A 72,089-nucleotide genomic window follows, 5' to 3' on the forward strand; every position below is an offset into this window, starting at 1 on the left:
CAGCTGCATACCTGCAGCTGATTTGATACTATGTGGCACTCCCCTCACCACCTCCAAAGGCTGCTGCCAGCACTGCCTGCCTTCTGGTCCTAGTGGCCTGGTCATGTGCAGCACCGCTGGTCAGGTGTGGCCACTACAGGCTGCTGGGAACCAGAATCTGGGGAGCACTGACAGCAGGAAACCTTTGTAGGTGATGAGGGGGAGTGACACATGGTATGAAATCAGCTGCGAATATGCGGCTGATTTCCAGTCAAAATCCACACCAATGGTACTCCAGTGCTCTAGAAAGGAAAAAAAACACAGGTTGCTGACTATTTTGAAATGACCCGGTCATTTTTATAATGATGCAGGTAAAAATCATATGCTGTGATAAGCCCCGCCCACTGATGTATTGGCACTTTGTGATAAATGAGTTGCAGTTTGGGCACTCAGTCTCTAAAAGGTTCACCATCACTATTCTAGAGAATGCCCTTAAGTTTTTTTCTATCCCAGCTTGCTCAAGATGTGCACAATCATAGTAAAAAGTGCATGAAAATAATGGGGCTGTCAGGACCACCTGCTCTCGGGGTCTCCGTGCCCGCACCACCGATCCTATCACCCGAGCTGATCGGGTGCGGCGAAGGGAAGCCCCGGTCTTGGTGACCTCCACTGGCTGCCGGGGTCCCGGACATTGGCTCCGGTCGCACGCTCCAGTGCTCAGGAGGCAGCGCCCGGGTAATCGGGTTGCTGGGGATGCGGCGATGCCATCCCTGTTGCCATGACTTTCTATCAGCATGTTCTGCACTCGTGGCTGGATGTCTGGGTCTCTGCACTTACTGACTTAGGTCTGGGTCTGGCTGCTGGCAGGCTCCCCGCCCCAATCAGCTGCTGGGGCGGGACTTCTGACAGCATTTAAACTTGCCTTTTTCCTTCCTGCATTGCCAGTGTATGTTTGTCTCCAGGCTACACCCGCATATTTTTGATCTGATTTCCTGTTGTGACCCTCTGCTTTCGGACCTGACTTTGACCTCGCCTAATCCCTGGTACCGCGTATTCTCCTGTTGCCAACCTGGACTTCCTGACTTGCCTCTGTGTCTGTTTGTCTCTGTATTTGTTTGTAAGTCTGACCCCCTGCCCCGCTTCCCTAGTGAGTATAGGGACCGTCGCCCAGTTGTCGCCCTGGGGCCTAGCCCAGGGGGGCAAGTAGGTAGGGACAGGGGTTGCGGTTAGCTTTTAGGGACTTCCAGTACCCGGCCCCCAGTTCCGTGACAGGGGCATTTCAAACCAAAATTTTTATGTGTAACCGAGGCTTTATTCTTCAAGACTTTTCTTTGGCTGCACCAGTTCTCTGGAATGTGCTACCCCAGACAATCATGTTACTCAGCAATATCCACAATTTTAAGCATGCCCTAAAAACACAACTCTTTAAAGAGGCTAATGCCACTCTCTAATCTAACCCATTCTATATTCTCCCTCAGAACCTAATTACTTTATCTCATAATATCCCCCCATGCACTCTATATACATATACAGATACTGACTGGTGACCGGCTCATACAGCTTTATGTATATTGCCCTATTTAGTATAAAAGGTGGCTGCACCATTGCACAGAACAAGCACTTGTACCTCTTGTGTCACCTCTGTTTCTGCATAGATTATAAGCTCTTGTGAGCAGGACCCTCATCCCTATTGTCCAAAGTGTTTCTAGCTTTACTACAGCATGTAATGATTTTGTTTGCACATGTATCTACTGAATTGTAATGTGCTGCGAAATATGTTGTCGCTATATAAATAAAGATTATTATTATTTACTCTTTGAGGACACCTGAAAGATGTTCTCAACTAAAGTGACTTTTCCCAGGGACATCCTGCTTTTTTTGTTTTTTTTATTATGTTTTATGTACTGATTGGTGAGTCATAAGTTACGTACTGCTATCTGCAGATCCCTATATTTGTATTAAATTACTCCTACAGAGGAATTCTTCAGGGCTTTACCTAGATTTATTTCCTTTGGAGAAATGACCATAACAAGTAATAAATCTAAACTCCACAGAAACATAGGCTCTCTTCTGCACAATTTCTGTATTGGTTTTTGTGCTAGTAATTTGTAGACTACTTTGACAGATACACACTGATATATGTATAGTGCACTGAGTCCAAGAACACTTCAGACAATGGGAGTACATGTATTTTGAGAACTCTCCCCCAGAATATCTTTTTCTTGTGATCATTAATGTTTTAAGGAATTTTTATAGAATCTCTGTTGCATGTATAGTCCAATAAAGAAATAGCTAATAAAAAGGCTAAAAATCTACTTTTTCCCACCTGAGATTTTCATGGCATAGCCACCAATAACAGCTATGCTATTGCTGTAACACCCCGGTTACGGAAACAATGTAGCTAGCTGTACTACGCTATTTGTGTAACTCCTATTAGGGCCTGCCATTCTGTTTCTTCATCTGTACTGCGGATGGTCTGCACGGTTCGCCATTGGAAATGCGCAGTACAGATTTTTTTCAAACTCCTGCTTTTCCTGTGTCAGTTGCGGACAGGCCGCAGATCGGACGGCTTCCATTGACTTCAATGGAAGCTATCTGTGCTGGAACCACAGTAATATGGAGCATACTGCGATTTTTCATCCACTAGCGGAACTGCAATTGGCTTCCGTTCATGTGCATGAGGAATCATTTTACCATAGCATGCTATGGAAGGTTATTGCTGCGGAATCTGGAGGCAGACTCCCACTCCGGATTCCACAGCAATAATCCGCCTGTGGACATGAGGCCTAACTTCCATGGGATTTATGGAAACATAAATAGCCTAGTTGCACTCAACTCTTTCTGTCCACCAGTGTTCTCATGACATCCATCTTTGGCCAAGAAGGGAAACCCCTTTAATAGAATTTGTCTAGAATGCAACAGTAAAGTAGAAGCTATTCAACCAAGAAACTATTTGCAAAATCTAATGTAATAAGCTACTGAACTTCACTTCTGAGGCCACTGAATACTGAGGCAGATTTGAGTTACGGCTCACTCCCACGGGCGTATGCGTCCCATGCATTACGTGCATATTTTTCACATGCGTAAAATAAGTAGTATATAGCATGCTTATTTGTGGCAAATATTAACTCTCAATGCACCAAATTAGGGCATGCAGTGTTTTTATTTCATGTGCGTAATACACGCTAGAAAAGAAATACAGGTGTGAGTAACCCAATAGAAAGCAATAGGCTCTAAGCATGGTGTATTATATGCATAAAAAACACATGTGTAACACACAGGCGATATATGCCCATGTGAATCAGCCCTTACGGATGATGATCACACAGCTATCCACACCAAGTCTTACGAGACTATGGAAGAGAAGTCGAATACAGTGCTTGACTATCTCCAGCAGTCATAGAGTTGAATGAAGCAGCAACGTCCATGATTGGCTTGGCTGCTGCTCCTCCATTCAAGCTCCTTCGCACTGTATTGAGGAGGAAAGAGGTATATATACAGGACCCTGTTCATGAGAACATTCCCTGATATACGACATTTATTAACTATCATGTTCATAAGCCCTAAATGTCGACTTTGGGTATACCCATTTAATGATATTGACTCTCATAAATCATGTATGAGATGACATGATGTTTGGCAATGGTGCCTATAGATTAATAGAGTTGTTAAAAACAACAAAGCTTAACATACAGAGAGCAGCCGCCTTACAATACAGTTGAATTCAAATGGAGAAATTGGGTAATAGAGGTCATTTTAATACATGGATTAAATCTGCGGTAATGTTGAAACTAATTACACTCTGCTCAGAGAGCCCCAAATGCCCAATTTAACTAAACTGCACCCTTTATTTACCTTGTTAATCCAGGAAATACTTCTGTGGCCATAAAGTAAATGAGGGCAGCTATAACTCCCCAACATCTGGAGAGCTGTCAACTGCAGAGCAAGCGGTCTGTATGGTCCACATAAAATGTGCACATTCTATTTACAAGAAGAATTGTGTTTTACATTGTCTGTTAATGTGAAACTGACATGCCTATGTAAGAACGTGCGGAAACCATGAGCATAGATACAATGACACAGCAACTACGAGAAGTGAATATTTCTTTTTTATTACTTAGACGACTATTGGGGAAGTTTAATCACAATAAATCCGGTTGCAATGCTGACATGTTCTAGATCCCTTTGTTACTCCTGGTCTTTCTCCTCACCATGGGTGATAACATAACATAGATTCTTGTAATCCAGGTTACCGGCAACATCTGGGGGGAAAGCGTTAAACATCTGGCTGATCTAGAAGATAAATGTGAAATAAGGTTACATTGAAACACAGTAAAATTTTAGTAATAACAGTTTTTCGTGATTTTAGCTATTTCTATTGTGCAATCCAATCCAATGTGGGACGCATATGTGATGCTGGCAAATATTGTTTCTGTTCCATTGTTCAAAGAAATATCTTTCTGGCACCACTTTTATTGTCCAAGCAATCAAAGTTTACTGTCTTTACTGCCTGAAGTATTCATCATCATCAATGTCCTGCATCTTCATCAAAGCACTAAACGCATTCAATCCTGGTTAATACATATGCAGTAAATTTCCCTAAATACATGTACTTTGAAAACTGGTTTGCCTGTTCAAATCAGGCATGGCAAGGCATGTGCGGGGGGCCAGGGCGAAGCCAACAATAAATCAAACTGACTGAGGGCTCATCCACACAAGCATATTTTGCCTACGTATCAGGGCTTAAACACACGGACACTAGCGTAACTATAGAGGATGCAGGGGATGCGGTTGCACCCGGGCCCAGGAGCCTTAGGGGGCCCATAAGACTTCTCTTCTCCATATAGGGAGCCCAGTACTATGAATAAAGCATAATAGTTGGGGGCCCAGCAGCTCCAAGTTACGCCTCCGCATATGGGCATATATTTGTCCCGTTATGCGGTTGTGATAATCACAGCCCGCACAACGGGTCAAAACCATTGGTCTTATTTTCACTATCGGGATTCTCGCCCGTTAAATGTACAGGCAAGAAAAGATAGGACTTAGGGCTTTTACCCACTAGCGGGTTTTTTTTTCGATGCGAATTTGCTGCGTTTTTTTTTTCCAAACATCAATGGGACTTTCTAATGTTAAAATCGCATCGCACAAAAATCGCAGCAACGCAGACTTGCGATAACAGACTTTAAAAATCAATATCCTAAAGTATGTATGTAAAGGGGTTGCAATGTAACTACAAGTTATCTCCTATCCACGAGAGAGACCCAGATAATCGGGAGAACAAGGTCCCGTGTCCCCTATCCTCACTCAGGACTTCATGCACCCCCTCCACCACAGGGAGGAGGAGATTGAAAGGAGTGGCGTCACGCATACATACTGCCACTTCATTCATTTTCAATGGGATCGCTAGAGATAGCCAAGTGGCTAGTGCTCAAGTATTACGGTCAGCCCCATTGAAATGAATAAAAGGCTGACCATGTATGATCGGCAGCGAACCATTTAAGGTGACATCTCCATGGGTGGGATATTCTTGCAGCAACAAAAACAGTGGGACACGGGACTCCCATTCTCAGGATCAGTAGGGGTCTCAGCGATGTGGCCCCCACCAATCAGCAATTTATCCCCTATCCTATCACGGCACTGAAAAGCCCTGTGATTGAGTGGCTGTCTGAGTGGTCCCATTGAAAACAATGGGTGCATAATACCGCGATTAGCATGGCACTGAAAGCGCCGCGCTAATCGCAGTAAAAAAAATGTGAGGGAGGCAGACAAAATCTGCAGCAAATCAGTTACATGTGAATGGACCCTAAGGCCTCATGTCCACGGGGAAAATCAGATCCGCTGCAGATTCTCCATGTAGAATCTGCAGCGGGTCCCTCCTGCCCCGCGGACATGAGCGCCGAAAATAAGAATTTAAAAGCATTTACCTATCCGGCGCGGGCGGGGAAGGTCAGCTGTTCCTCACGGCCGGATCTTCTTTTTCGGCCGGCGGATGAATTCCTCACGCCGGCGGCACGTCGCCGGCACGTCGTCGACGTGCCGCGCGCATGCGCCGGGCACATCCGCCGAGCCGAAGCAAGGAAGATACGGCCGTGAGGAAGAGGAGACCTTCCAGGTCCGCTACGGATGGTAAATACTTTAAATTCCTATTTTAGGTCTCCCGCGGATCCGGACGGCTTCCATAGGCTTCAATAGAAGCCCGCGGGAGCCGTCCCCACGGGAGACCCGCACGAAAATGGAGCATGGTCCAGATTTTTCCATGCTCCATTTTTTTTTAAATCCCTTTTATTGACGATCCGCGGGTATTTATCTACCCGCGGGTGGTCAATGCATCCCTATGGGATGCGGATCCGCATGCGGGAGATCCGCTGCGGATCTTAAATCATATTTTGCCCGTGGACATGAGCCCTTAGAGTTGTGAATTTTTCACATAGAAGAAATCTTTCTTTGCTAAGAACATCCATGACTTCACAATAGCTGGTTCATGACATCAGTCCCAGTCTATAGCTAGTCCTATATTCAATAAGATAATATGGCGGATTAAAACAAGAGAAGAATCATACCTCTTCCTGGCTGAATCTATCCGCTTGAGTTGTGAGCATTTCCCTGATACTAATGCATAAAAAGAGGACAAATCAGATGTTATCAGAGATCGGACAAAACCATGACAATTCAGTGCAATCATAAACATTGTAGATCTAGAGGCTTTAAATTGTAGACGTTTCAAAGATAGCTAATTCCTTCCTAAGGATCCTTTTACCTGGCATGATTTCCGCCATGTAACGAGCGCCAATGAACACTGGGAAATGTGTTGTGGACAATGAAGATTTTTTTTGCTCCACGTGAAAGTTATGATCACCCGATGAATGAGCGTTGCTCACTTGTTGGGTGATTAACGGCACCGTCACACAGTCTTATCATCAAGCAAACAAATGTTCTTACGAACATACTTGCCCAATCATTGGTTCATGGAAAAAGTCCTTCAAAGTGAAGAACAAGATTATGATAATGTCATTGCAGGGAGAATTTAAAGGGGCCGTTATCCCCTCTGCCTTACCTATCTTGTTCTACTACTGGTAAAGGAAACTAATTACCCGATAAGCCGCTGACCACACAAAACAGTGACCAGTTCCATTATTACTAAGAACTAAGATTTACTCAGCAACTCTACAATATTTGATTGTGCCTGCTCTGCATTCTTAACTGAGACTTCTGATTTCTCCAAAAACACCTGTTTGAGGGTTACAACTCCTGGCTTGGATTGACTGCCATGATTTGACTTTTGGCTTGTTACTATTCCTTTTTTTTTTATCGCATGTTCTCCATTCCAGCAGTCATCACCAATTTATGATTACTACTTCAAGGTCTATAACTTGAGGATCCAATCAGGAAAGTTCATACCACCTTGAGGTACAGTAATGGGTGAAGAATAGATGCCTTATTTGGACTTCTCGTCTTCACCAAAACATATGTTATCAAGAGGTCTATAGTGACCATTTGAAAAATATGCAACATGGTGACTGCTTCACCTTTGTAGTCAGCATTAGGTGGTATTTAAACGGACAAGCATGATATAGATGGACATTGTCTTTTTTCAGCCTAACATACTATGTTACTATGTGATATCTGTCCAAGAAACTTGGACCGATATTGTGGTGATAAACATGCGATTTTCTAGGAGACAGCTTGCACGAGAATAACGGCAATGTGAATACGGCCTTAGAAAACTATTGACCATACTGGTGCTTCTATTTGCATTATATCTTATACATTTCATGGCCATCTGATGGGCATATTTTTGGCTTATTCTAAACTGCACTTTCCACCTAATTGAATAATACAGTCATGTGACATCAATATGATTTACTGATTATTAAATACTGAAGGACTTAATGTAACCCTATTAGCTTAAAAGAAAATCAATGACTGCATACTGATCATTCATCTACTGTACATCATGAAGTAAATATCGCATACTTACTAGTCTGCTTTTATATGACCTTTAGTGTCAGGATCAAAAATCTTGAAAGCATTTAAGATGGTTTCTTCTGGGTCCGTGCCTAAAATAGACATAATTCATAAAACATCTGCCTTTTGTTCGCATCATTTTAATGCAAAGCTAGTCAGTTCCATATCTATCACTCTCTCCAGATGTCTTATGAAATAATTTATCTCTGACGTTATGTTCTTCGGTCTTTTTTGGCCCAACCTAAAGAGTGCACAACCAGAAACTACATTAGCACCTTGCAAACTTTAAATTACTGAAAGAGTGACAGGGCCTGGGGAAAAGCTGTCAAGTGGTGTTGAGTGAAGTGAACTTATTAGACAGCACCGTCATTGATGTCTTACTCAATATTTCCAGCCTCGCTGTTTGTTACCTGGAGGGCAATATCATTATTACACTTTGTTTGCTGGACACTGGGGGTCAAAGTTAAATGTTTTCTTAGGATGCCTAATGTTAGAGATGTAATGACCATAATATACAGAAACAATTACCTGCCAACCTTAGTCATACAGTTTTAATATAGCTATATACAATAATTCTGTTCAGATTATACTGCAGGTCTTAAATTAAAAAGCTAGTGAGTACTATTTTATCTAAACATATGCTCTGGTGGGAAAACATCAATTACTTCACAAGCTTATAAGTAGGATTTTAGTCATTTATAGTTTGATAATTGTGCATTAAAGGTGAGGTTCTACCATTGGCTCCCCACTGCTCAGTGCATGTTCCAAGTCACAGCCTCCATTGCTCACAGGCACCTTCATGTCTGAGTCTTGGGACTCATCTTGTACACACACAGTTGGAATTCAAGTATATCATCAGGTATGTGCATCCAGGGCTGTTGTGGACTACTTCATGGACTATTCCCATTGAGCTTGCTATTGTTAAGAGTACAGCTCTCGTATCCCAATTATAGAAGACTATTTTGGAGGTTCCAACCTAGGCTACACTCAACAGCAAAGTCCATATCTCAGTGAGGAAGTAACAGTTGAATCCATGGGTTTGCTTGAACTTTGCTCTTCACTCGAGCCTATGCCAATTCTAGATGGTACCAATATAGGAAAACCCCTAGTTCAAAGCACATTGCAACATCTTGCTACTCAAGCACTTCTTGCAATACAGACTGAGATCCATTTTCCATAACTCTTTTTGGCTTCATAAATTGCTTCCTTGTTCGCTTTTAGGCCCCAATTAGAACTAATGTCTGTGACCCCTTAAGGCCATTCTCACACATGTGTTTTTTTACTGCAATTACTGCGGCGTTTTGAATGTTGTGGTAATCGTGGTATAACGCTCCCATTGATTTCGCAGCCATGCGCTTGATTGCCGCCTTTTCTAATGCTGCGATTTTTGAGCATTGTCTGCTCTATTTTACCACATTTAGCGTACCGCATCACCCATCACAATAATGGGGTGCGCTAAATCCCACTGTCAGAAGCAGTAACCTGTGTTCCGAAAATGAAAAAGTAAAATCGCAGCAAAACGTCGCCATCAACATCGCTGCGTTTTGCCAGCCACATGTATGAGAGTGGCCTAACTGTGGCTCTCTTATGTTTCTGCCTCACTCCACTTCCCAACTAAGATCAAAGGAGATTCTTCGGTTGGCAGACGCAGGAAGACGTCTTTTGGGCTGGGCCAGGAGGAGGCATACATTTTACATAGCATACCGTATGTGTTTTACAAGTCAGATATTGGTTTGTTGTTGAGGCTCAAAGAGTAATCCAACCTAAAATATATTCACATAATCAATGCAAAGTCATAAGTGAGCTAAAGTCTAACTGGACAACTTCTCTTAGGGAATGACAACCATACTGTGCATATATTGTGCTAAAAGCCAAAGTTGCTGCCCTGTAACTATTTCTTTTATTAAATTTGCCTCAAGTTGATACTCACCATGATTAAAGTGGTTTTCCAGTTGCATGACAACTTTCCTTTAATATTCCTGTCTCTGTAGAAATGAAGAAACAGAGCTTTACGTATCTCTCCTCTACCTCTGGGATCCAACGCTGCACTCCCGCTGTGGTCCCGGTGTTTGTTTTGACAGCTGCCATCAGAGGACGTAAGGTAACCACTGCAGCCACTCAGAGGCTACAGCATCACCTTGTGTTCTCCTGGCATCGGCACTCACACCCTGAGCACTATGGTACCAAGAGTTTGGGAACATGATGCTGCTCTGATTGGCTGCAGCGGTCATCTGACAGCCGCTGTCAAAACAAATGCCAGGACCACAGTGGGAGTGCAGCACTGGATCTCACTAGTGGAGGGGAGGTAAGTAATGCTCTATTTGTTAGTTTAAAACAGAGAGGCCTATTAAAGTGAAGTTGTCATGCACCCTGACAACCCCTTTAAATAGTGCAATAGTATTCTATTACTTAGGGTCAGTCACTACATAATATAATGTACTATGCGGTAGGTTTCATTGCATAGTTCAAAGAGAGAACAAGAATGAACAACAAGGAGAACAACTTTTAACTGAGAGTAATCTGAGAAATGGTAAAGGAACATTTCTTTCATCAGATAGTGTTTGATCGTTTAATTACTTTTATTTTAAAGGAGATGTCCCGCGCCGAAACGGGTTTTTTTTTTTTTAAACCCCCCCCCCGTTCGGCGCGAGACAACCCCGATGCAGGGGTTAAAAAAACCACCCGCACAGCGCTTACCTGAATCCCGGCGGTCCGGCGTCTTCATACTCACCTGCTGAAGATGGCCGCCGGGATCCTCTGTCTTCATGGACCGCAGGGCTTCTGTGCGGTCCATTGCCGATTCCAGCCTCCTGATTGGCTGGAATCGGCACGTGACGGGGCGGAGCTACACGGAGCCCCATAGAGAAGAGGAGAAGACCCGGACTGCGCAAGCGCGGCTAATTTGGCCATCGGAGGGCGAAAATTAGTCGGCACCATGGAGACGAGGACGCTAGCAACGGAGCAGGTAAGTATAAAACTTTTTATAACTTCTGTATGGCTCATAATTAATGCACAATGTACATTACAAAGTGCATTATTATGGCCATACAGAAGTGTATAGACCCACTTGCTGCCTCGGGACATCTCCTTTAAGTATTTTCACAAATAACAGCTTCAATTTTCAAAGTTTTCAATCTTTTCAAATACCAAAATCTAATCTAATAAAGAATGAGAATTACAATAGAACACCAGAAGTCACATTGATCTCAGGACAAATCCCCCAGAACATCATTTGACAAGCCTATTAATATATACTAATAAACATATTAAATAACAACAATAATAATAGTGAATAAAAAGGGTCTATGATCAGGACTAATATGGTAAAAGTCAGGGTGAAAAAATCCATAATAGATGCAAAAAGTCACTGCAAAAAAATTGCACAGATTGAGTACAAACAAAGACACAATTCAGTGGCAAAGATGATTCATCGGAACTTCTGCAAAAACTACCATATGCCCACAACGAAGAACTGGTGGGACCATAAGTCAAAAAAAGTCATTCAAATGAAGCAGTAAAAATGCTGTGGGATTTCCATTTACAAACAAACAAAGTCTAGGCCCATAACATGCCCAATTTGACCATCCCTGAAAATAAAATGGTGTGGCTCATCAATATTTCTAAATCCAGTGATGGTAGGGTGGATGAGAAACAATGGAAAATGGGCAAATATGAGGATCTAAAGGTTGAAATACAGCGATTTCTAAAGGTAGCTACCAGGTTTCTCTTATGGAAACCTCCGTTAAAATTCTTCATAGAACATAGTAAGTTCCACTAAGAATCCACCATGCATACCCATCTTCCTCCCAGCTTTGTTTTCCAGGGTGCCAGGAGGTTGGGATTATGCTCCACACTTGGCGGTCTTGACCGGACATTGTTTGTTAAATCAACTGTTTGTGGGCCCGATATCTAAATCTCCCACAGTTTTCCTTCTAGGAGACCGACCACCGAAGCTTAAATTCAGAACCCATCGGCTTATTCAGGTCATTTCTATGGTCGCAAGGATCCATACCGCTTCAAAATAGAAACCTCCAAGTCTGTCTTTGCCTGAGGTGACCAATAGAATTTCCACAATCATGCTCTGCGAAAGGATCCATGCTTTCAGAACGGACTCCCTACCCAATTTCCTAAATACATGGCAGCCCTGGATTGACCATTTAGAGGTTCTAGGACTACACTATAATTTATGTGCTACCTAACCACCCTACCAGAAACCAACTCTCAACATTTAGTATACAAACATTAGAGAATTGATATGGATCCTTGACGCCCCCTTGTTTTACTCCTTTTGTTACCCCTTCCCAGTACTGTACTGTACATTTTTACGAATATGATGCTATTGTAAGATTCATAGTACTTCACTTCAGGAATAATCGGCCCTCTGCGTTGGAATTAAGAATTTTGTACACCAGTATTAAGTTGTGGAAATCTTCAATAAAAACCGTTGAAACTAAACAATTGAGAGAGAACACCTATGTGGGTTGGCAGGAAGGAAAGAAAAATGTTGATTCCTGCCACACTCACAGCTCCAGACTCCCCTCAAGCCTGGAGGTAACTGCCCTCTCTGGGATGAGGGAAGGTTAGATCTCAACAGGGAAAGATGCCCCTGAGATCACTCCCAGAATGGAATGGTATGGACTTTAATGTGTTGCTGTGATACGTTGTTGTATTAGGCCTGATAGTTAGCAGCTAGAGATGAGCGAACGTGTTCTTAACGAACACTTACGCTCCCGGACACCGGCTTTGCCGAGGACTTCAGTGTCCGCGCGTAAAGCTTCGGGGGGCGCCGGGGGGCGGGGAGAGGCGCGGCGGCGCGGGCGGCAGCAGCGGGGAACAGGGGGGAGCCCTCTCTCTCTCCCCCCCACTCCCCGCCGCACCCCCCCCGCGCTGCCACGGCGACCCCCGAACTTTTTTCGCCCGAGCACGGAATTGCTCGCAAAGTTCGGTGTTCGGGCGAAAAGGGGCGGAGCCGAACACGTTCGCTCATCTCTATTAGCAGCAAGACAGCCAGGTATTGTCTTGGCATGTGCACTGTGATGCCTGTTACAATAGTGTGAATACTGCTGCAATAAAAAGGCTGGTGAACCCAGTTTTGCTACTAAAATTATGGTGTAGAAGTGAATTCCTGATGTGTTGCCACTAGAGATGAGGCCTCATTTAAGGCTGATCGAGCATCACTCTTTTTCGAGTAACTGATTATTTGACAGAGCACCATGCGGGGGGGTGGGGGGGTGAGAGAGATTGAATGTGGCAATCATTCTTTTTCCCCAGGATTGCTGCCTTGTATTTTTATGCTATTCGATTCAAATAAGTGGGGCAGCTATTTTGATATATATTTGCTGTGGATTTGATGTAGAGTCCATGCAGATTCCATGGCAAATTACACTGTATGAAGATGGCATTAGGCTTATTTCACAGAGTGTGCGGGAGATCTTTACTCCCATTCACTTTTATTATCAAAATAAGCAATGGAATTTCCCGTATTTGGATGCAATTAATTCCTGGTTTCACTAAAAAGGCCATATATAGTTGTGAACAATAAAATCTGTTGGTTGTAGTTCAAACTCCGATGCTGTTTTTGGGGGTGTGCAGGCAATGTTAACTAAAAAGACTTTTATGTTGCAAAATTAAGCCCGAGGTTATTTCTTTTGGCTGCGGCATATTGACATAAGGATGTTAAATGATTTATCATCAACTTCTCAGTTTGGCCCAAGGCTCCAGGTAAAGCTCTCAGATATAACTTTCATCTGCAGCATTCCAAAATCATCAGACATTCCTGACTTCTTGAAGATCATCGTATAAACATATTGAAAATTGTAAATAGTAAAATAATGAAAACCTGCATTATAGACAAAATATTTGTATGTTTTATGTGTTTTCTTATGTTCATTATCTACAGATGCAGCACAATGTGCCATAATAAAGGTCACCAAATGCTTTACATACAGATTTGGACTGCCCTACAAGGAGACCAGAGCATCTACCAGTGGGCCTAAGCTCTGGCACAACCCCATTTGGAACTGATTTTGAAGTCACTTACCACTAGGGTTTATTTTTGTGTACAGGTTCCATATAAATGGAGGATGGGCCCAGGGAATCCCAGTCTGATAGGTTTACATGATATGTAATTTTGCAACAGTAAAGAACTGTCCTTAATCTCCACAGGCGGTCCTAGTTTTCATAGATTTTTAGCTACTAGAAAAGGTACTGTTTTTAGCAACCAACTACTACTTTGGTCTTGTGGACCATGCTAAAAAATTTGTATAACCTCTATGCACTTCCAATTCCGCTTGAATAGGAGGGAACGATGCTCAACCCATTGCCAGATTGTGGATTTACAGGTATGTTTCATATTATTTTAATTCGGCCGAGTTGAACGTGGACCCTGGATCGATAAAGGTTATATAGAGGTTGTTTTCTTCTTTTTTTTAACATTTATTGGACAAGTGTATGAAAAAAAAAAAATTGGCAAAAAAGTTGCTGATAGGTGGCGCTGCAGAGGACCAGGTCTACCATGAGAGACCTGCATCAGTATCAGATCCGCAGGACAGGATTCGTTGGCATGTTGTATCGATTAAAGCTTTGTGTTCAGTGATAAAGAACGTGGTTTTGCAAATGGAAAGCATTGATGAAAACCAAGGGGGATTTATTGAGCATTTGTAACATGATTTGCATAACGTTTTTGCAACTTTTTTACAAAAAAGCAGCAACGCTCTCCAGAGGCTCTGAGTTGGGGAAGTTTAAAGGGGTTGTCTCGCGAAAGCAAGTGGGGTTATACACTTCTGTATGGCCATATTAATGCACTTTGTAATATACATCGTGCATTAAATATGAGCCATACAGAAGTTATTCACTTACCTGCTCCGTTGCTAGCGTCCCCGTCGTCATGGATCCGTCTAATTCTGATGTCTTCTTGCTTTTTTAGACGCGCTTGCGCTGTTCAGTCTTCTGCCTGGTGAATGGGACCGCTCGTGCCGGAGAGCTGGTCACTGCGTCGTCATCAGGAGGCTGGAATCGGCAATGGAACGCACAGAGCCCATGGTGCACCATGGGGGAAGACCCGCGGTGCACCATGGGAGAAAACCGCAGTGCATGCCTGGGAAAGGACCGGCGGCCATCTTTGGGAGAAGATTTTTTAAAGTCCTTGTTTCATCGGATCGGTGAGTAGCAAACGGTTTAAAAACCGCTTTAATTTGCTATTTTATGCCAGGGGGGTGACAGGGGAATGGGGTAAGGTAAAATTTTGAGGTTTGCCGTGAGACAACCCCTTTAATTTTGTTAACCCTATATATTCAGCCATTGCTTTCTGACCATTACCATACTATGGAGATTAGTATGGTAGTGGTCAGAAAGCAATGACTGAAAATATAATGTACAAGTTCAATGAACAGCATTAGTACTATGCCAATACGAAATAATAATAGTAATCAGCCATAAAAACACGGACATAAGGTCATTACGGTCATGATGATACTAAATATGTTGTCTTTTTCTTGATTTTTTTTATTTTATACAGATAGGGGGAAATGAGCAAAAAAGGTTTTTCTTGTTATTTGTTAACACTACTTTTTTTTTTTTTTACATAGTTTATTTACCTGAAGGAGACCTGAGCGATAGCATCTTTGATCACTATGATAAAGCATTGCAGGACCTATGTCCTGCAATGCCTTATCGCTTGTAATAGCAATCATAGGCAATGGCAAACCAGGACGCCAGTATCTGGCGTTCTATTGCCATGGCAACCCGTTGGCCCTTCACGATTACATCGTGGGGGTCTGATGACGTCACAGAGCCAGCGCCCTCCTTCTGTGAACCCTTTACATGCCATGATCTACATAGATTGTTGCATATAGGGCGTTAACAGCAGGGGTCGCTGTCCTCATGTACCCCCGCTGTTGTAGCCGGAGGACAGATATCAGTAACAGCTGACTCTTGCTGTCGGATGGCGGGGGCTCAATTCTGATCCCGTGCTATCCACATGACATAAGGTTATGTCCTGTCATCTTAAGTACCCCACTGCCATGACATGACCCCTGTGGTGTTAAGGGGTTAAGACACAGACATCTGACTTTAAAAATTTATAGTTATTTTTAAATGATAACTACAATAAATATCCTTTTTTCTATTTCTTAATAGTCCATAAATTCACACAGCACCCATTGACACTGACCTCATGCTAAATCCACGTAAAGACAGTAAGTTATTTCTGTTGTCAGACTTTGCAAAGAACACTCCTGGCAATACTGAATCACTGTGTTATGCCTAGTGCATGGCCTGGGGGGGCATTGTCTGACTTTTCTTACTGGTGTTCTTTGAATTCTGAAGCCAGATTTACTTGTCAACTTGTGTGTTTTCGCATGACTGTTGCATGACAGAAGCTTCCAGAGAAAAGCACTGTTGCACAATGTTGCAACGTCTGCCATTCAATTTTGCAATTACGCTTTTGCAACTTCTGAATGCACAAAAGTTGCAACTGAATTCATTCCAAATAGAGACTTGTTCACATTTTTGGAACACGGCAGAAATGGGTGACATGCATCACCTAGCAATACTTCACCATTACAAAAATTGGTTTAAAATTGATGGTAAAAAGATGTGCAACCAAATTGAATCAAAGCTGCCCTAATGTCACAACTGTCTGCCTATGAATGGTGCAACAACATTTGTCACGTGGCCTAAAGGCCCATTTAGACTCAACGATTATCGCTCAAAATTCGCTCAAAGGCAATCTTTTGAGTGATAATCGTTGTGTGCATTTATGCACTCCAAGAACTGCTGTGTTCTCGGAGCGTTCAGCTGGTATCCCACTGAGTGCTCCGAGCAGGGTATACAGAACAGTTGGAGCACTGTCTTCTGCATACTGCTGCTGTGTTCTCGGAACGCTCAGCTGGAATACAGCTGAGCGCTGCGAGCGGGATATACAGAATACAGCTGGACAGCTTGTCTTCTGCATACTCCTGCTGTGTTCTCCGAGCGGGATACCAGCTGAAATAATAGTATCAGCGGTATCCAGCTGCGAACTCAGCGCGAGGTCCTGATAAGGCTCATCATTGTCTTTCAGCTAGCTGAAAGACAACGATGAGCGAAATGTGCATGAACAGTGCACGATGGCCGCGCATTTAGACACAATGATTATGGCTCAAAAGGCGGCTTTTGAGCGATAATCGTTGTAACTAAATGGGATCTATGCCAGAAATGTCACATAATTGACTGCACTGGGCATATTATAGTATACAGAGTTATCGTGAAATATTCATTTAAAAATTCGCCATCACGTAAATCTGATAATTCCGTTCAAGATGTTCAGAATAGTTCCAGATTATGAGATTTTTACAGTAATAATTTTAGCAGGATTAGATATAGAGAAGAACTTTATCCAGGCAGAAAGAGCAGCATGAAAAATTAATAATAAAATGAATATTACAGCATTGGATTTATTGTCCAAACTCTCTGGGAGCCCCGTGTGCCCTACATGCTCTGCTTCCGCGTTAACAATTAATATTCTTCTATAGATCACTTTCTGTGCGTATTATTTGTTACATATACTGGCTATCCAGCTCTTCATTTTGTCTGATGCCGAGTCAATAAAGCAAATGCATTTTCCCTGGGATTTACTTGTTCAATATCCAAGTGCATCACTTAAGTTTCACTTGAGCAGACTGTCAATAAAGGAAATAAAAATCTCCTGAAATATACTTAAGGGCAGAAAGATGCATTATAGTAGTTTGAAGATTGTGCGCTATGTGCCTTCAAGGGATCACTGAGCGTCTTTCCTTTTCAATCAATATCTCTTTACGCTTAGTTCCCTATTGTCAATCATACTGCCGGTGGCAAACATGAGGCATTTCACAAAGCTTGGGTTCCCACCATTTCATGCAGTGTTCTACATTTGTCTCTCACTATTTCTCTAGGCTTTGTCTGAAACAATGTCACATATAACTCATCCTTTATTGATTAGTTGGTAAATAAAGTGGTCCTTTTCATGTGTATCCAAGTTATTTTCTCCACAAGCCGTAAATGCCTATTTCTAGCACTTAATATACAGTGCAGAACGTACTTTTAGGTATACTTTATATACATAGAAAGGTAAAAACACTCAGGATACCTACGCGTTTTAGCAAAAAAACTAAACCTTAATCATACTAAAGCATTCCTACTAATGAATAAATAATGAAGAAATGAAACATAAGGACAATTTTAAAAATCTGTTTGTAAACATAAGAAGGGTAAAAACCCTCAGATGTGCAAACAGGACACCTACGCGTTTAAGGTTTAAAAAACTAAACCATAAACATACTAAACCACTCCTACCAATGAATAAATAATGAAGAAAGGAAACATGTAAAAACAATAAAAAAGCATTCGTTCATAGACATAAGATCAGATCTGAGGTGAAGACCATGTGGAAATCTGGTTTTTAACCGCATAATCCAATAAGCCTCTCTCGAAAGCAATTTTTTAAACTAATCTCCACCTCTTGCTGGGCGGAACACCCTTTCAATGCCAGTGACTGTAAATGTCTGGATGCTGCAGACAGGGAGCGTCTCAATATACCTGAGGAGGGATAAGAGCAAGATGTATGCTCAGCAATATGTAGTTCAAATTTACATGATGTACATCCTACGTATTGCTCACAACAGAGAGTAGATTCAATAACATAAATGACATGAGGGATATTACAATTTATAAATTATTATAAAAAGTGTGGGATGTTGTAGAGGAAGAAAATGTTTTGGTTTGTTTTAATTATCTTTTTTCCAATGAACCTGCCCATTTGGCTCCAATAAACTCTCCTACTGGGAGCTTGTCACCGAGGCAGAAGAGTTCCCAATGGGTCAGCAAGTCAAGTCACCGATGGGAACCACTAGCAAGTCAAGTCACCGATGGGAACCACTAGCAAGTCAAGTCACCGATGGGAACCACTAAGTCAAGTCACCGATGGGAACCATTACTACTGGGAGCTAACTACATGAGGAGGGTAACACCTCTGAGCATGTAATAAGGAGTTACCAAAGGAGAACTTCCTATACAATCTAACATTATTTTTTTTTGATGAAGGGTCTCCAATAAGGAAGATATCAAGGAAAGAGAGACAGACGGAATGTTGCTGAAAAGCAAAAGAGAGACCAAAACTATTATTATTATTGAAATAGGAAACAAAAACTGGAGGGAATCCTGCAAAATATAGAGGAGGGTGTCTAAATATTTCCCGTACCAAACGGATTATGGGAGGCATATAGACAAGACTCCTCCCATGAAGACCTATATAGATTAGTGAGGGAAGGGGAGAATGGTAAGCCCATGAGGCAACCCCAAACCTGAAGTCTAAATAAAATGTGAGAAAGTAAAAAAGATGTAACAAACTCATTTAGATCACCTGAGTAGTTGCTATAAGCATCCTGATGTCTGAGGGGATTAATGGCTCCACTGTGTGGAATAACTTTATAAAGAGGAAACATCTATGGTAATCCAAGAATAGTGAGCGGACCATTCTTATTTATCTAAAACCTGTAACAAGGCCTTGGTATCTGTAATGTAGCCAGGAATTCTGGCCACCAGTGGTTGTAGTAGATTATCATGCTATATACTGTTTTATTGTTTATAATGGTGTTTCATTTCCGCTTTACTTTTTTACTTTCTCACCATGCAAAACAAGTGTGCTTCACCTATCTCGTCTCCCCACTATCTCACAACCCTAAACGACTCTTTGCCACTTTTCACTCCCTTTTCAGCCCAAAAGTGCAGCCCCCAGTGACGGATCTCAGTGCTGCAGAGCTGGCTGCTAACTTCAAAAAGAAAATCGACGACATAGTAACTTAGTAACATAGTATGTTAGGCTGAATGAAGACAATGTCCATCTAGTTCAGCCTGTTTTAACCTCCACCTTGTTGGTCCAGAGGAAGGCAAAAAAGCCCAGCCAGCCAATTAGTTCCTATAGAGGAAAAATTTCCTTCCTGACTCCAAAAAGGCAGCCAGAGTAATCCCTGGAACAACATTTGAGATAATCAACCCCACTGGTCACCTAATGTCTATATCCTGTAATATTGTAGCGCTCTAGAGAGACAACTAGTCCCCTCTTAAACCCCTCTATGGATTTTGCCATCACCACGTCCTCAGGCAGAGAGTTCCACAGTCTCACTGCTCTTATAGTAAAGAACCCCTTCTGTGTTGGGGATGAAACCTTCTTTCCTCTAAACATAGAGGATGCCCCTTGTTGTTGTAACAGTCCTGGGTATAAACAGATCATGGGAGAGATCCTTGTATTGTCCCCTAATGGATTTATACATAGTTATTTGGTTGCCCTTTAACCATCTGTTTTCTAGGGTGAATAATCCTAATTTTGATAGCCTATCTGGGTATTTGTTAGGAATGTGGACGTAGAGAACTAGGGAAGGTACCTTGCCTTGAGCTGGTATTAAGGGGAAAGACGTCCCTGCTTATAAGCAGGGCTGATATCCCAAAAAGGGCAACTCTGCAGTTTTTCTCTAGGCGATAGTTGACCCTAACAGGACAGAACACCTATACTACAAAAGACAGCACAGAACTGGGAGGAATAAAGGGACAGGGAGAGAGACAGGCTTGCAAGAATAACACAGAGGAACAGGTGAAGACTGTAGACAGAGGAATGCAAGAAGAGACAGAACGTCAAAGCGCAGGACACTGAATGCAAACAGGATAATTGCAGAAACAGGAACTAAGCAGGGAGTCAGAGAGCAGAACTCACAACAACACTGCAGTACTGAAAGGAAGACCTAGCTCAGCTATATAGGAAGATTGACAAAGGTCCTACAGCTGAGTGGAGAAGCCCTGAGCAATTAACCATAGAAGTACTGGAAGCAGCTAAGACTAAGCTCGGGTTACAGGGAGAGCAGAACCACTTCTACATCAGCCAGAACCAGGGAAAGGGAAGTTAGTCTGAACAGTGGATCTAACAGTCCTCCCATTCCATTTATTAATTTAGTTGTCCGTCTTTGACTTCCCTCAAGCATCTGGGGAACATACCTTTTTTTATTTAGTGAAAATACATAATGGATTTAACTACAAAATATTTTTCATGAGACACCCCTTTAAGGGGCATTTTACGCACAGCAATTATTGTTTCTCGACACATCACGATAATCATTCAGTGTAAACACTGCCAGCAACTGAGCGACTAATGATAGTTCATTCGGTTATCATTTGTTGTTCAGTTTAGGCAGGCAGAAAAATCAAACACCAATCTGCCTGTGTAAACAGGCAGTCGTTCCTCTATTAACAATTGCCTATTTACTGTGAATGGAACAATCTTCGGCATCTCCGTCTCCATTCAATGAATGATTATCACTCCTGTAGCAATAATCACTGGGGCGACTAGCGCCCAGCAATCGTCCCATCTAAGAGGACCCTTAGGCTACTTCATTTTGTTCCCTCTGTTTTTGCAATTCAGAAAGACCCAACATATTATAATTTACTGGAGTCCAACCAGATGGAATAAACAGTTCCATGTACAAAGCTACAATGGTTTTTCCACATGCTCTGAGTCTTCCCAGGGCCTACAAACTATTCACTATATTTTTCTAGGCAGATTCCTGTACAGGAAAGCTGACCAGTTTAGTTCTTTGCTTTTGTTTTTCTAACCTATTAAGACATTTGCTTTGTCTTCTACTCACACTGTAGCGAACAACAAAACGAAAATGACAAGCCAATCCAAGATGGGTGATGGGTAATGGGTGGTTATAATAGAGGTCATTATCCTGTTACTAGAGATGAGCGAGCGTACTCGCTAAGGCAAACTACTCGAGCGAGTAGTGCCCTACGCGAGTACCTGCCCGCTCGTCTCTAAAGATTCGGGTGCCGGCGGGGGCGGGGAGGGAGAGCAGGGAGGAACGGGGGGGGGGAGATCTCTCTTTCCCCCCCCCCCCCCCCCTCCACCCACTACCCCATGCTCACTCTTGCAACTCACCGCTCTTCCCCGCCGGCCCCCGAATCTTTGGGGACGAGCGGGCAGGTACTCGCATAAGGCACTACTCGCTCGAGTAGTTTGCCTTAGCGAGTACGCTTGCTCATCTCTACCTGTTACCCCAGAGGCCTAAACCTGGTCAATGTAACCTCTATGGCACAAATATGACCTTGGTAAGAAATAATATGGTCTTGTTTGACACCTAGCAAAGGGGAAAAGCAGTTTTGCCAATGGCAACTAATCAGGCATTGTTTTTTGCAACTACTTTCAGGACAGATGAAATAAACAGTAAAATAACTAAAAAGTTAGTTGCTGGGTGAGAAAAAAAATGTTGGGCTGGTCATAAGTCAACATTTGTGGAAGTGTGGTGACTCATATTAAAAGTAAGAAGATGTTTGGGGGCAGATTTATGAATGTATTTACCCCAATTTTCTGGCATGAAACCCTTGTGTCACGATTTCCATCATCTTCTAAATGGAAAGGTGTCAGAAAACAATGGCAGGTCCAACCTGTTGCTAATTCTCCTCCATGCTGCACTAGGGGAAGAGAGCAGTGAAGTGTTGGTACGGTGTGCCACTATTGCTTAATCTCCCCCATTGTTAATGTTCTGGTTTGTGTCCCTTTCTATCAGTAAAATGTCCTGAGCGCTGTTCATTATATTCTTCTCACTGACATAAATTTCCAACAATAACCGTGCGGTAATTCGGCAGCCATGGATGACAGAGTTTTATAGTTCTTTATAGTACAAGGACTCTGCATATGCTATTACGGCTGTCGTTATTATTTTTGCAGTGTTTACTAAGAACAGTTTTATTAGCATGTAGACTTCAAGAAGCATTAAACAATATGCATATTATAATTAGATGTATTATCCTTTCTAAATGACATCTCTTCCTTCTGCTTTAAAGAAATCGCTGCCAATTCTCAGGCAAGCTAATGATCTGTGTTAAATCGTGTAAGAAGATTACACAAAAAGCTTCTTACATTTAATGCAGAATTGACAAACAAAGCTGGATTGAACCAAAAACACCTGTCTGTGCTAGAGTGCCATACTGGCCAGCATTGTGTGCATAACCCAAGGAAGGCCTTCTTCCAAGGAATCCCAACATCTACACACGATGGAGACAGCCATACAGTCAAGTAAGGCAAGTTATAAATGTAGATATCAGTCTGAAATTCTAAACATATACTATGCATATAGTAAGCATCATATTGTGGTATCATAAACTATAATGTGCCGGTGGTGTGTATTTAAGGGTTCACAAGTACAATTTAACCCTTTGCAATCCAATTTTGGATTCAGGGTTTCCTAGGGGGCTTTCTCTTTCTGCCATTATACAATGGCACCATCTGCACCATCTACTGCGGTATGGGACATGCTGGAGAGGCCCCCGACAATAGAGAGGCCAGCAATATACAGTAAGAATACCCTGCCGGACGTCCTCCGACATTGGAGCTGTACAACCTTTAATCAGGATGTCTTCAGACGTCAGACAGTGGATTGGAAAGGGTTAAGGGTGCATTCACAAGTACGATAACGGAACGAGAAACTTGGACCAATATTTTACTTTTAGGCCTCATGTCCACTAGGAAATTCGGGCCCGCGCGGATTCTCCATGCAGAATCCTGCAGCGTATCCTTACTTTCCTGCAGACATGAGGCCTGAAAATTAATTTTACTCACCTGTCCAGAGGCTGCGGGTTCCCGTTCGTTGCGGTCGGGTCTTCTTTCTTCTGCCCGGCGGATGTGCTTGGCACGCCGGCAGCGTGCCGCGTGCATGCGCCGTGCACTGTTTTTTTTTTAACTCCTGTTTTCCCGAAGCAGAGCAGAAATTCAGCTGCGGGTGTACCGTGCATCCAGCTGGCTTCCATAGACTTCAGTGTAAGCCTGCGGGAGACCCGCAGAAAATGGAGCATGCTGCGGGTGATTTCCTGCACACGCAATCCGCGCCTCAAGGGAAAATGACATCCGCAGGTACTTACTTACCTGCGGGTGTCCAATGCATCCCTATGGGTGCGGATCACCCGTGCAGGACACCCGCGTGGATTTTGTAATTCTAATTGTTCAGTGGACATGAGGCCTTAGGGTTTAAATAGATGGATGTGTTTTTGTCTCGTTACGCGGCCGTGGAAATCACAGCCGCATAACGGTACTAAATGAAGCCATTGATTTTAATAGTTTCTTTCTCACTATCGGGATTCTCGCACATTAATACTATGCGTGAGAAAAAATAGGAGTCACCCTCGCTTTCTTGCAGATAGTTTTCCTACATGCAAGAAAGAGAGGGCAGGACCTGTCTTCCCGCTATTTTCTTCCAACTCACAATAGCGCGGTATTTGAATAGTCCAAAAAAGAACAAAAAAAACCTGGTTCATGTGCTAATACACTCCATAGGGTTGAGCGTATTAGGGCATACGCCCATGAGTTTTTGCACTTAAACTTGCAATTCTGCTTGCATGAACGAAGCAAAGTTTCAATGGTAAAAATTGCATGACACTCGCATGCAAATCGCATGGCATATAAGTGCGATGCAATTTTGTTAAAGATCCCCATAGGAAACAATGGCCGATTTCTTGCAAGGAATCACCCAAAAATAGAATATGCATCGCTGCAAGAGAAAAAAACGCTCATATTAATAAACACATTTATATCAAAATTATTATTTTCAAGTGCCAGTTCTATGGTATTGCATCATACTGTAGGAGCGATTAAAGCATCGCACAAACCATTGCCAGTTCATGTCCCCTATAAGGGATAAAAAAAAACACGTAAAAGTCCGTTTTAAAAAGTTTTAATAATGATTTAAAAAAATAAATAAAGATAATAAAAGTTTAAAAAAACCAAAACATGGGCGATAGTTCATTGCGTTATCCACGGCGATATTCCGTCCGCGGGTAATGCACTGAACACTTTTCATAGACTTACTATGGAAAGCGCAGCCCCAGCGTCCACGAGCGGAAAATCATAGCGATTCTCCGCTTGCGGGATTCAAATCGCAACATGCAGCAATTCTCCACGGTGAGCCTATCTGTCAGATAGGCTCAGCGCGGAGACCTGACAGCTCTCCCTCCTGCTCCCCTGCAGCGGAATATCACTTGCGATATTTTCTCACGGCCGTCGACAGAGGGCCCTACCCATATTTCTAATAAAAAAGACAAAAGTAAAAAAAAAAAAACACCAAACATATTTAGTGTCGCTGTGTCCATAAAATTCAGATCTATCAAAGTAATGCATTATTTATCACGCATGGTGAACATCATCACAAAAAAAGAAATGCATCAAAATTGCGCATTTTTTTGGGTCACCCCCATCTCCAAAAAAAAAATTTGATAGCATTTTTAAAAGTTTTTCAATACATTTATGGTATTTTACATAATATCATTGAAACATACAACTCGTCCCACAAAAAACAAGCGCTCAGACAGCTTCGTTAATAAATCAAAGTTACGATTTTTTTAAAAGTAGGGAGCAAACACTGAAAATGGAAGAAAAAAAAGGGGCAAGTCCTTAAGGGGTTAACTGATTCTTCTATAGTCTTCTGCAGTCATTTAGACATATCGGAAGATAGCACAGGTGTAATCTGCAAGCTACCACCCCAAGCAATGACCTGAACAAATGATCCCCGTTTTCATGTCTGTAGCTTATAATGATGCCATATGAGAACTTCTTCTTTCAGGCATTGATGATAATCTCAGCGACTACTACTCCTCTCTCAGTGAGACCATCTGACCTGTCTACACTCCATTAGGAGAGATTGTGAATCAAAAGTGCATTCCTAAAAGAATCCAGTTTAGCTGTATGCTTGATGGTGAATACCCAGAAGTCCTCAGTACGTGATCTGACAATAAACTTTCAAGAAACAAATCCAAGACTCATTGTGCGCTGTACTGTCATACAAGATTGCTGCAATTAGGGAACAATGATATCCAAGGGCAAAACGCAGGTGAATGTACTGCTTATTTCAGTGTACCGCTTGTCCCTGTCACCTACAAGCATCCTACATGTATTCATTCCATATGGAGCATCATGTAATTGCTTCCTCACTGATTGCACTATGAACCAGATTGATTTGCGCATTGTACTGTACTAATCGCGCATGCAGGGTCTGTTTATATGCACGCACAAGACACCTCCGCCCTGATTTAACCGTTTGCAATCCAATTTTGGATTCAGGGTTTCCTAGAGGGCTTTCTCTTTCTGTCATTATACAATGGCGCCATCTGCTGGCTAGAGCCAGTACTGTGGTATGGGACATGCTGGAGAGGCCCCCGACAACAGAGCGGCCAGTAATATACAGTAGGAATACCCTGCCGGACGTCATCCGACATCGGAGCTGTACAGCCTTCAACCAGAATGTCTGAAGACGTTAGACAGTCGATTGGAAAGGGTTAAAAGGCTATTTAGCCTAATGAGGTCTACATCTGTTCTTTTCCCTGTGGTTTTGCGCTGTATTTCGTGCAACCCCTTGCGTATTGTGTGCACTTCCCGTAGACTTCTACGGGGACCTTTGGTGGGCAAATATGCACAAAATAGAGCATATTTTATTTTTTTTGCGTGCGAGAAATACGTGCATGAAAAAAGGAAATGTGAATGAACCCACTGAAAACAATGGGTTCTATTCTCTGGAGATTGGGCGCACAAAGTACATGGGCAAATACGTGCGCTAATACGCCGATATGGAGTCCTAAATCTATGAGGCCTTCTTGCGTTTTTATTGTGCGTGTGAAAAACGCAATATGCAGTGCACTGAAACTGAATACGCCCATGTTAATGAACCCTTAGAATGACTATTATTTTACCACAAAGGTACTTATTAGAGATGAGTGAGCGTACTTGGTTCGGGTGTTTTTGCACTCGAGCACCGCTTTTTCTGAGTAACTGACTACTCGGACGAAAAGATTCGGGGGCGCCGGGGGTGAGCGGGGGGTTGCAGAGGGGAGTGCTCCACCACGCCGCCGCCCGCCCCCGAATCTTTTCGTCCGAGTAGTCAGTTACTCGGAAAAAGCAGTGCTCGAGTGCAAAAACACCCAAACCGAGTATGCTCGCTCATCTCTAGTACTTATGGAAGAAATCCCAGGTAAACATCCATGCATTTTCCTAAATTTGAACTACTTGCAAGTGCCCTTTATACGCTTATGATCGTACCTTTAAGTTTTTCACCAAACATTGTAAGGAAGACAGTAAAATTGATAGGTCCTGGCGCCTCCTTCACCATGTCATCTAGTTCTTCACTCTTTACATTGATGCGACCTGGATAAAAACAACATAACATGTAAGAAACCTGTCTGGCTTAGTATTTCCTATGGCTAGTGTTGCAGGAAAAAGCAATTGACCCCTATGGAATAACCTGGATTTGTGCATTGATTAATAATAGAATGTGGTCTGATTGTTATCCGAGTCACAGCTATAGCGAAACACTATGTACCTAACCGAATAACACACAAACAGTCGCAATGTTCATGTGTTTTGTAGAGCACATTAAATAAAAACCTATACTGTAGAAAGAAAAAGTAAGTGAACCTTTGAATTTAATAACCTGTAAAATTGGTTTAATAACGACCTAATTGTAGATCCCAATTTAGCAGCAATAACCTCCATCAACGTTTCCTGTAGCTGCAAATAAGATTTGCACTACGTAGAGGACCAGCTTTGGACTGTTCCTCCCTGCAAATGTGTTTCAGTTCATCCATATTTCTGGGATGCCTTGTGTGCACAACCGTCCTGAGGTCATGCCACAGCATCGCAATAGGATTAACCCTTTCCAATCCACTGTCTGACGTCTTCCTAGATTCTGATTATAGCTTGTACAGATCCAATGTCAGAAGACGTCCGACAGGGTATTCTTACCATCTATTGCCAGCCACTCCGCTGTCGGAGCTCCTCTGGTGCACACACACTGGCTTTAGCAAGCAGATGGCACCGTTGTATACCAGAAAGTCTTTTAGGAAACCCCGAATCCAAAATTGGATTGGAAAGGGTTAAAATGTAAAATGTTTTGATGCAACCTTGATCATTGTTCCTTCGATGATTGCAAGGTGTAGAGGCCCTAAGGTAGCAAAACAGCCCTGAACCATAATGCTCTAATACTGGACACAGGAACAGAGCTTTTGGTAGTTTGTAGGATTGCTCTTGAAGTGATCTTAATAGAAATACCACTTTTAGACTCCTAGGGATAGTAGCAACATAATTTTCCTAATGTGTATATAGTTTTAATAACCATGGTCTGATGTATATTCAGGCTTTTTAGCAATGCTTTTGTAGCTTTTCCAGCCCTATGAGTCTCTATATTGTGTCTTTTGAGGACTTCTAAAAGTTGTTTGCATTGTGGCATGGTTCAAGCTAATCAATGTTTCTTGAGAAGAACAGATTTGTCAGTAACCAGGCTTTGTGTGCCTTTATTTAAGGGACAAAGCACCTGTGAAACCAACACTTCTAAGTTATTTTCTTCAAGTGAAACACCCTTTGCCAATTAGCTCTTGAAGTCATTAACATACAGGTTCACTTACATTTTCTTGGAACTCTATAAGTGTGGTTATGAGATTGGATTCAGTGTTTTGTCTACAAAAGAGACATATAAAAATGTAGCAAACTAAATTGATATGAAGAAAACTAATGAGTACATAATTATATCTGTAGAAAATAGATAAGGATGAGTGCCTGGGAAATATATACATTATACATTAATCCTCATGGCAATAATAATGGCACCATGTGTGCCAAGTTTATGCATTTTAGACTATTTTGATGCATACCTCAATATTTTGAAAAGTATCTACCAGTAGAAAATATATGTGCCATGAACTGGTGTATTAAAAACTTTCTAACATGACTAGCAAGCTCTGCAAATATGTATACATGCATACACTCTATGAACAAGTATATGAATAAAGGAAGTCCGTCAACAACATTGCAAGCCACTAAACTAGTCACACCTTTAGATAGTGACCAGTAGTGACCAAAGTCTATAATTCTTTTCGCCTCCCTCATAATACTACTATTGAAATGGGTCATGGGTTAGGTACCCAGGTGGCAGGTTATGTAGTGGCGCAGCAGCTGACCGATTGAGAGAGGCAATTTTTTTAAAACTAAATAAACTTTATTAACACATGGTATTATTTCACTCTATAGGAGAGCACAAATTACTTAAACATTTCAGATCAAACAAGAATTTACACACAATATGCTGTATATCTACACTGGAACGGCAAGGTACTTGAAACGCCACTTACAACTAATCCTCTTCATTCTCCACACATTAGCTTACTGTAATTTCAGAGTTCTGCGGCATAATACTGACATCATGGACCATCAAGCCATCATAAATCTTATTGTTATTTGTATAGCGCCAACTTATTCTGCAGCGCTTTCAGGTAATTTATTTATTACCCCCCACCAAGCTGGGTCCTCATTTTACCAACCCTGGAACGATGGAAGGCTGAGTCAACTTTGAGCCGGCTATCTGTACTATAGGTGCAAAAGGACAACTGAAAGACTACATAGAATGTAGATTGCTGACTCTCACGAAACTTCAGATTGGCACATAATGTCACAACTATAGAGTGCCTTGTCACCCTGGTAAAACATCTACACTTAATATTATTTACTAATACTCAATCCTCTGCTACCTGATTCACTATGACCATGTTCATCTTCATTCCTATTCTACTACAGTCCCTTTAGGGAACTACTTCCCCAGTATCCATCTGTCTCTGCAGATCCATCATTGACTCCTTAACTTGTGCACACTCAAACATTGGAGACTGGTCTCATGTGTCTGGCAACTTTTTTCTTTTCCAGGTCCGCAGTCATGTCATCTCCTTCTGGGACTGAGTCCCATGTGGGAAGGGAATCTTCCTCTCCTTCCACATGGCATGTAATCATTATCTTCGACCCCTGGGTCCACACTCTCTAACCTCTGGCCCCTTGACCACAACTTATGCTACTCTCCGTCTTCCAAACAGCTGCCTGGGCGCTCCTCAGCATGAGGACATAGTCACTACCGCCGTTCTCCTACACAACGGCCTCCACCACTTCAACAGTCGCTGCTCATTGTCCTGTTGTGCTACTCTCCGTGTGGTGCATCATCTCTTTCTCACTTCCTATATGGGAGCAGCTCTTTCAGGTGGTATTGCATATTCATCACACTGAATGGTTTTGGTATATAATTCTGCTCTGTGAGGCCTTAGTCAGACGGGCGTTTTTTGCCGCGATTTGCGGATCGCATGACGGATGCGCATCCGCAAATCGCGTGACCGGTGCGCGCAAGTCGCCCGCAAATCGCCCAAAAATCTGCTCCTAGCCGCGTTTCATTAGAAACGGGCCGGAGCTGTCCAGCGCATTGCATTCAATGGAGACGGCAATACAGCCGTCTCCATTGAAAGCAATGCGCTGCGGGCGAGCCCGGGATGAATTGTCGGTAAGGGCTTAAATATATAAGCCCTTACCTGCAATCCATCCTAAAATGTGTTAAAATAAAAAAAAATTGCATTCTCACCTTCTGCCTGCAGCTCCGGGCAGCCGTCCTGCAGTGGGTGTGAAGGGGGTGTGAGTCAGACCTGCCCCCTGATTGGCTCAGCGCTGAGCCAATCAGAGGCATGCCTCACTCACACCCATTCATGAATTCATGAATGGATGTGAGTCAGACCTGCCCCTGATTGGCTCAGCGCTGAGAGGCAGCAGTCACTCACCCATTCATGAATTCATGAATGGGTGTGTGAGTGAAACCGGCCTCTGATTGGTCAGGCTGTGACCAATCAGAGCAGATCATTCAGCAGGCGGGGATTTTAAAGCCCCGCCGGCTGAATAGTGCCGAGAAGCAGTTCAGGAGAACTGACAGCGGCCGCGGCTGGACTCCGGCTGCAGCGGAAAGGTGAGTATACAATTTTTTTTTATTTTAACACATTTTAGCATGAATTGCAGGGAAGGGTTTATATATTTAACCCCTTCCCGACAATTAACCCCGCGCACGCCGGCAGCCCATTGCTTTCAATGGAGCGGCTGTATTGCCGCTCCATTGAATTCAATGGGCAAACATCGTTCTTCTCTGCCACAGCTGTTACAGCTGTGGCAGAGAAGAATGATTTGTCTTCTATATGTTCTCAATGGGGTCGGCGCTGCTGCCGCCGGCCCCATTGAGCGCATATACAGAAGCAAACAGGAATCGCAGATCGCAGATAGGTGCGATCTGCGATTTTTTGTTCTATAATTTTTCGGACAAGCGCATAAAAAGCGCTCATGTGTCCGATACCATTGCGAAGCAATGGTTTTAAAAAATCGCCGGACGCATGTGCATGCGCAAATCGCGGCAAAAAACGCCCGTCTGACTAAGCCCTTAATGTATCATTTGCGAATTATTACTACCACCAATACCACCTGGATAAAGAGCTAATTGTTCTCCTTAATAACTGGTTGGATGTCTTAAATAGCAAAATGGAACTTTTCCCATAATTGAATATCAGGCTTTGACATTGCTGTTCAGAAAATGTATCTACTTATCTTTGTGGAACTGCTTTAATATAGACAGACTGGAAGGTCTTTGTACATGAACTGCTTAGTTTTAGGTCTTGCCAAAGCAACTCTAGTGAGTTCAAGCCAGGACTTTATCTCGTTCAGTCCAAAACTTTAATTTGTGTTCCCATAGCCATTCAGATACAGATTAATTTTAATGATCTGGACCACTGTCTTGCTAAATAACCCAATTAACCTTCAACTTGAGAATTTTCTGGAACTGTACCGAATTCATGGCTCCTTCAATAATGGCAAGTTGACTAGTCTGAAGACAGTACAGAATTCCACACCATTACATTGCCATCAATATGTTTGACTGTTTTTCTGATATTCTTATTGAGGACATACTATAAAGTGAAGTCTTTTGACTCACCTACTCAGATAATTTTATCATTGAAGGCTTGCCAAGTATCAGTTGCTGTTTTTTGCAAACGTCAGCTCAACACTTTTTCCTCTCATGTTTTATCAAGCATCTTTCTTTTGTCATGACTCATGAATATTGTCTTAGCTGAGGCTTATACTTATTTATCAAATATGCTGAAAAGTTTTGTGACTTCCTGAGTTATCTCTGCACAATTGGAGCAAAATAGGTAGGTAGCCCAATACTGGACATCACTGCTTCAAGTACATTTGGAGATATTGGCTCTCAATTTTGTTCATTTGTATCCCAGAATCTCCAAAATGCATTGTACCTCCTTTTAGATCAATATATCTCTGCAATTTTGTTACGTGTGCTGCTGAGACATGTTGGTACTATTGTGATTCCAGCAGCACAGCACTCTCAGGGTTAATGATTGAGCTGGCTGGGTGTGGTACTTCCTGCTAGCCAATCCCCTGGATCTGTGCTCACAAATAAACCCAGCTCCTGGTCAGTCTCTGTATGGCCCCTAAGGTGAGCAGTCATGAATGCTTGTCTGGTGAGGTTTGCAGTGTGATCTGGTTTATGTCCGTTTGTACGTTTAAATTCTGTCAGTTTTGTGTCAGCGTGCTGTGTGAACTCTGTCCAGTTCTGCTGGACTCCTGGTTAGTGTAGGGACTAGCAGTATAACGAGGAGCGGTGAAGTGGCCTGCTAGCTTCCACATATTGTACAACATGTCAACTAATACCTGGTATTTATATTCAGCTTCCTATCTGTTACTAGTGGTTGCATGCTGTATGCTGTGTATTCTGGCTCTATGTGTCCTATTGTTCAGGCCCTGTCATGTGGCATGTGAATGCATCCGTTTCTGGTGTGTGGCTCCTAGGATCAGCTAGGGGCCATATCCGAAGACCGCTGGGCTGCCCTTATTGGGGCGATGTCCTCGCTTAGGTAGGGCCAGGTCTACCTCCCTATAGCCAGGGCCAGTTGCATGAAACCCGTGGGTGTCTCCTTGGTCACGATCGTGTGGGCCCCGTGCTTTGTCTGCCCACACGATCGTAACAAATTTATCTATTATCTCTTAGGAAATTCCCTCTGATGTGTGTTATTTCTTGTATAGATATTTGGTGATGACTTCATCATTCTCATAGAAAAGTTAAGGTTCAACATGAATGTGAAAGACTATAGAGTCAGGGGTGGATTAGGAATTTAAAATGGCCCTGGAAAAAAATCTAAACATAGCTTCATGTTTTAGGGTCTATTTTACTAGCAGAGGGGCTATATAAGCATTACATGATACTAGATCAGTGCTTGGAAATGTTATCCATTTGTTGCTTGTTTCTCTAGACCTGGATGAACTGAGTGCAGTGCGCAATTGCACCAGCTTAGCTCTTTATGTTGACAAAAATGAAACCGTGAGGGATGTTTAAGTTAGAAGAGACATCATAGCCACCTGATGATGGCAGAGGTGCTAGCACCACCTCCATGCTATGCAGCTACATTGCCTTCTGTAATTAAGGGCCCCCCACCACAGCCAGCCTGCAACTGCTCCCTGGGCCCCCTGACTCAGCAAGAGAGCAAGGTCTAAAGCAAGTGCTCCATCTTTCATCAAGCCTAATTCAGTGGAATGCAGTGGGTCTGGGCATCTCTTCAGATGCTGACATCAGCCCTGCCTGACCAGACCAGCCTTCTCGGATTTATTCCTGTAGAGCCTATGGCCAATCCACCTCTGGGAAGTTGAAAATATTGCTGCCAAAGTTTGTAAAACCTGTTTCAAAAGTTGATATACTTCTTTTTTTATCCTAGTATTTCCTTACAAGCTACATCCATCTTAATCATCTTGTGCTGGCAAACCCTGGATCAATACTTTTATGTTTTGGTGCCTTCCTTGGCAAGGAATGCCCTTCCTGTCCTTTGGTCTAAAGTGACTCCTTTCATTTTAATGCATATAACACTTGCTGGTGGTAACATTCCTCAGATTGTTTCTTCACTCTTCTCATTCCCAACCAGGTCTCTTTCACTCCATATTTATTTATTTTTCTCTTTCCATATTTGCTTGTTTTATACTTTGACACTGCTAATTCAGGTATATTGTATGACAACTTGTCCCCAGACACTATTTAGTTGTCGAGGCTTAGCAATGCCCCTGCCTTTTTATTACATAAGTTAAGTTTAGGATTGCATGTAACTTAGATATACATTCCTATTGGACACCCCTTTTAGAATATATCCTGTCTTATTGGCATGTTAGGTTTCCTAAACCATGCGACACAAGATGCTGATGCTTGGAGTTGTCAGCCATAGTTTGTGATAGGAACTGCACACTGTTGGATATACGAGTTATGCAGCTGAATACAAGCCATCCATCACAAAACGTAATGTATTGGCTAGGCTACAAGGGCGCAAGGAGCATCATCATTGGGCAATCGAGCAATGGAAGAACGTGCTATGGACTGATAGATCACACTACTCAATCTTCAAATCAGATGGAAGTACCTGGGTATGTAGGATGCCTGGGGAACGACTTTTGCTTGAGTGTGTTGTGCCAACAGTAAAGTACAACGGAGGTTCCATTATGGTCTATGGATATTTTATGTGGCATGGTTTCAGACCATTGATTCTAGCAGCAATAACTATGAACATGGAAAAATATCTTGATATTCTGGACAATAATGTGCTGCAGACAAGGTGGTAATACTCTGAGAATGATCAGCAATATTTCCAAAAAGAAATCACGGATTGTCACAGATCACTGTTTTACGTTGGTTTGAAGATATAGATGCTCCATGATTGGACTGGCTGCCACAGAGTCCCAATCTGAGCCCTACAGAACATCTTTAGGACAAGCTGGAACGTCGGGTCAGGAAATATGAACAATGTCTTCTTTGAGGTAACTCTCCAGACGTTTGCAGGATGAATGGAAGACATTGATAGAAAGTATGCAATGGAGATTTACTGATGTCATTAGGGCCAAAGGAAGCCCCAGTAATTTTGGAAGGATAGTGTAATTTTGTGAACTTTGTACAGTTCTGCAGAAAGCAACATTTCCAGACATAATTGTGTCATTCTTTACCTTTCTCCTGTTTGGAGATATCCTGAAATAAGTGGTGCAACATGACGATATTTGAAAAAAAAAGTTTTCTTAAGCGCCATTTAGATGGGACGAATGTCAGGCAAATGATACCCAACACTCGTCCCTGCACATACTAGCTCCCTTGCTGCTGCACAGGAGCTAGTATCGCTGGCCCACAGCAAGGCGGCTGCATAAACGATGGACGATGAGCTGATCACTCAGTGTAAACAGCAGCCGTTCAGTACTGAACAGCCGCTATGTTAAGTCAATGGAGAGGGGCGGGGGAGAGCGAGGAGAGAAATCTCCTGCATCCTCCCCGCCCCATTGCTGGCCGCTCTATGAGCAAGCCAGCGCTACTAGCTCCTGTGCAACAGCATGGGAGCCTGGACACACAGGTACGAGTGTTGGGCATCATTTGCCCTGTCTAAATGGACCTTTACTCTGTCGGGCATGGTTTTCAATATAAGTCATCTCATGCCACTTATTTTAAGATATCTTGAAACAGACACTAAGATAAGGACGCACACATCTGGGGTTGCAGGTCTAACATTATTGGGAATAATATACAACATAAAAACCTACAGCCAAAGCAGAACTTAGAAGCAGCAAATAAATATTACAAAAAGTTTTCCTAATGTTTTTTGTTACTACGTTGTAGAGTTATGAAGTTTGCTGGAGATTTTAACACAGCTCATGGGTAAATTCTGCGTATACCTGAATGTCCTCATTGTGTTCCCTGACATTATATGCTACCTATTTTCGAATTACAACTTTTATCCATAATTAAACTTTTGTCGACTTGTAAATCTTTCTGCAGTCAAATGCTGACATAGGTATCAATCATGGACTTTATGAGGTCAGTGCAGGTACCTACAGGAAATTCACACAAACTAATGACATTTTGCCAGAGAATGGAAAGAAAGAGTTAAGCTGCACTTTTTCGAATGTCTATGAAATCCAGTTGGCGGTATCTATAACATTGATGCCAATGTCTATGCTATCATCAGCATTAGCGGTTGGGTTTAATGCAACTATTTTGAGAAAGCGTCATCCAAAAGATATGACTTAGCTCTTGATAAGTGCAGCAAACTTTGTGTAGTGAAATGTATCGTTGTCCATCTACTTATAGAGGTACAAACATGGTCAGAATCTAACTAATATATAATGGTATTGTAGTAAAATGTAGCAAGCAAAACTGTGCTTCACTAAACACATAGTGGTTCGAAACCCATAAACAAGAGGATCACATTAAATCAGTTTGGCAGACTTCCCTTTTGGCTCGCTGACTTTGACATATCTCCTTTGACTCACGCAGCTTCAGTTTAAGTATAATCATTTCCTACATACTTGAGCATGTGAATTTGATTTAGATATCACTTTTCTTTTACCCAGAGCAGCAAATGTGTCTCTCAGGTCTCCTATATCAATGAAGCCATCTCTGTTCTGGTCCATAATGGTGAAGGCCTAGTGACAAGGAAACAGCACAGCATTAGAAAGATCCGCAGGATCTCCCATCCTCTCTGATCCCCGCTTACAGTCTGTGACACATTTCACTTTCAGTTAAAAATAAGCAACAAACAAAGCCTCTGTGAATTACGCACGTTTAGTATGCTAATGAATCCTGACAAGGGGTTTAATTAAAATACAATTAACCCACCCCAAGTTCCTTGAACTAAATTAATACTAGGCACAATATGCTGCTGGATGGGTTCCAATATACGATTAGATACAGCCAGCATTAACTCTCTACTGGAGTTGAATAGACAACAATACCCAAAGCTATAATGACACAGTACACTAAATGCACATCACAAAATTGTTTCTCGGATTAATCCAATGGTTTATGCGCAGAATTCGGAAACACTTCCACATCTGCAAAGCGCAATCTTTTACAAACGATTACATTGTTGCTTTAATCGAAGAAGTCATTTTCTGTAGAGTAACATGCCATTATAGCTTTAAATATTCTGACCTCGTCAACTGCAGAGTTAATGCTGGCTGCATCCCATTCTGTACTGGAGGCTATCCAGCGAGCACTAAAAGGAGCCAAAAGATCCACCTTACATAAAAAGGAGTGAAAACTCCCTAATAATTAAGGTTTTCAAATAATACAATATTAGGCCACGTTCACATGAGCATATATTTTTCATCACTATTACATCCATGCTTTTAAGTGCATGATAAGAAGCCAATGTTACTCTATGGAACTTCTCACATGAGCATATAAAAAACATGTACAGTATATTAAAAAAATGCTGAATGCTCTACTTTTATCCATTTTTTGGGGGGGGGGAAATGATATTGAAGTCTATGGAAAATGTTTAAAATACAGCTGTTAAAAAAAAACAAATAACAACATCTTCAATGGAGCCGAAAAAGCCAACTATCAGGCTGGTTTCAAAAGACGTATTTGCATGCGCAATGGACAGCGAATAGAACCCATTGATGGGTTTGTTCACATGGGCATATTTTGGCCATGCCAAACAAAATATAGAACATTCTCTATTTACTTGTGTATTTGAGCACTACAGGCCCTTATAGAAGTCAATGGGAGATAAGCAAATGCACATGCAATACACAAGGAGATGCGTGAAACACCTCATAACTGCGCTAGAATATCTGGAACTAATTAGCCATTTCAATCTGTGCATTTATTTGCCACATGCAAATTAACATTCCCTGCAGGCAGAAAAATGCTGATATGCAGACAAAGAAACCTAGCTCAGTGCGCAAAAAAGCAGCACTTAGGTGTGCGCAATTCTGCTTACACTCCTGTAAAGTGGCTCATATCTGCTGCCAGCTTTCTGAAATGGAAAACCCACTGGAAATCCGCTTTAAATCTGCAGTGGCCAAATATACATGTAAATAGTGAGGATTTGGCTTTGTTTTAAATTGCGGAGAAGTTGTGGATTTTAACTCTTGTGTGTCAATTTAGTATCGGCAGTGTTTTTGAAAAATGTTGCAGATTCGTTGTGGATTTTTTAAAATCTCCTAGACATGGCTTGTAGTGTAAGGGCATGTTCAAACGGTGGAGTTTGCCATTGCGAATTCTACCTCAAAAACCACATCAAAATCGGAAGGATTTCGCTATGTTTTTGGCGCAGCTCTTCAAGCAGAGTTTATCCTGTCACTATGCAAAATCTGTATACGATAGTCTGATGCAGAAAATCGCATTTCTGTGTCAAGAAGTGACATGTTATGTGGTTTTCTGCATTGGCATGCTATATCAGATTTTGCCCATTGACAAGGCATGTGGATCCGAGACAAAAAAACGCGGATTTTGACTTGGTTTTTAAGGCAGAATTCACTGTGGAAAATTCCATGGCAAATTCTGCATTGTGAACATACCCTAAATGCTGTGAAATTTCTGTAGGAAAGTCCAAAGCATTCCAGCCCGTGTGAAAGTGGCCTTAGGGTTACAGAAAAAGTAGTATGTTTGTGCTTTATAAGAAACAGGAAAAAAGTAAGAATAGTGCATGTTGGATTTTAAATCACTGACTGTACCAACATTGATCACTGATACCGATCATACAACATAAAGAGTCAAGTCACATTATTATAACCACCAGCTAGTATCCAGAGTAACGGCCGTGTGCGGCATTGACAGCGGCTAGAGGGGCTGGCAGTGACTCAATAAAGTGCTGGTAGGTTGCCTCAGGTATCTGGAGTCAGAGGCGTAACTTGAAGCTCCTGGGCCCCAATGCAAAAGCTGGAACGGGGCCCCCAACTATAATGCTTTATTCATAGTACTGGGCTTCCTATATGGAGAAGAGAGGCCTTATGGGCCCCCCCGAGGCTCCTGGGCCTGGGTGCAACCGCATCCCCTGCATCCTCTATAGTTACGCCTCTGTCTGGAGCCATGCTGAATGCTCTGCATCCCACAGTTACTGGAGGGTGGTGGGAGATTATCCATAGAGATATCAAGACGATCAAGGTGATCCCACAGATGCTCAATTGGGTTCAAGTCTGGGGAATTAGAGGGCCAGGGAAGTACTTGGAAACCTTGGTCGTGCTCTTCCACCCACTGCTGGACATTTCTAGCCGTGTGACATTTTGCATTATCTTGCTGGAAGATCTGCCCCAGGAAATACAGCATGCATGGGTGTACGTGATCTGCAAGGATGGATTCATAACCAAATTGGTTCAGAGAGCCTTCCACATGGAGGAGTGGGCCCAGAGAATGCCACAAAAAATTCCCCAGACCATAACATTGCCTCCACCAGCTTGTGTTCTTCCAGCAATGGTTGCAGGGTGTTTGTTCTATGATATGTCTCACCTGACACACTAATGTCTATCTGTTCAATGAAACAGAAAACATAACTCATCAGAGAAGGCAACCCTTTGCCAATCAGCCGAGGTCTAATTCCAACACTGCTGTGCAAATTGAAGTATTTCCTTACGATGCACCTTTGTAGCATAGGTGCAATGACCATCCATCTCCTTTGGAGCCCCATATGCAGTATGATTCGCTGAACTGTTGTTTTAGACACACATCTGATATTCCCCTGGTTCATGGTCATGATTAGCTGCTCCTCAGTACAACTCTAATTTATCACCCATTTTACCCATGACAACAACGAGTGATATGTGAGCAGACAGCCTATCGCACACCTTATAGACCTACCAAGCCAGCCCATAACATGTCATACTTCCCTTATGGACTATATACTGCTGATGCCTTAGAAGGTGGTCATAATAATGTGACTCAGCTGTGTATTATTTATATATCAGCCATGGTCAAAATGGTGGATTTATTACTGTCCCAAAGTCTGATCTATGGAAATCGTTATATTGTTAACAATAATTCATTAGTTAATATATATGCATTAAATTGTCAGAATGGGCCATTATTTTGAAAACACAGGTCATAAAAAATGAGTGGAATATCTGATAAAAGAGACTGCAGTTACCTCTTTAAATTCTTGAATCTGACTTTGATCAAACATGGAGAACACATTGGAACCAGCTCCTTCCACCTTCTTTTTGGCTTTCTTGGGAGACTTAAAATAATAGTGAGAAAAAACAAACAAATGAAGTTCACAAGTTATCACATCTAATGATGAACGCAATCACTGTTTTGTATTGTAAATCCTGTTTATAAGAATTGTTTCAACATTGCACCCTAACTAACATACGTCTCAGTTTCAGTGTTCTGGGTGGATTGTTTTGTGGTATGTGACCTTCAAACAGATGTCATATTTCTCATTTACAATGTTGACACTGACAAGGGGTTTTGCTCTTCGGTCATCGTAGCAAGAAAATAATGGGTAGAGCATTCTTGCCTTTTTTAACAATACAAAGCTAGGTTTATATCATATTTGGACTGAATATTCCACAAATGGATGTGAAAAATCTCCAGAAGTACATGTCTAGCAAGGTCATAGATTTTTGTCAGTGAAACTATGCTAAAATAGCGTCTTTGTGGCATGAAAAGATATTCTCAGAGTTCAGGTAGGTTATATCTAGAGTACTCTAGGGTTCAGGTAGGTTATATCTAGAGTACTCTAGGGTTCAGGTAGGTTATATCTAGAGTACTCTAGGGTTCAGGTAGGTTATATCTAGAGTACTCTAGGGTTCAGGTAGGTTATATCTAGAGTACTCTAGGGTTCAGGTAGGTTATATCTAGAGTACTCTAAGGTTCAGGTAGGTTATATCTAGAGTATACTAGAGCTCAGGAAGGTTATATCTAGATTACTCTAGGGTTCAGGTAGGTTATTTCTAGAGTACTCTAGGGTTCAGGTAGGTTATATCTAGAGTACTCTAGAGTTCAGGTAGATTAAATCTAGAGTACTCTAGAGTTCAGGTAGGTTATATCTAGAGTACTCTAGGGTTCAGGTAGATTACATCTAGAGTACTCTAGAGTTCAGGTAGGTTATATCTAGAGTACACTAGAGCTCAGGAAGGTTATATCTATAGTACTCTAGGGTTCAGGTAGGTTATATCTAGAGTACTCTAGGGTTCGGGTAGGTTATATCTAGAGTACTCTACAGTTCAGGTAGGTTATATTTAAAGTACTCTAGAGTTCAGGTAGGTTATATTTAAAGTACTCTAGAGTTCAGGTAGGTTATATTTAAAGTACTCTAGAGTTCAGGTAGGTTATATTAAAAGTACTATAGAATTCAGGTAGGTTATATCTAGAGTACTCTAGAGCTCAGGTAAGTTATATCTAGAGCACTCTAGGGTTCAGGTATATTATATCTAGAGTACTCTAGAGTTCAAGTAGCTTATATCTCAATGAACCCTTTTTGTGGGACCTTTCAGTCGTAGTTACCTGGTCGACATTACAACATCTTTTGTTGTACAACCGCTCACAATATGGAGACTAGATGGAAATGACACCCCTGACAACATTTTTATTTCTTAGACAGAATTTCTTTTTAATTGGGTAACGTTATGCAGCAATATGTTGCTCCTCTATCACTTAACTTTTTTTCCCAAGTAAAAACGGTCTTGACAATTTCCCACAAATCTCGGTTCAGGACAAGTTTTATAAGTTCACAGATGAACCATTAAAATTCCAAGTGCAACCTCTTTTACACCCTTGTACTTTTGCCGCTATATGCTCAGATAATGACACCACCATGTATTTCAAGCCCTGTGCAGAACACACACGATCTGTGATTTCAGCTGTCTCTCCTAATACTTTGCATCAACAACTTTTTTCTTAATAATGAATCAATTACATGGCAATGCAAAGTTCAACGCTCATTTTGGTGGTGCGGCTGATTCTAAAGAACTGTATGTTAAGTGTAAATGGGGGTGTCTTTCATAACCATTACTATAGGAAAGCTTCGAATTATTTGATTCACAGGTTAAGACTGCTACTTCACACATGCTTATGAAACAACATAAATTAAGATCACACGTAAACTAGTGATAGATCTGGGTGTGACCACACATTCTCATGGAAGCAAGAGCCTAAAAGTCTCCCCATGATACTCCTAATCTCTAGACGAGAGAATCATTGAGGGTGGTTTGAGTTTTATAGAATATTGTTCTGCTGAACTACGACTTGGAATTCAATTTTATAATTGCTCGGTGTCTGCGGGAGGAGTTCTGGCTTGATACATGTTTATAAGTAAAATAATTATGAGGACTTTAATGTGAGGAATACAATGTTAAAATATGCAGTTGTTACTATGTAATTAATGGGACATTACCATGATGGAAATATATAGTGATTTTTGTTATATGGAGGCCACTGTTGCTGTAAAATAAAAGTTAATTTATTTCTACTTGATTTATTTGGAGTCAGCGTCAGCAGGTCCATTATTTATTGCCTACTTGTTCCTTCATCTAATGTATGAACTTCAGACAACCTCAAGTCATAGTTACGTAGAGGGTTGAGAAAAAGACCTAAGTCCATCTCAAACCTTTATACTTACAAACACAAGTTAATATAGAAGAAGGCAAAAGCCATCCTTTACATTGCATACTTGAAGTGCAATTTATCATAAAGTGGAAACAATTCCTGACCCTTTGCGCAACTGGATAGATCCCTGGATTCATATTTTTCATTAACCCTTTCCAATCCACTGTCTGATGTCTTCCTACATTCTGATTAAAGTTTGTACAGCTCCAATGTCAGAAGACGTCCGACAGGGTATTCTGACCATCTATTGCCAGCCACTCCTCTGTCGGAGCCTCTCTGGTGCACACACACTGGCTTTAGCCAGCAGATGGCACCGTTGTATAACAGCAAAAAGAGAAAGCCTTTAAGGAAACCCTGAATCCAGAATTGGATTGAAAAGGGTTAATACCAGAAACCCTATGTATTGTGTTTCAAATGGACGATGTCTAACCTTTTCTTAAAGGGATTGTCCCACAAAAAATATTTTTAAAGATAAACCCCACCCATAATTAGAAGCATTTTTTTGTATTTACACTAATTAAAAAAATTTTCTCCCCCCCAGATATTTCAGGACTAATGTTAGAATATCTCTATTCTGTGTCCACCTCAGTAATTGCTCCATCTGCTTACTCTTGCCCCTCTCTTTGATCTAATTGGTACGTTGGGATCCCTGGTGTGGTGGACGGTTGCTTCAGAAGTTGCAGTATCTTTAGTGATGTCAGAAGAGATGCTATGCAAGTGATAAGAGAGGAGACAAAGTTTCTGCAGAGACGCGAGACTGAGTATGTGTGACCACCTGGGAGCACTTACTGAGATGGTCACAGAAGGACAATTCAATGGAAACAGCAGGTGGCGCTATTCTAACATTAGTCCTGGAACATCTGGGGATAGAAAAGTTTTTAATAAGTGTAAATACAAAAACATGTTTATAATTGTGGGCTGGATTTAACTAGAAATAATATTTTTGTGGGACACCCCTTTAAATCTATCCAGACTTTTAGCTATTTCCAAACACTGTGTTTGCATGTTCCATAATGTTACTATTCAGACAGTAAAAATAAAACCATAATACATTAGCCAATCTGCCCTAAAAGGATACGATTATCCTCTTGAACTCAAATGGCAATCAGACCAGATCTACATTCAAAATAAGTACTCTAGACATTTCCATCAGTATTAATATTATTTTGTTCTAAGAAACTAAGCCTTTATTGAAGTGACCCACTGTTACTGCTGTAACCAATTCCTAAACTGACTGGAATATTTGCCTTTTGCTATTCATAGGGTATTTTACTTGGAGGTGAGCTTGTTTGTACTCCTTATATACCAAAAATAATGGTTTTGCAATTTACCAAGTTAAGTTCTTTAAGAACAAGAGGATGTAAACCTTCAGGTCCAGGAGCTTTATTCATATTTATTTGATCTAACCCTTTTTAGACCATTACTTCAGTCAGACAGGCAAAGTCATTACATCATTATTAAAAATTAATGAACGTATTTGCAGCAGCCTGTATCTTTGTGAAAATGCATTTAATAGCTTTGCCTTTTTAAAGGGGTTTCCCAGTTGTAAACTATTGATGGCCTATCCTTAGAATAGGAAATCAATAGTAGAAAAGCGAGGGACTACTGCCTGAGACCCTTGCTGCTCAGCTGTTCATTCAGCCAGTGCGCTAATACACTGAGCTGATATCTGCTGGAAGGAGATAACTCTGTTCGCAGTGCAGTGCCCAGTTTTGATATTACAAAGTTCTCCCTCACTTCAATGCCTGTAATACTAAGCTACTGGTGGCTGCAGTGGAAAAAGAGCGGTCTGCTTCCTGCAAAGATCAGCTCATTGCACAAGTGCATTGCTCAGAAAACTGCTGATCTGGTGAGATCCCGAATGCCAGACCCCCACTGATCTACTATTGATGGCCTATCCAAAGAATAGGAGATGATTGGAGAAGGGCAGATGTTGTCCCTATCTTCAAAAAAGGGAAGAAGATGGACCCAGGAAACTAGAGGCCTGTGAGCCTGACTTCTATGATGGGAAAGATCTTTAAGCAAATTGTTAAACAGCATGTATTCAAGTACTTGGATGAGAACAGAGTAATTAACCAGAGCCAGCATGGGTTTGTAACAAACAAGTCATGCCAGACAAATCTAGTTTCCTTCTATGACAGAAATACGTACTGGGTATGCAGTAGATATAGTATATCTTGACTTCAGAAAAGCAGTTGAAAAAGTATCTTATACCATTATTGGAAAAATGATCAAATATGAGACCAAAAGGCAACTGTTAGGTGGATTGATAACTTGCTTCATGATTGTATTCAAAGAGTGGTCAAAAATGGTCGTACATCCGATCGGAAGAATGTCTCAGGAGGGGTACCAAAAGGGTCTGTCCTCAGCCTAGTGTAGTTCAACATTTGTATAAATTATATAAATGAGGGAATTGAGGGGAAACTGATCACATTTGCCATTGACACAAAGCTAGGACTGTTAGCTAACACTAGAGGAGGGAGAGAGGATTTTAAAAAAATCTAGAAAAGCTTGAACAGTTGGTCACGATTAACAGAACAGTATTTAACAGGAAAGTATGCAAAGTGCAAATCTAAACAAGAAAAATGAAAGCAGCCGCACACATGAAAAAGGCTTGAGTATACTAACAGATACTACACTGAACGTGAGTCAACAATGTGATACAGCAGCAAAAAAGGCAAACACAATTCTGGGATGCATAAAGGGAAGCATGGGATCTAGATCATGTGATGTAATTATACTCCTCTACTGTTCCTGGATCAGACTTCATCTGAAATACTGTGTCCAGTTCTGGGTACCCCACTGTAAGAAAGACATGGACAAACTGGAGTTCAGAGATGAGCTACCAGGATGGTGAATGGTCTGCAAACCATGTCCTATGATGAATGGTTAAAGGTTCTGGGAATTTTTAGCTTGTAAAAAAGAAGGTTGAGAGGAGACTCAATAGCTGTCTACAAATATCTGAAGGGTTGCCACACTGCAGAGGGATCAGTCCTATTCTCATTCGCACAAGAAAAGACTAGAAACAATGGAATGAAACTAAAAAGGAGGAGACAGCGATTAAATATTAGAAAAATCTTTTTGACACTGAGGGTGATCAATGAGTGGAACAGGTTACCATAGGAGATGGTGAGTTCCCTTCAATAGAAGTTTCAAATAGAGACTGGACAGACATCTGGGATGATTTAGTGAATCCTGCACTGAGCATGGGGTTGGACCTGATGACCCTTGAGGGCCCTTCCAACTACAATTCTATATCAAGCTATCAAGGTCAGAGGGCGGAGTAGAAAACTGATTGAGGTGTCAACTGAACTACATACACCCAACAATGGTTGGCAGGCACCAGCAGCCATAGTATCTAGTAAAAGGTATTGAAGAGAACATATACAGGGCTGGGCAGGCAGCTTTTAAGAAATGCACTCAACAGGTAGGGTGGATGCCTTTTGGCTGTGGTCCCATTGCAGCTATGTGGTCTTCATCCATTGAAGGTATGCCATTGCTGAAAATGCTCAGTCTATGGCCGCATTAAATATATATAGATCTTGAGATTAATCTGGTGTAGCCTAACATGGTAGTAGAAAAAAAAACAACTAAAAGTGTGGTGTGAATGCTGCTAAGGCTTTTAACCTTTTCTCTGCCCTAATTTAACACCAATTCAGCCTGATGTCCTAATATTTGAACTAAATAGTAAAGTAATTTGACACTGCCTTGTTGCTAGACTGGAGTTGTTAGACAGTGTATCCACAGCAACCATTCTCAATTGATTATTTGGGGAACATAAGGAGAAAGCAAGCTTGGCAATAGTGATGAGTGATTTGGAATAATTGGTTTGGGTCAGTATAGGGTCAATTTCACTAAAATCATCATGAAAACCTGTGCTGAAACCTAGGGACCTACCTAATCCTAGATGATAAACGATCACCAGCAAAACACAGTTCACACTACACGTACGGAAACCTGCACAGACACGCAGGAACATGACACTGTACATACCTAAACACACTGAACAAATAGGGAAAAGATGAGCAGACGCCAGCAGAGGAGCTAGTATATATGAGCAGCAGACCTGAGGGATTGGCTGGCTGGAGAAATCCACAGCTAGCCAGCCTAATCAACTACACCTGTGGAGCTGTGCCAAGTAGAACAACAGATCCCAGCAGAACACTCTAACAAGCTCCTTCCCCAGCGCTATGTGTGGGAGAATTTGAAGCGACAGGGGGCACTATAAAGGTTTCTGACCTGTGCAACAGCAGGAAGAGATAGGCACGGCAGTGGCAGTGAGAGGGGAGCTGGATGTAGAACTGTGGAGTACAAGGCAGCAGCCATTTCCAACAGCAACTGAACAATGTGAGCAAGCTGTCCCCATGCTAGGGTAGTAGTGAATAAGAGAGCAGCCTATGAGGGAGAAGCACATTAACATGACAATAATCCACATGGAAGGAGAGGGAGTATCTCTTCCCATATGGTGCTTTGGTCCTTGAAGATGTTGACATCCCCATCGGACCAGAATGACAAATGCTGTGAGATATGCAAGATCAATTTAATGACATTACTGTGCACACATTATTAGGGACTATGACGGACAGTTATGGACTGGAGGAGCATCCCCACATGGGGGTTATAGTTATCTGTGACTATCGTTAACTGCGAAATGATATGATAGGAACTATATGATGTTTATTGATGTGATGTAAACATAAAGTGTACTGTAACAGGAGACAGGGCACTTTGGAATAGTAGCACTATGTGCCAGTAAAATGTTGATATGAACCTACAGTGAATGAGTCCGCAGTGAGGCAGAGTTCATAAATTTAGTGATGTGCTCGGGCACCTACGTCTCATTAGGCCCCGAGGGTGACATGCCTAAGAATTTCAGGAGTACGATGAAAAGTATAGAGCAATACAAGGATTGTAAATAGTATTGATGGTGTTCAAAGTCCCTCAAAAGGAAAGGTAAATAAGAAGTACCCTACACCTAGTGTGCGTTGAACTTACATGCTGCAGAATACAGAAAATATCATTTGTATATATATATATATATATATATATATGTTGTGTGAAGTTCGGTTAAATACGTAACGCTTAAATAACCAGCACCCTCCTATGAAGTTATATAAAAGCAGTTCCTTAGGTAACGTTGTTTTTATGAAAAAAAGACTGCCTCCATTTCTGTATGACATCACAGCTCAATCCAGAACCTGTGTTGCACCACCACCCATGGCACAACCACACAGGAGTTGACATACTCTTGGACCATCGCGGATAATTGCTGCCTGTGACTGGGAGTCCTACCCTGTTGTTGCGGCAGCTTGTGAAGGGCTAAAAAAATCTTTTAGACTTCCCCTGTCACAGGCAGTGGTGCTGCTGTAGCAGCTTCCTGCTCATCTGCCATGAGCCACAGAGATGTGATCCACTGGCCATGGGGAAATACTCTGCTCAAGCTGCTTAACAGTCTGACCTGTTAGTGCTACATTTTGAGGTCCCTCTTCACTGCTGGAATGAGATTTGTCATTTTGGCCTTGTAGCAGGGATCAAGGAGAGTGGTCACCCAATAATGATCTGATGATTTGATGTGGGCTATGCGACAGTCCTTCTGCAAGCACTGCAGCATAAAAGCACTCATTTGCCTCAATGTGCCAAAGAGTGATGTCCAGATTCCTCAGGTTCAAACGTAGCAGTATCCTCCGTCTGATCACGACATCCACGAAAAGTAGCTTGGGTTAGTGATGGTTGAAAGTAATGTTGTGTAGCTGGCTTAGCTTCTGCAACATATGTAGTGTGGAATTCCACCATGTACTGTGGCTACATCGCAGATAAGGCAGTTTGGTGATAGCCTCCACTGTCGCTGCACCTCCGCCAGACGGGAGGCAGCTGGGTGTGAATGCAAACAGTGGATATAAACCTGGATAATTGTTTGAACGATGTCTGAGGCCACAAACAGAGAACTGCAATATTCCCCATGCCAAAGCACAGTTTATCTGTCTGCTTTGATGCTACATATGGTGGCAGCAGCAGAAATATACCCTCTCCCAATGTACAAACCACATTCTGTATAGGCATATAAACATGATGCAGCTTCTTTCTCTGGTCTCTCCAAACTCATCCCAATTTAACTTCTCTGTTGGTGTAGAAGCTTTCCCACCCAGCATAAATATATCCTCTGTAGAATATCTGTCCCTAAGAACAAACCACGTTTTATATAGGCATATTAACACGATGCAGCTTCTCTGTCCTGTGCTCATCCGTAAAATGGCCAATGGGTACACTATGCCTATGTTATATTGCTAGGTCATGTGATGCAGACGTCCAATGAAACTTCTGCCCGTATGCAAGATTGAGGACACATTTTTTTACATCATCAACATACCCTGGTTGCTGATTGGCTGCACTCCGACCTGAGCTGTGTAACAGGCATTTTTGGATATTAGATGTTTTTTTTTTTTGATGATTTTCACCAAAAATAAGGTTGGACATACCCGTTTCAATTTGGCAAAAATAAGGTCAATGTTATAGCCTGGCCGATAGAGACAAGCAACACTATTTGGCAGCAACATTTCCTATTTTTCTCAAAACTAAGTCTAAGTGGAGAACCTCTTGAGAATCTTTAAAATGAAATCTCTTGTACAGTATATCAAAAAAGATATTACTGAAAAGAAATAAAAATCAAAGGTAATAACCAGCGTGAAAGTAAACGATGTGATGGAAATGAACAAAAAAAAAAAAATTCTTCTCCAGTTCACAAATGTCTAACCTCCCAGAACTAAGCTCAGACTGTCTCAAACTTCAAGGACTTTTCCTAGAAGATTCTGCCGTGAACTTTCTTTTTCTATGATGTCTATTATTTTTGCAGGGATATGTTGATTTCTCAGCTCAGGTGGTACATTCCAGACAGTTTATCAGAAGAGCATCTATTTTCAGACATATGAATCACTGCTCCCAAAATCCTCCTGCATACACAGCTCAGTCCGAAGTGTCGCCAAGCTCAATAAACCCTCCCTGGGCTCATGGAATATAAAAATAGAGAATACTTTTATGTCACCCTCAGTTACATTCCAGTGTTCTACTTAAAACAACACAGCCTCCGCTCAGTAAATTTGTGTGGTCTCATTGCACACGTCATTACTGTTTGTCAGTATCCAACAGCTCAAGCTAAACGTGTAATTATTTTCACTCTGCCGCTTTTGTGTGGACTAATCCTTTGAAAGTAGATTTACCAACCATTTGAAATATTACGATGCCTTCAACATTTCTGTAATATTGAAGAATCCCTTCAGACATCAGAAAGAACAAATTCCCAGCAGAGTTCATTTGACATAATTACTACTTGAACATTTCTAGAGGATTATAAAAACAATTATAAGCTTTTTCCACATCCTTCTAATGCTAAGACAAATACACTTATTTCATTTTTGAGCATTTTATCCATTTCCATCCATTGGAGAGGTAGAAAAATATAAACACATAAAATTGCAAAATCACCCAATTAATTCTGACCTGCAGAATAAAATCAGATTTAACTTCAATCAAAAAAGGCCAGACAAGGTCAATGCTTTCCATCTTAATAGTACAAGTTTTTTTTTCCTTGCTGTCAATAAATGTACCTTACAACCCACTAGATAGATTTTAGAAGTTGGATACCAGATCGACAGATGGAGAGAAGATAGACATATGTGGACTGTAGATATTTCTTATATTACATAATAAATTTCTCATAATGAGAGACGATTTTCAGAAGAAGGCAATAGATTTACAGATGTAGAGAAGAAAATGAAGATTCATTTATTTACCCTTCTTGTGATCGTCATGTTTCATGGTATGGGATTGTCTATCATGTATGTTAAAGGGGCATTCCCATAAGCAACATTTATCGCCTATCCATAGGGTAGGTGATGCGGTAAATGTATAACCGCTAGAACACCAATTGATAATGTTGGAGGATCTCCTTGAGTCCCCCGTGTGAATGGAGTTGTAGTGGTGCGCATTGATGACCACAGCTCCATTCACAGTCTATGGAGATAGCTTAGTACAGCACTCAGTTCTCCGACAGTCCCATAGAAGTGAATGGTATGGTGGTCACGCCTGCTCACTACTACTCCTTACACAATGAAGACTCAGGCATCACTGTTCTTGGGGTAAAAGAGGGTTCCGATGGTCAGACCCCAACCATCAGACATTTATCACCGATCCTGTGGATAGGCGATATATATGTTATTTATGGGAAAACCCCTTTAGACATATGGCTGTGAATGGAGTTGTAGTGGTGCGCATTGATGACCACCGCTCCATTCACAGTCTATGGAGATAGCTTAGTACAGCACTCAGTTCTCCGACAGTCCCATAGAAGTGAATGGTATGGTGGTCACGCCTGCTCACTACTACTCCTTGCACAATGAAGACTCAGGCATCACTGTTCTTGGGGTAAAAGAGGGTTCCATTGGTCAGACCCCAACCATCAGACATTTATCACCGATCCTGTGGATAGGCGATATATATGTTATTTATGGGAAAACCCCTTTAGACATATGGCATCAGGCTGTACTAGACAGTAATTAGTTTTAATTAAAAAGCAAAAAAGAAAAAATATGTTTCAGCAAGCTATATAGTGTGGATTTTGCTTCCTGTACACCAGAATTAGGCTCCAGGGTTTAATAAAACCTGTAGATACATAACTGAATTGAGTGTAGCTTATATTGTTTGATGCGTTTCTGATCCATAAAAAATAATTCCACTAATCACATAGTGGCATCTCAGAGGAAGATTAAGTCATCAGTCATAATTATAGGTAACATATCTAAGGACGTTTCCATGAAGTGTAACGTTTATTGCATTTGCAGTATTCTATGTGTTTTCATGGAAACAAGTTTTAGTATAGAGTGTAATGGGTAGCGCAACATTTATATGACATTTATTACAAAAACCCAACCAAAATCCCTTTCTCACACAATTACCGGTCTTCATGTTGCAGAGAGTGAATTGTAATATAATGGAGAAATCTATATGTAAAACCTATTAGGCAGAAAAAAAAATGTAAAGACCAGCGCTCATTGACATGCAACATAAATAATCAATAGTGATAAAGAAAGGAACTTTAGCACTCAAATTGCTGGCGTCTGTGGTGGGCTGCAGCAGCCTGTGACAACCTGTACATGGGCTGCTGCAGCCTGGAAACATTACGCCACGGGGAAGACCTGGAAAGGCCAGCGCTGCCGATGCAGGGAGAGGTGACTTTATGACTGTTTGTTATTTTTTAAAAATACACCTTGGACAACTCTATTAACGATATTTGAACATTTCGATATTGTTAATATTTACTCCGAGCACGAGTGTGTCTAGGCACTGCTTTTGCATTTTGGCCTAGTTTTGGTTAAATAAATAATGACATGATGTAATCTGTCATGTGTTGTTGTTCACCTGAGATCATATTTACCCAATGTAGCAGTGGGGAACAGGGGGGAGCTCTCTCTCTCCCCACTCTCCACTCCTCTCTGCTACCCCCCGCTTACCCCCGGCGCCCCCCGAATCTTTTCGTCCGAGTAGTCAGTTACTCGGAAAAAGCGGTGCTCGAGTGCAAAAACACCCGAAAAGAGCACGTTCGCTCATCTCTAGTTACTATGTATTTCACTTTTTATTGTTTTCTTAATGTTCCCTATTGGTTTACTTAGTATTTGAATGCTTTTTATACATTATAACTGTAATTTTTGTAAATCACTGGTATCAGCTCTAGGTGGGTTTCCACTTTCTATGGAGCACTTAAAGCCTGACATTGATTCAGGGATTGCCCTATTTATGCATCTGTTTGTGAAGGTTGTCCCCTTGCACAGGTGAATGCAGAAACACACGGCGGGTCTGGTGTACCGGACGGCTTGGCCATTCCACTTTGATCTCTACAACAAGTTAATCAACCTTAGCGGAATGCGTAAGTGATACGCACTCATATAAATATGTGTGTACATTCGTTTATGAATCTTTATGTGCCTGAAGATGGAGGGTATGCTGAAATGAGTTGCAGTTTGTACCCTTGGTTCTTTTATATCCCTACAATATGGATGGTGCTTTTACCTACTAAAGCCTTCTGGTAATGACTATGAAAGACCATTGTATGGGCGAACCTAGAAGGAGGTTTGATGTTTTGTGACACAATCCCCTCTTCGGAGTAAATTATCTATTATTGCTCCATTTAGCACTATTGATTATTTTCGATACACTGCCCTTATTGAAGGCTTCCCTGGCCTGTGGTGTAGTAGTGAACGCCATTCTTATGCGTTCTCCCGGGACACTGGGTGAGTCAACTTTTCTGACATTATTTTTTATCTTTGTTTCATCTTGAAGTGCTGTCTCTTTTTTTGATTGGGTTGCTTCTATGGAAAACCCAGTTTTTCTAGAATGCTACTGCAAAGAATAAAAGCACTGTATGGAACCCTACCACAATTAAAGGGATGATCTGAATGGTTGATGGAGTCCCCCTTCTAGTAACTCAATATTATAGAAGGATTTGTTTAAATCATATATCCCCTTAAAAAGACTACATGTTAAAAGTAGCCAAGATGACATCCATGGTCATCAGTCATGCTTGCATTGCTAGGGCACAAACATACCCTCATAGTTTTGGAGCAGTGGTATTCACCCTCATTGGAAGATTCACCAATAAATGGCATAAAAGTGTTTAAACACAATGGGGACATACTCTTAGGGTAAGTTCACACATCTCGGATCTGCTGTGGAATTTCAAGTGTGGATTTCCTGCCGAAATTATGCAGCAACATACAGTACAATGTAAGTGAATGGGGTTTTAACAAACTCCAATCCATTACAGCGGAAAAAATGCATAGAACAGAGTCAGACGGCGGACTTTCAAATCCATAACATGCTCTATTTATTGCAGAAATGGCGTGGATATTCAATGTGGAATTCATTCATTGCAATGCCCATGCAGATCTTGGTGCAGATTTTCTCTGCGATGTGTGAACTTACCCTTAGATCACTGTGTTCTCTGGCTGGAGTAACTAAAATATATATTTAATAACGCGCAGGAAATTAAACTATCATTATCGGTCATACATCTTATTTTCTTTAATATAGCTTCTTAGTATTATGCTCTAAATTCTTAAAAATATTCAGTAAAGCCAGATCAGCTATTGTCATTCTGAATGCTATTATTTTATTTATTCATCACTGGGCCCCTAACCATGCTTGGAAATACATTATAGCTCCTCAGTACAGGATTGGACTCACAAACAAGTACGGTTCTGTTCACGCCACCCTTGTAATCTACATCCATCATATATAACGTGAAATGCTACACTAGACAGAACCAGACATACTTTTCAGGCTTTATTCACACTAGGGTCTTGCCTCCCGTCTATAACAAAGCTGTGACCGCTGTGATGAGACATCTTCTGATTAATCTAGATACTTTTGTACTACCATTTCATTGGGTTTCTGGAATTTCTGTGCTACCGATCACACTATCCTTTTTGTCAAAAATACATGAAAGCTTGACAGATACCTTACCACTTAAGGTAACCATAGACTTTCATGAACCTGATGTCTACTAAAAATGTGTCTTTTTGGTATGTAAGTGAGCAAAACATATTGATATACCCTTTCTTTTTCACTGTCTTGAAAAGGGGCCACTCATATACTTGCATACTGTTGGAGATTTTCATGGCATACATACACCACAAACATGATATGAGCAGAGCCTAACCATCCTACCAAAGCACATTATTTTAACATTAATTAACATAGTATGGTACCAAACAAACCCATGTCAGATAGAAATATAACAGCAACATACACATTATGGTAGACAAAGAGAATTAAATACTGTAAAGGTTTAATTAGTAGGTCTTACCATGTTGCTGCTGCTTCCTTCCCCCCCTCAGTGCCAACTATCAAGCCAGCTGAATCCATAGTGATTGTCTTTTTATAGTGTCACTCAGGATTAATTACGTTTGTTCCAAGTTTAGACAATAGATGTGGTTGGAAAAAGTTCAGTAATTGGATCTCCGAATTATCCAAAGCATCTATCCCAGGGGCCATTGTTGTTCAGAGCGATATTAGTGGATTGTGGGGAGCCCTTTTAACTGTTGAATGTTTCTGGACCTGAAAACATTTTATGGAAAGGCAGCTGGGAATAAAAGCCTTCTCAGTATGTCATAAGCACAAGTGGTGTATAGATAATATACAAAGATACCAATGTGATGTTACACTGTATCTCATATATCTTGCACTGAATCTAATACATCTAATAATATACTGTATGCAACATATGTCTAAGATTGCTATGAAAACAGTACTGAAATGAATGTATCAGATCGGTAGGCAGCTATCCCCAATCTGGACTTAGTAGGGTCGCATATTGTTGCTATATTGTGTTCATTATTATGTTAATTTTACATTATGGAATGGTAGAGTTAGAAGGGTCCTACAGGGTCAGCGGGTACAACCACATGTTCAACTCAAGATTAACCAAATCGCCCCAGACAGATATTTGTCCAGCCTTTGTTTGAAGACTTCCATTGAAGGAGAACTCACCACCTCATGTGGCAACCTGTTCCACTCATTGATCGCCCTCAATGTCAGAAAGTTCTTACTAATATCTAATCTGTGTCTCTTCCCTTTCAGTTTCATCCAATTGCTTCTAGTCTTTCCTTGTACAAATGAGAATAGGGCTGATCCCTCTGCACTGTGACAGCCCTTCAGATATTTGTAGATCGCTATTAAGTCTCCTCTCAGCCTTCTTTTTTGCAAGCTAAACATTCCCAGATCCTTTAACCGCTCCTCATAGGACATGATTTGCAGACCGCTCACCATCTTGGTAGCTCTATTCTGAACTTGCTCCAGTTTGTCTATGTCTTTTTCAAAGGCTATTAAAGGCTATACCCATCTTTGTAACCAAATATTTTTATGGTAGCAATACATCTAAAATGGATATGTTAAGTCTGGTATGACCAGTTTACACAATCGGAGTTGACTAGCTTCGGATATGAGAATGGAGCACAGTTGGAAGCAAGTAATACAAATCTTTACGGGCAACCTGCTAATATCTCAGCCAAATATAACAGGGTAGACAGGATTACAAGGACCATAATAATCCAAACTGGACTTGCCCCTCAAGCAGAGTGCTCAACTCGAAAACGGGCAACCCCACTATGGAAGAGAGCCCAGAACCAATTCGAGCCTATCTGGTGATATGATAACTACACTAACACTAAACCTCTGAAACTAAATAAACTAAAAGTACAAAGCTAACTAATTTCTACTACAGAACACTAGATAAGCAATAAACTTCACTAGAAACCCTTCAGGCACAGCGTGTGGCTAGTAGACTAGCAGTATAACCAGTAACTTCAGTTCAAAGTAGCTAACTACTTAGAACAAGAAAGACTCTCATTGATTGGCTGAGCCGACAATCATCCCAGACAGGCAAAACCAAATTAATAAAGTTGCTGACTGGCTAAGCTATCAATCATCTCAGCCAGCCCAGCAGCTAAACAGCAGAAGGGCTGATTAAACCGCAACTACAAAGGCCAAGTGAAACGTACATGTGTTGGCAAGCGCATCACATGACCCAAAGCTGGCGTTGTGATGTCACCCTTGACTAATCCGGAAGTCATGACGCAGTCGACAGTAACAATGAAGAAACTTTGCAATATGTCTTGATTAAAAATGTTAGCTTCTACATAGACTAATGTATACCCATAGCAAAAGACTACAAATTAACTATAGTCTCATTCAACAGTTATACTACCTTCCACTTGTCCTCTACTTTTTGCGAACATACTGTATATTTGGTTTTAGTCAGGGGACATACAAGATCTCTGCAAAGGGACTTAACACTGGTCAAAACAGATGTGACCATTGGTCACATGGCTACCAAGGTGGTTTTCTATATGGCTTTTCCCCAGATTTCAAAAAATTACTTCTGAACTTTTCTATCGCCCTTAGTTTTAGCAAGATGTAGTTTATAAAGTGTTATTGAAGGTTCATGAACTCTCGTAGGCTAAAATCAAATATAAAAAACACCACTTAAAAATCACTTCTCTTTTGCTTAAACTACAACTTGGTTTCAGAAAGTATACTTACCTCCACTCCATATAATGCATGGTTTGAATAAAGAGCTTTGTGAAAATGATGGATCGAACTGAGGATGGACTTACATACTTAAGACAAATATTCCCAAACATGAGTGACTTGAAAGATAAGATATGCCACCAAACTGAAAAAGCTGCATGAGAGTCTTTCAAGAGTATTTGCCAAAACTCCTAAGGCAACCATAAGGCTGGCAACTACAGAGAACTAATAGATGACCTTTTAAAATCTTACAAGAGAATGGGATATACAATGTATTTGAAGATACTTCTCTTGGACTCTCCTCTGGATCTCTTCCCAGGAAGTCTTGGAGCAGTAAGCAATGAACACCGGGAACGGTTCCACCAGGATATTGCCACAATGGAAAAGCGGTACCAGGAAAAGTGGAGTTCAAGTATGCTTGCAGAATACTGACAGACCCTTATAAAGGAATGATCTGGAGGTAATATACAGCAGGAAATGCTACACTTCTATGTTTTAGGTGTATAGTCATTTATTCTGTACGGATAGTAAATACAGGAAATAGAAAACTAAAAGTCGATACACTAAATTCTTGCGTAATAGCACAGGAAATGCTATTAAAATCTCTTATTCAATATTTTGTGACTATTTTTTTTTTTTGCTGACCAGTGTAATTACTGCAACCTGGCTTTCAATTATGCTTTTTAGGGCTCCTGTGCCACTGTTGCGGGCAGAAATACAGTTGGAGAAACCACATACAATAGAATCCATTGAGTTCAATTCCTCACATTCCTCGTTTTTCCCTGCGCATTCCTGTCAGGCAAGAAAATGCACGAACGACATGCTTTATTTTGGTGCGGAATTGCGCACCTAAGGCCCCATAGGAGTCTATGTAGACGTGGAAATGCGAACAAACTGTGAACGAACATGCATTGGAAACGTTTTTCCGCAGCCATCTGTTGGGGCACTATAAAGTTTGCAGGTAATTGCCGGCAAGACATGGCAGACATTTTGGAGAGTGCTTAGGAGAGTCTCCTTTTGGAAGCCTCCTCCATCGAGTGGAGATGGAATTGCTCAAAAATTTCATAGATCAGAGGCCGGCACTCTGGGACCCCAGGGAATCAACCCCGAAAATCCTTCTCTTTGGAACAAACTCTGCCATCTCACGTGCCTACCAACATCTATGCGACAGCTGCCAAGGCACAGGAGCATCCTCAGAAGAAGTCTACAACATCAGCTACTTTCTCCCAAAACCCAAAATTACCCAAATCACTGCTTGATAGCATCTCAATGCCCGTGTTGAATATTTATGGATGATTACAGGGGCTGGGTCAATGATGACAGCATGATGTATGCTAGCGGAAATACGTTGCACAGGAGCATCCAGGAGCCCCTATGGCACAGAATAGGATTAACTGGCAGATACAAGGTATTGGGTGAAGAAAGAGCCTAGCTGCAGTCTCAAAAGAAAACTAGTTAGTGAAGCCAACGGTCTATTAATTCATCCTACATATGAAAGCTGTGTTTTTTTGCCCTACATGGCACTCCTGACTAAGCTTTACAGATAAGCCTTTGAAAAAGTCCTACGCTGTTCAGCACAGTACTGTATGGTATATCCTGTCCTGCTTATGGACAGTATATTTTTATATCAGGCATGTGAAGTATATAAACTGTATAAATGAATTAGTCAAGGTATATTAAGACAAAATAGATCTTTTTAAAGTCTTGCTAACTATTATAGAACTGAGACATAGTAGTTCTTTCTTGATGTAATTTTTTTTTTGCATATTTTCTTTTGCGCGACTGAATTGGGCATGCCAAATCAGCGCATATGAATGAGTCCATTTAAATGAATGGGTTTTTATTTTCTGCGTATTGCACACAGAAATTTTTCGTACACAAATATGCCCGCAAATACATTTGTGTGAATCAGGAGGACTAAAGGCTCAGTCAGACAAGGACATTTTTCACGCATGTATGGGCGCAGAAAAAATAAATAAATCGCACAACGCATGTAGAGAAAATTTGCGTGACCAGGTGCATTCGCATATCCTATCTTTTGCAGGTGTGAATTTTAAGCGCTTCTAAGAAATGGACATGTGATCACTTTTATTGGAAAGCATTGGGTCTCATAGAGCCGCTTTTAGAACGCGCCTATTCATGTGTGAAAAAAAACGCTCGTCTGACTGAGCCCTAAAGATTGTAAACGCCATTAGAATCACAATCACTTTGATTTTCTGAAAGTAACAACTGCTTCTTAGACTACATTCAGGGCGCCTTCACACGGATGTATTTGTGCTGCACGTTGCACATGCAGAATTAGCATGCTCAATACGCGGAGAATAGAAACCATTGATCTCAAGGGGTTCGTTCTCATTAAGGTTTTTTTTTTGTGCGCATGTAAAAAAAAATAGGACCTACTCTATCTTTCTGTTTATTTGCGCAGCAAAGGTTCCCATAGAAGTCTATAGGAGGTGCGCAAATGCACAATATGCTGCGCAATTCCGTAAAAAATAGAGCACATCAGGACGTCATCAGGCTAAAAAGCTTTTTAAATCAGGGGTTAGGTGTGCACGTTCATGTGAACATGTCCTGTGTGTGCAAAAAGGACAGTACAATGCGCCGATACGAGGGGAAAATCAACTTTGTTCACTGCACAGATATATTGTGCTGAGGCATCCGAAGCCGCCCTCAGACTGAGTTTAAGGGCCTAAACACATGGGCCTGATTTTGTCCCGTTATGCGGTTGTGATAATCATGGCCATATAACGGGATGAAAGAAACCACTGATTTCAATGGTTTCGTTCTCAATAGCAGTATTCTTGGGTGTTAATACTACGTGCAAGAGAGATAGGGCAGGACCTTACTTCTCACTTTTTTCTTTTTCTAACTTGTTTGACAGGTAGAATTTTTTTTAACCTAATTCATGCACCACTATGCTCCGTAGCGGCAAGTGTAGTTGTGCATACGGCCGTGTGAAGAAGCCCTAAGGCCTATGTTGAGTTTTCCATCCCTGTATTATGACTGAACAGCCAAGAACAATACTCAAAAACAACCCAGAATGTAACCGTTGACTTTAGTGGAGTGGACAGAGACTAAGGCCTCGTTCACACTAGCGTTATTTTGCGCGCACCTATGTGCACACAAAACCACGTGTCTATTAGAACCATTGGTTTCCTATGTAGTGTTCACATGTCCGTGTTTTACGTCGTGCAAATTCGCGCACCTGTAAAAGAGAGGACATGCGTGCACAGCATACGCCTGGCTGCGTGTAACTATTCCCCGTGGGGAGTCCCCTCATCACTGAACACTGTGACAGCACTGTCACAGTGTTCAGTGACAAGGGGACTCCTTGTGGGGAGTAAAGAATTCCCTGCCACAGCTGTCACAGCTGTGGCAGAGGACTCCAATGTTCTCCCATTGCTTTCAATTGGGCTGCCAGCAACCCCTGCAATGATTTTCAGGGAAGGGCTTTAAATATAAGCCCTTCCCTGAAAAAAAAACCCTGGCGTGTAAAAAAATAAAAAAATATATACTTACCTGTCCGGCGCTGTCGGGGCTCAGTTCGTCTAGCCGCTTGGCTTCCCTGCACTGTACTAAAGCTCTTTCAGCAGAGGGGGATTTAAAATCTCCGCCTCCTAAAAGGGCTATGTCTAATTGACTGAGCACTCAGCCAATCACAGGCAGCACTCAGCCATTCATTAAATTCAATGAATGGCTGAGCACTGCCTGTGATTGGCTGAACGCTCAGCCAATCAGACACAGTCCTTTCAGGAGGCGGGGATTTTAAATCCCTGCCTAATGAAAGATCTTCAGTACAGTGCAGGGAAGCTAAGCAGTTAGACATCCCGGGCCCCGACAGCGCCAGAGAGGTGAGTATATAATTTTTTTATACAAGCTAGGGACTACTTTCAGGGAAGGGCTTATATTTAAAGCCCTTCCCCGAAAATCACTACGGTTGGTGCCTGCGGCCATTTGCTTTCAATGGGGCAAATGGCAGCAGCTGCGGCCCCATTGAAAGCAATGGACACTGAGCTTCATTCATGCATTTTCTTGCACATCTGTGCAGCGCTGCTTTTTGTGCAGCACAGATGCTTGCAAAACAACGCTTGTGTGAACGAGGCCTAAAGGTCTGGGTTCCATTTTAATACCTGAAGTGGAAACTTCATTACAGAAAATAACACAGTCTGAATGTCCCTGATGGAACATTTGTCCATATGTCCTAATAATAAGGTCTTCCTTCTATTTGCCAGAACAGAGAGCTACTCTATAACAGCAGCTCCCATTTTGGCGGATTTGGAGTATCTGTGTATTATGTCAACAGCCATTCATTTGAATGGCTAATGTATAATATTTCATTTTTGCTGCAATGGCCTAATAGACAACCACTATACAGATACTCGTATTTTGGAAACATTTGAACCACAACTGTACATTTTGCTGTGGAGTGCTGCACCCAAAGTGGAAAATATTAATTGTTCCTGAAGAATTGCTTGATTTATATAGAAATATTAAAAACTTGACATAAACTTGTATACACTCTTATACTGATGCCACGGTAAGACCACGGGATTATTTTTCAGTATTGATCCAAGCCTGGAGCCTATAGGCTCTGAAAATTGGCAAGGCAAATAAATTGTCGAAAATGAACATCTGTTTTCTTCGCACACCTACAGTACGGTAAAATAGATACATCAGATGTTTTATGTTAGGTGTCTACGCTCCATGATAACTGGAATAATCACTTGCCATCGGCAAAATTTGTCATAATCAATCATGTTTGTATTGTCAGCAAGCAAAAATGCATATTCACTGTTGGTATAAGTCTAGGAAAGCTTGGTCTTCTTACCCTGGTATTATTACAATTATTTCCTATATGTAGTACTATTATATTAAAAGTTAGTCTTATACATAAGGGCAATTTTCTCATCCATGTGTTGTGCATGTTTGCATCTGAATGCATACGGACAGCACAATGACCTAATACTGTAAGGGGCTCTGCAGACGTGTTTTTGACATGGACCAATGTTTGTGTAGAAGAGATCGCAGCAGGTTCCATGCTGGTCTGATTTCTTCGACATTAGGCTCTCATTCAAGTCAATGGGCGTGAAAAAAATGGAGCCCACACGGATGTCACCCATGTGTGCTCTGCTCTTCACTTATCAGTGTTGAGCAAGGAAATAAAAGTAGGAAACAGAGACCCGCAGTGCATACAGCTGTAACATGGGCTTACACAGATTAAAATCGGTCAGTGAGGGCAAAAAAACACATGGGCGCATGCACTAATACGCTCGCCGCTACAGAGCATATTAGCGTGTTTGCACAGGAAAAGAGCACATATTGAACTAATTACACTAATTGCCCATTTGAATGAATGAGAATGTGCTTGTATGTTTTTTTGCACGTGCAAATGCGCACAATTTGCGCACACAAAAAGTATATTAAATTATGCACTTGTGCAGGCAAATATACAACGCCAATTGTGCAAATGAGCACACAAATGCTCTTACAACTATGTTACACCGGCCTTAGGCTGCCTTAACACGAGCGTTTTATCGCAGCTATTTTGCCGCGATAAACCGCCGGCTAAAAACTGCAACCATCGGAAGCATTGGATTGCAATGTATTTGTTCAGATGGGCAATTTCGTGGTGCATAAAATCGGCCGTCCGGAATGCGCTCCGTATGTATCTTTTCCGCTTTTACGTCGGCTGGAAAAGATAGCTCTTGACCAATCTTTTGCCAGAATGAGCCAGCTGGTCCCACAGACTCCTATGGGAGCCTATGAGAGCTGCCGGAAAAGGGAGGTGGGAGGGAGTTTAGCAGCGGCTTGCGTTCTCTACACCTTCCACCTCCAACAACTCTGACTCTTGTCTCATCTCTCTCCCAACTCTCTCTTCTTCTTTCTAACTCCTCCCCCTAACAACTGACGCACACTCCAACGCGTGCACACGGATGTTAAGAGAGACAATACACATAACCAGACTATACTGATACAATTTCCAGACATTAACTCTTTCATGACCGGTTGGCATCCAGACAGACAACACTGTACCATACTCTTAACAGTGACATGAAGCAAACATGAAACACACAGATTCAATGCTGGAGGGACCCTAACTCTGGGCCACTACATTTAGCACACTAGCGCCTGCCCCCTCCCACCCTCTCCCTTTGCCAGCAAGGGGCAGAGAGAGGGAGGGAAGGGGGAGGGAATTTAGCAGAGCTGAACTCTCTCCCCCCCCCTCCCCCCCGCCGATGGTGTTCTAGGCTGCGGCCCAGCTGTCTGAATGGGCGTGCAAATGGGAGATGCAGCTGTGACTTCGTTGCAGCTGCCTCTTGTTCATGCTATTTCCGGACGTGATGCGGGCAGCCCAAAATCACAGCGCCCGTGTGAAGGAGCCCTTATTGAGACAAAAATCTTACATACCTCAATGTTCAAAAGATTAGTAAATACAAAATCAGTAGTGAACTCTGTTGTGTCAGAATTGAAGGATGGGAATTTTCCAGACATTGGGCTTTTGTTGTCAATGGCTAAAACATATTTTAAGATGGCAGCTGCACCTTAGCCCCGTCCCATCTTTGAATAATTTTGAAACAACTCTAATAACCTCACTTTCTGTTCCCGGATGCTTGGATCTATATAGCTAATACTTTCTGTGCATGTATATGTCAAATAAAACAATACATGCAATATATATCTAAACCATTTGAAATGACATATCTACTGACACTATATACACATATTTGATTTAATAATGGCCCTTCCTCCTCCCCAAAAATATATAATATGGATGGTGGTCAGAACACTAAATTCTTAAATTTGAAAAAGTACTGGTATTCAGGAACCTCATAGAGTCTCCCTGTCTATGTGCCAGCTGCAAGAAGCAGCTCCTGCTAGGGCAAACTCAAGTGAACGTCATGTGAATGGGATCCATGTGATACTACATTGGCCCATTAATGGCCTTGCAAGGAAATTAGCAATGACACAAAGTTCCTAAGATGAGAGCAGCTAATTAATAAAAGGTTAAAAGTTTCCACTCTGTCCCATACTTTATACTATATGTGCAGCTATAAAATATTTTCTTTTCTTTGATCCCAAAATATGTGCCTAATGTCTAAATTCATTAGTTTGAGTTAAATATTTCTCCGTCATCTTTATTTCTATCTGAGCTAAATAAATAATTTAGGAGTAGATACATTGACCCTGACATTGTCAACTTTATTTTTCTTCAGCTATCAATTACAAGATGTAAGAATTCACAATAGCCATCTGTGTGGTCTTCCTTTGTCAATAAGAAGATACAGTGAAGTAGATTGTTGTGAAGGCAGAGCCTGCCAACTTCATGAATAATCCCTACTTAATCCCTCAATGTTCCTGTATGTTTGCTTTTAATTTTTAATGCTCCAGAAGGTCTTAGTGATTTCTCTTCTCCAATTTCCTTCAGTTTAGGACATGCCTAATATACACAATACAAACTGTGCACTAGATGTAGATAAAAGAATTTGCTGGTATCAAATAATTTGTACGTCTGAACGTCTGAGTTGATTTGAACTCTTTTGGGCATTAGTCATTAAGTGACTTTTGCAATTCTTCGTGATTTTTTTGCTGTCTAGATTGAAATAGGCTGGTCACTAGAGCCGTTGTATCGGTAGAGGGCTCATGGTAAAAACATTCTATAGTCAAGTTATTAGTGGTTTGAGTTTTGGGGACGGTCCCTTGATCAGGCCATGCCAAGTTGGGTGTAATGAAGAAAGAAGAAAGGTTCTGTTTCTAGTATACTGCTGGTTGAAGACTCTGATACACATTCACAGTTACCCAAAGTGTCCTGCTGGCACCAACACCACTTTTGTTTTCATCAGCAGACATTTACCAGTCAAAAAAATACAAAGTTCTCTATAGGCATTAGGCTCAAGGTCAGGCAATAGCTGACCTTATAGGAGGTTTCATAGTGTTGTGCTCATGTTCTGCATAGCCCTGCCATGTAAGCATTTAGCGCTTGTGCACTGAAGTACTGGTCCTGTCTCTTCACTTTCTTAAGACCCCTATTATACATTAGACAAAGGCTGTCCAAACCTGCCAATTTTGGTGATCTCAGCCAACTGTCGAATGTGTATGGGTGATTCAGGATTTTTACCCAAGAGATAATGTTTCAGATGAATTTCAACACCCATTCTTTATGTTCTTCATGGAGATAAAACATTGCTAGAGATGTCTGACTGTGGCTTTCTCCATTATGCCCATGGAAAACACATAAGTGCTCCATCAAACCAAGTGTTCATGTGTTTGGGAAATCAGGAGAAATACCTGTTGGCCAAACGAGTATTTGGCCAACAATGAATTAGTTTTTTTTTAGTTTTTGGTAAGTTGCATTGCATTCTACAAAGAATCTTTGCTGTCATGCCAGTATGGAGTTTGCAATGCACTTGTCCAATATAATATGACTTTATTACAGGCTAACATGACATGCTCATTTGCAAAAGCATTATGTTTCTTCGTTCTGCCAAGTCACCTATCATTTTGTCAGGAAAAAAAATAAGACTGTACCTAACAGTATTTTTCCCACCAAAACAATAGAATCTTGGGTTAAAGTTCCTGGTGGTGCCTTCGACCCAAAAGTGGACAGAACCTTAGGAATTATACATAAAACAATCTCCTAATATATTATATGGAGTATTCCTTAAAGATATATTTTCACCATGGAAAGTGATGGCATATTGCTAGGATATGACTTCAAGTCTTGGTTGGTGGAGATCTAACTATTAAAAACATCACAATGCACAGAATACTGTAAAAGCACTGCAGCACGAGCCTTGAAAGAGCATTCCTATTGCCCCTATCTTAAGCTAGGGTCCTCCACCTCCAGCCACCCTACATGTGGTGGCTAGGGGTGGTCAGGAGGACAGAAATAACAGAGTGTCTTGTGTTATGCTGTTTCTGTGATTCCAATAAAGGTTGATGACAGTTATGTGAATAGTCATGCGTAGTGAGCTATACTGTTTCCGGAATTCAGGAGCTGTGGAATCAGAATAGCTCACTGAGCCATGCTGTTTGCATAACTTCCATTAACTTATATGGGAGTTATGGAAGCAGCATAACTTAGCTGTTTCTGTCTTCCCAGCCACCTCGTAATCAGCTATGTTCATATCTTGGCCATGTTTGGCCAAGATATGACCACACCTTTAAACACTGCGGCTGTCACAGTTTTTTCCTGCACATTGATGCTTCCAGCTACAATTGTTGTGCTACAATTTCCAGAATATAAAGTGGCCAGAAGTAAAGCAGGGCAGGAGACATGCTGAAGGGACATGGGCCATCATTATCAGAAAGGTCAGGCCTACGCCAGTCATAATGGTATAGCATATCTTTGCAACAAGCCGAAACATTAGAAGACGGAATATCACTTTAAAGAGGGATATATAGCCCTCTTTCTTATAAACCATTGTAAATATGTTTGCATGCTATATGCTGAATTACAAAACTGCGATTGCAATTCTACCATAATTATGGTTTCATGTCAAAAATAGTTGAAAACAGTGTTGTGTTAAAAGATTAAATTTAGAGTCATACAATACATACTATGTCTTATACTTCTTGTAAAATATTTGGTGTACAAATATTTTACTAGAAAATGGAACGCTGCCTGGTGCTTCTAAGATTTGCTGTTTGCTTTTAAGCAAATGACATGATTGTGCTTTTGTCCACAGATTAGAAAGGTCAGCATTTTCTACCCAGCTGGACCATTTCCCTTCACAAATCCTAACCTGATCGGTCAGCAAATATACATGTTGGATCAGTATAGCGTTCTAAGACTTCATCTTTTACGAGGAAATGAAAAAAGCAACAGGGTTCTTGCTGGCCGGTAAGGGCAGAGGCTCCTTTTATCAAGTTTGCTGAGTTGTTGCCTTTGGACCAATTTGTTAATGGTTCATGTTGCAGAAGACAAATTTCAACATATAAATTAACTGGGAACACAGCGCAATCATTCTAACTGCTAGGTACAGTATTAACTTACATTGCCAGGACGGTGCCCAAAACTCACTCAGAAATCATAGAAGAAATAAGATCTATTTGTACGGTGTGAACCATCTGAATGTGACATGAATACACTGACCAATTACTTGTTTTATAGAGCCAATTTCTTATAATATATTCACTATAAAGTAAATTTGCAGAACACAGCAGTTTATTATTAATTGAAAGATGTAAGATATATTACAATAAAGTTTGGCTTTGGAGTCGCTTTCAATATTATATTAGGGAATTACATTATTAATATACTGGTAATATATTATAATATACTGGCATTGGTGGAATTACACGCTTCACCAACGTTGGAAGGCAAAGAACAGAATGTAAGGGGATTACTATCTATTAGATAACCCAGATTCGTGATACATCTGCTCTCCAGTAATGTTTATGTTTTGTCAACTTTTATACCATTATATTGATTATTAAGGATCATAGAAATCACATGCCGAACACAAATTAGTGTTGATTTCCTGTATACAAATTAATAACTAATAAAACAGGATTCTAAGAAGGGTTATAGCTATAATGGGTGCAGTGGTACCAGTCAGACTAAAGCTCTGGTGCCCCTCTGCCGTAGAGACAATGCAAGCACTATAAATGGAACATGGTAGGTGGGGGTCTTGCTACAGATATTTTCTTGGAACCAATGAAGTTCAAATCACTAGTCTGAACATGGGTACATTTATCTGTTTTCTGTAATCTCACCTTATGTGCCTAGCTGTGCGATCCAATGTATGTGAAGGAACAACTGCTCTCTTCGTCTACGGTTACCACCTCCAAATCTTGTATTTAAGACTTCTCGAAAGGATACCTAACTAATAAAACATACCACTCATTACTCCTTTTTTCTTCTATAGCTGTATCAACTTCCCCCATGAGTTACAATACCTGTACCCATAGCGTCTCTAATCACTGACAACCTCACTGCATGACTGATCTACTCAGTTCAGTCTACACTTATATATATATACAGTTGGCTTCATTGTCAAAAAAAATCAAGCACCTAGAAGGAGTTGTCATTTTGCTGCAAAACTCGGCATGCAGTCGAGTTTGGCCTATAAAAAGGATCTCAGAGGCTACTTGTCTGTAGTGAACTCCTTCTTTCGCTTGTGTAGAGCTTGTTGACCACTATATGATTGTTCTCAGTAAGAGAAACCAAGTAGTCTTGTAGATATGCCTTTTAATGGCTAACAAAAATACATGGTGCTATAGCGAGCTTTCAAACCTACTTAAGGTTCTTCCTCAGGCTTAAATAGATCCAAAGAGGCATATAAAGACCACTAGACAGGTGTTTACAATGCAATAGAAGAGATTTCACCTAGTGAACAGAGTTTAAGAGTGGGCGCATAATAGGAATGTGAGAAGCTGGATGGTCATATCGATGAATTGCCCACTACCTGAGAGTTAGACTGCTAGACTGTTAGGAGGCCTTGGGGCCAGTGGACCTGCACACAAGGCAACTGGGCTCAGGAAGCCATCGAAAGACCATCAGCAGAGATTATTGTCTGATCATCCAACAAGCATGAGCAGCAAAAACTGTTTCATTGTCTGCCATCCAGAGACAGGTGGCATAATTGTTACAGACCCCTGTGTCTGATGGAACAATTTCCAGCTGCTTGGCTGTAGGACATTTGGTCTCATGGTGCTGATTATTTGTGTACTTCCTTTGACACCCACCCACTGTTTGCAGCGGTGTCATGAACGACAAAACTGGACTGCTATGGAGTGGAACCAGGTTGTCTTCAGCAATGATACTCAGCTGCACACAGCAAGGGTGTCACAAGAAGGCCTCTACAAAATTGCCACACTTCTCTGGCCTCCCTGCTCACCAGATTTATCGCCAATAGAAGATCTGGGCTGCCAGTTTCAATGGCCTACGTGTTTTCACAATCTACAGGCTCATTTATAGCAAATGTGGACCGATATGCCTCAGGATACCATACGGAACCTTATGCCTCCATGCCCGCCCATATCACATCTTGCATCCAAGCTAGAGGAGGTACAACAGGGTACTAGAGCCTCCATACCTGCCCGTATCACATCTTACATCCAAGCTAGAGGCAGTACAACAGGGTACAAGAGCCTTCTTGCCTGCCTATATCCAAGCTAGAGGAGGCCCAACAGGGTACTAGAGCCTCCATACCTGCTTGTGTCACATCTTAAATCCCAGCTAGAGGTGGTACAACAGGGTACTAGAGCCTCCATGCCTGCCCATATCACATCTTACATCCAAACTAGAGGCAGCTCAACAGGGTACTATAGCCTCCATGTCTGCATGTGTCACATTCTGTATCCAAGCTAGAGGTGGTTCAACAGAGTACTAGAGCCTCCATGCCCGCCCATATCACATCTTGTATCCAAGCTAAAGCGGGTTAATAGGGTACTAGAGCCTCCATGCCCGCCCATATCACATCTTGTATCCAAGCTAGAGGTGGTAGTAGAGCCTCCCTTCAGGTGTTCAGTTTCCAGCAATAAATCATCCTTTTGCTCTGATATTTTAGACACTTACTTATATCAACGTCACAATCCCACATAGAAAATTTCATTCGATTCCAACAACACGGGCGTGTTATTGGTCAAGAAGACTTTGTCTGTTTGTATGTGGAAATCCTATACTATTTTAATTACTTTTTCAGGGTTTATAGTCCCACCAGTCTTTCATTGTGGACAGATGGGAGTTTTTGCAGAGGTTCCAATGAATCATCTTTGCCAATGAACTGTGTCTTTGTACTCCATGCATGCAATTTTTTCACAGCAGCTCGGTACAAAAGTCGGCATTTTGCATCTACGCATTATTGATTCAACCCCCCCTCCCCCCTGGCTTTTATCACATTAGTTGCCTCCTGTTGGGCAACTAAAATCAGTCCTTCCTTTTTCTTTTTTTCAGAGTTCCTGATGTTAACTACAGTCGGGTCTTTTTCTTTATCTTAGGATTATCATTATTATCAGCATCATCTTTATCATTATTATTTTATAGTTCTTGGTAAAATCGTAGCTGTAGACTAGACAGAATGAAGTAATGCATAAGTGTCTCCTAGGTGAGAGAGCTAAGGCCTTTGCAGACATTTGTTTTCTATCCCTTTTTATTCAAGGAGGAAATAACACAGACTGTAGATCAATTCTGCAATTGTTCATGTTTTTATTATACGCTTTTTTATTTTACTGCTGTCCTTGTGGACATCATACACATCACAAATCAGAGATCAATAGTCTCTTATCTGCAATGTTTCCTACTAGATTCATTTATGGTGTTCACTGTTTGATATGAAAAGGCAGCACATTTCCAAACGCACAAGTCTAAAGCTGGCCATGCACATCTTATAAATGTATATGTAAAGTGCATAGGGGCAGCCCAACTGTCCACAATATCTACTATAAGGGGAGATACATATTGAGTTCCTTGGAGATAACCAAAGGTTTCTGGTAGCCACACCCATAGCAATTGGGTTTTCGGGAACTGGCTATGGGTGCATTTTATAAATGGGAGTAAATTCTAAGATTTTTCTTGATGGGTGAAGGGTAAGCTTGACTATCATCTATTGACTCTACCATGGCTCATATAGAGATCATTAACAGTGTGATACTCTAGTGCAGACTTATCTTTTGATTGAACTGAAATTGTGAATTTGGAAAATGTGGGTCGAGCATATCTAGAGTTATTTGGGTTGTTTTTAAGTTTTACGTTGCATCAGCACCTATAAAACTCAATTACTTCTTTGCAAGGTTAAATTTCCCTCTCATTTACTTGCCAAAAAGGACAAGAAGACGGGATAGAAATTGTTAACACTTGTATAGGTGAATTCACAGTGTCCCAATCAGAAGTGTTCTTTTCAAGAAGTCTTGTGGACCTATTTAGCTCGCTCAGTGAGATAGCAACGGCAAGACTTTTAGGCCTCCTGCAGACGGGCGAAAATTCCGCGGTGGGATTTCCCGCAGAATTTCTGCCCGTACACACCTGCATAGGATTGCATTACAATACGCAATCCTATGCAGATGGCTGTGATTTGTCTGCGCGAAATCCCGCACAGAAAACAAATCGCGGCATGTTCTATTTCTGTGTGGAGCTTGCAGCCAACACATGAAAGATTCGGGGCCACGGGAGCAGGTGAGTGACGCACTGCTCTCTACAGGGGCTCGGGTCGGGTCTCGCAGCGGAATCCGATCTGGCCGTCTGCAGGCGGCCTTAAGGTGCTTTTAAGCAGAATGATTATGGATCAGACTTCCAAACCTCACCTCTTTGTTACACCTCAAAGTTGCCTCCATTATTCTGTTGAGCTATTGTGAAAAGATAGTTAAAAAAGTAGTAATTATTGGTGTTATTATCCTATATTTTAGTAGTAGTAATATCATTTTTAGTAGTTCAATTCATCTCAATGGGAGTGCACATGCACAGCCTTCTGAAAAAAATCAAGCTGCTCAGTTCACCAGAAGACACCGCAGCAATGGGGGACCAGGTAAGTATGAGACACAGCTCCCCGGTCTCCCCTTCATCTAAACTATAAGCATCATAGTTTAGTTTATTGTGCTTAACTGCTTATAGTTGATGACACGTTCCCTTTAAGTCACTTTGGAAATCAATCTTCAATTTCTTGTGTACTTTGATTCATTTCAATAAAGCAAATGGGCATTTCATTTTAAAAGAGGCTGGTTGAAATGTGTTAACCTCATGAGTATATGTAAGTTCTCAAAATGGTTGACTTACATCAGTCATATTATTACGCTTCTGCGGAAAACCTAAAATAAGAGTTATGAAAATTCTCAGTAATTTACCTGTAGAATTTTCTTCCTGTCACAAAAAAACATTAAACTATTGTATTTTTATTACATACTCTAAACTTCTCCAATTTCATATAAAAACTATCAGACTCAGAGTTTTATAACAATCACTACTCTGCTGTTTATGTACCTGTAGACCTCAGGAGACTCAATGATATATAAAATACTGTAATTTCCATTCTCTGCTACTTTCCCAGTTCCCCTATTATGCACATTTTGATGTAACAGCAGCAGTTCTGCAGTGTTGTCATTAATATTACCTTACTTCAATTTCCACCCATTAAGCCTTCACTCAAAGTACTTACCACTGTGGTTTTACTAAGCTCGTATTTGTTATTCATATATATTTGACCAACTTTTTTAAAGGAAATAACATACAATTGAAGGTAATTCATTGCAGATGGATTACTTAGAAAACATTGAACAGCACAGTGGAATTTTACATAAATTGTGTTGTAATTGTATTAAATATATCATTCTACAGCAAAAAAAAGTTTGTTTAAAGAGTATCTGCACTTATATTTTTTTTTATGTACAGAATAGGTGATTCTAAGCATTTTTTTCAATCGGTTTTATCTGTTACATTTAACTTACAAAACCCCACTTTTGCTATACATCTGGGTGAAGACAGGGCTGAGAAATCCATCTTCACCTAGCTGTATAACAGTAGAGTTTTAACCCGCTCATATGTTGTCATTCCCTGGCGGCGCTCTGCGAAGGAGAGAAGCCCTTCTATTCTACAGACAGCTTCTCTCCTCACAGTACTCACTCTCCGCCAGACTCAATGCACTGACAAGGGCTCAGTGCAACTGGTTTGCAATACTATATGTCAAAACCCAATGCACTGAGCCCCTGTCATGTCATCGGATCTACGGTAGCAGGAAGTGAGCGCTGTGAGGAGAGAAGCCATCTGCAGAATAGAAGGGTTTCTCCTGACGCAGCGTGCCACCCATGGGACAGCAGCATTTGAGCAGTGAGAGCAGTAAAACACTGCTAGGACTCAGAGGACACATGGCTTTTAAAAATACATTA

The 72,089-nt window shown here is 41.4% G+C and overlaps 1 protein-coding gene across 1 annotated transcript; it reads right to left on the reverse strand.

The window, feature by feature from the left end:
- Window positions 1-4,073: 4,073 nt before the first annotated feature.
- MYL10 (myosin light chain 10) lies at window positions 4,074-54,087 on the reverse strand. The gene is made up of 7 exons (XM_066598609.1): window positions 54,049-54,087; window positions 39,733-39,822; window positions 36,211-36,286; window positions 27,029-27,133; window positions 7,958-8,036; window positions 6,540-6,588; window positions 4,074-4,272 (listed from the first exon to the last, which is right to left on the reverse strand). Exons 1-7 carry the CDS (start codon window positions 54,049-54,051, stop codon window positions 4,168-4,170), a joined length of 507 nt encoding a protein of 168 aa, XP_066454706.1. The 5' UTR covers window positions 54,052-54,087; the 3' UTR covers window positions 4,074-4,167.
- Window positions 54,088-72,089: the final 18,002 nt, after the last annotated feature.

The sequence above is a fragment of the Eleutherodactylus coqui genome, chromosome 4, assembly GCF_035609145.1.
Source record: "Eleutherodactylus coqui strain aEleCoq1 chromosome 4, aEleCoq1.hap1, whole genome shotgun sequence".
Classification (NCBI taxonomy): domain Eukaryota; kingdom Metazoa; phylum Chordata; class Amphibia; order Anura; family Eleutherodactylidae; genus Eleutherodactylus; species Eleutherodactylus coqui.

Excerpts from the sequence above, each read along its gene's own strand:
- MYL10 (XM_066598609.1), bottom strand. Across the intron at positions 8,037-27,028 it reads GTTTGGTGAAAAACTTAAAG|GCACGGACCCAGAAGAAACC; the intron begins GTACGATCATAA and ends TGTCTATTTTAG. Across the intron at positions 4,273-6,539 it reads ATAGATTCAGCCAGGAAGAG|ATCAGCCAGATGTTTAACGC; the intron begins GTATGATTCTTC and ends TTTATCTTCTAG.